General features: G+C 37.0%; 3 protein-coding genes across 3 annotated transcripts; 1 reads left to right on the forward strand and 2 right to left on the reverse strand.

Moving 5' to 3' along the window:
• Positions 1 to 18,121: 18,121 nt before the first annotated feature.
• On the reverse strand, positions 18,122 to 18,942 carry LOC137942192 (cypmaclein-like). The gene is made up of 4 exons (XM_068787888.1): positions 18,864 to 18,942; positions 18,721 to 18,768; positions 18,586 to 18,628; positions 18,122 to 18,386 (listed from the first exon to the last, which is right to left on the reverse strand). Exons 1-4 carry the CDS (start codon positions 18,915 to 18,917, stop codon positions 18,202 to 18,204), a joined length of 330 nt encoding a protein of 109 aa, XP_068643989.1. The 5' UTR covers positions 18,918 to 18,942; the 3' UTR covers positions 18,122 to 18,201.
• Positions 18,943 to 34,704: 15,762 nt separating this feature from the next.
• LOC137940619 (xyloglucan endotransglucosylase/hydrolase protein 2-like) lies at positions 34,705 to 36,437 on the reverse strand. The gene is made up of 4 exons (XM_068785771.1): positions 36,260 to 36,437; positions 35,610 to 35,710; positions 35,294 to 35,487; positions 34,705 to 35,089 (listed from the first exon to the last, which is right to left on the reverse strand). Exons 1-4 carry the CDS (start codon positions 36,435 to 36,437, stop codon positions 34,705 to 34,707), a joined length of 858 nt encoding a protein of 285 aa, XP_068641872.1.
• Positions 36,438 to 41,205: 4,768 nt separating this feature from the next.
• On the forward strand, positions 41,206 to 43,064 carry LOC137940620 (uncharacterized). The gene is made up of 2 exons (XM_068785773.1): positions 41,206 to 41,338; positions 42,631 to 43,064. Exons 1-2 carry the CDS (start codon positions 41,206 to 41,208, stop codon positions 43,062 to 43,064), a joined length of 567 nt encoding a protein of 188 aa, XP_068641874.1.
• Positions 43,065 to 72,089: the final 29,025 nt, after the last annotated feature.

The following is a 72,089-nucleotide window of genomic DNA, read 5'->3' on the forward strand; positions in this document are numbered from 1 at the left end:
TTTTATATATGAACTATTAACGTTCAATATGCATCGTGTTGTTGTTGGTCAGATTGATTTAGATATTGTATTTAGAAATCTGAAGGCACTTTTGCTCTAGTTGTCTATTAATCTGGTTTCTTCAATTATGAACGTGACAAAAGATTCTCTAAGTCTTTTAAAGAGCTGGTAGCTGCATGCCTTGTAAAAGATCCAAAGAAGCTGCCCTCTACAAATATTTTTTTGAAGCAACTCCAAAGTTTGGTCTGGCATTCGCTCTCAAGCCATGATCACACTTTGATCCTTACTCTATTGATCACACTCTTTTGATTCCAATCCCTTTAGCTTTGTTTGAATCGCTGCTTACGGCCAGAGAAGTTCAGTTCCTGCTGCTTGGCTTGAGAACCTTACTTTGTTTGGATTCTCCTACTATTATGATAGGCATTACAAATCCATCAGTATCCCAGTCATCTTCTTCGATCGTGGGCACCAAATGGAGTGAAGACTGATCCATAGAGCACGCTTGATCATGAATTTTGGCCCAACACTAAGAGGATGAGAGAGAAAATATAGATTGCTCTATTCAAGCTTTTAATGGCATTGGTTAGTGTTGGCGTGAGCTGTCTGAGCTTCATTTGAGAAAAGGAAATCCTCTGTAGAATCAAAACTAAAAAGTCTATTAGCATGATTATAGGAAATGGATTGTTTCCTTATCCTGTGATTTTATTCATTGAATTTAGGATCTAAATTGATTCTAAAATCATTATGTAATGTATTATAAATAGCCTCCTAAACGGAGAAATATCATTGGAAAATTCTTTGAAATCCTTCATTTTCTTACATGGTATCAGAGCAAGAGAAATTTTTCTGCCGTCGCCGTGAACGAAGAAGCTGCCCTGTAAAAGACATTGTACCCGAAGAGCAGAGCAAAAGCTCTATCCCGTAGCCTAAGCACACAAAGATCTAGTTTAAAATCGGCTTCCGAACGTCACCGACGACGTTGACGACGTCGATGAAGACGACGCTGACGACGACACCGACGACCGCATCATCAGCCCGAACGTTGCCGCCACTGAATGCATCACTGAAGACGCTCTGTCATCACCGTATCCTTGTCTTCGTCCACCACCCACTCTGGTGGAACTTCCATCACCGACGATCGCACCGTTGACCGGCGAGGAAGGAGGCGCATGACTGTCTCCTCTGATGTCGTGGAAAAATTCAGGCCATAGACGAAGGCAACGCTGAAATAGCGTCGCCGACCACCGCACCACCGTCCCCACTGCCGACCACCGCCGTCACCGAAACCAGAAGGCCTGTCTTCACCAATGATCTGTTCTCACTGAAGAAGTTTTTTTTTTTTGTGTTCGTCTCCGTAAGACCGAGCCACCGCCACTCGAAAGCCGATGAACCGCCGTCGAATCTTTCGTTGAACCACCAACGTCGGCAGAGAAGACGAAGGTGCTCTTTTAATATTTTGTTAACTTAGGAACACTGTTCCTTTATTTATTTGAGCGTCAACCCAGTCGATAACGGGTTAACCTAGCGGATCCGAACCGGACCAAAACCAACCCAGACCGGCGGGTCAACTCAGCGGATTCGAACCGCGCCTGAACCGGACCAGAACCGAATCAGTCCAGGTAGGACCAGAACCGAACCACGAGTACTGGCTGCAGGAATGTTTCCAGAAACCTGAAAATGACCTTGTTTTTCCCGATAACGATGATCTTGTCCTCCCGGAGATAGACGTTGTCTTTGATGGCTATAAAGGGGCACTGAAGTGGTAAAAGCTCCGAGTCGTGAGTGAAACACCGAAATACTTCGAGAATGTGTGGATGCAAGCTGACGGACGGCTGCCCACGGTCGGTGCCGAACCTACCGAAGCGTGGTGGACACGATCGACCAGATGGCGAAATCAGAGAGGCTGAGAAGCTTCTGGCAAGGTCCAAGTTTCATCGTTCTCTGTTCGACTGCGGGGGAAGATGACCCACCGTTGCCAAAGAAGAAGAAGAAGAAGAATATTGCCGTTAAGACGAGGTCTGTTTTGCTGAAGATGATGTCGTCGTTGCCAGAGACGATGACATTGCTAAATTCTGCCGTTCCTGCCGCTGTTGAAAACTTTCCCGTTGCTGTTCCACTCTGTTCGGAAGCAGGGATCGTCGCTGTGGGGAAGAAGGAGAGTTGCCTTTTCTCGACAATAATTTCGTTTCTTTTTAAGGAATCTTTGTCTGGAAAGTTGCTGTTGCCGAAGTTACCGTTGCGGAAGAAGCCAATTTCCGAAGAAGTCGGGAAGAAGCACTGTTTCCCGATTAAAGATTGTCCTAAGTTAAGAAATTTTATTATTTCTACACCAGGTTCAACGCATCAGACTCAACTAGCCCGAGTCAAGTTGGACCATCGAGCCAGCGTACCAGCAACCTGAGGTACTGTTTCTGCACCAGCCAGACCGAGTCAACCCAGATAAACTCGATCCTGACCAACCCGATCCGGGTCAACTCGGGTCTAGGTCAACTTGACTCGGGCCACCTATTTTCTCCCTATGTCGTCACCATGACCGAAGATGCTCTGTCGTCACCATATTACCGAAGACGCTCTGTCATCACCGAAGACGCTCTGTCGTCACCACATTACCTAAGATGCTCTATCGTCATCACATTACCGAAGACACTCTATCGTCACCAAAGATGCTCTGTCATCACCAACCGAACACTCTCTGTCTTGACCACAAAACTGAAGACGCTCTGTCGTTACCGAAGACGCTTTGTCGTCACCTGTCATTGTAGACTGTCTCGAATTAATCTCTGGTTCGACGTCAGAGCACGGTTCAAAAGTGCTCTCGACGAAGTAGATGACGAGACCAGATTTGACTCAGACCAGACTTAATCAAACCGAATTACTAAACCGAATGTCCGAATTGGATCGTACAAATAAACTTCTGCTGATTACAATCGATGAAGCGCTCAAGAAGAGCGGTATGACATATTTTGTCTCAGACCAAGTGTAGTATGCATTAAGAACTTATACAACTCACTTGGCAAGTTGGCATCAGATATTTGTACGCACCAACTTGAGGGGGACTGTTGGCGTGAGCTGTCTGAGCTTCCTTTCAGAAGAGGAAATCTTCCGTAGAATCAAAACTAAAAAGTCTATTAGCGTGATTATAGGAAACAAATGGTTTCCTTATCTTGTGATTTTATTCCTTGATTTTAGAATCTAAATTGATGCTAAAATCAGTATGTAATGTGTTATAAATAGCCTCCTAAACGGAGAAATATCATTGGAAAATTCTTTGAAATCCTTCGTTTTCTTACATTTAGATTTATTGGAAGATTTGTATCATTGCTACTGCTGCGATACTGTCCAATTTCCTTCCCAACCGGAAGTTTTGGTGCACCTTCTTGCTATCTCCACCCATTGCTGGATCCTTACCTTTGCGATGACAAAACAAAGAAGTGTTGTAGCAAAAGTCTCCCTCTGCATTGTCATTTTTGGTCATCCATCTATCATGCACAATTAATACTGAATTAAAGTTCACTCTCAGACAGCTAGTTGTCCCCATATCGTAACTTGGTTATGTTGTGGACTCAATAGCACACCGAGTCACACAACGAAGAAGACAACAACAACTCACTCAATAGGATTTAATTCTTATATTTCTTTGATTATGATTTATTTCTTATATTGTTTTAAGTAGGATTTATTTCTTATATTATTTTAAGTAGGAGTTATTTCTAATTACTTTATATTTAAGGGCATTATGAGGAATTATTGTAACCCTAACCCTAAAACTCCTTATTTAAGGGATAGGTATGAATGAAATAGGTAAGCTTTGAGATTTTAGAATAACCTAGTCTAAATAGGTTGAGATCACCTCTTGATCTTGAGTTTAGGGTTTACTCCAAAAATCCAACCTATCCTTCACCCTCCATTGCCATCCATCTTCACCCAAATTCATCCACCATCATCCCTACTAAGAAAAGGAGCTTCCTGCCCCTTTTCCAAGCCCAAAGAGGAGGTCTATCCTCCCTCTCGGCAACAACAGCAAGAGAGGCCCAATTCCTCCCTTACCAAGCAGCAAAGTGAGGATTTTTATCCTCAAAATCTTGAACAAATCCTGGTGCAACGTGGGAGCTGATCATAGCATCAAAGAAGAGGTATTAATCTATCCCAAACTCGTGTTTCAAGTTATTTAAGAAAGAAAGATTGCATTCTTAGCTAGAGCAGCAACAAAGAGGGCCAAACCCTCTTTGTCGTGACCAAGAAAAGAGAGCACCTTGCTCTAGCAAGGTCAGCATTGCTGTGGGGTCTTCTACCTAGCACAACAACTCGGTAGGACCCTCAAAAGAGGATCTTTCCTCCTGACCAAGCACTGGTTAAGGAGAAATACTCATACACAGACCCTTGACGTGAAGTGAGTAAATTCTGAGTGCTGGATTCACAAATCCCACGCCATGTTACTCGATCCATGACCCGAGACCGTAACAACTTGGTATCAGAGCAGGGTAACATGGGGGATCACATCAACAATGAAGAAATCCAAATCAGGATACAAAAGATAGAAGATAGCCTTGAAACAACACAACCAGTGTTGGGAAAGGTTTGTGGTTTGGAAGAAGAGATGAGCCGAATCATTAGCATGCTACAGGAGTTGAGGACAGAGAGACATTAGAGTTCGAGGTGTGAGAGGTTGCTCAACCATATCACAGAAGAGGGGAGCAGTGGCCTGGGCGGACTGCTGTCCAAGCACCTCAGCATGGAGGCACAATCCCAAGGTACACCAAGTTAGAGTTTCTCTTTTTCAATGGTTCTGTGGATCCCGTAATTTGGTTGCATAGATGTGAATTTTTTTTTTTGAACCAAGGGACTACTGAATGGGATAAGGTGAAACTAGCCTCTTTCCATATGACAGATGAAGCCATGTTATGGGTGACTCAAGTAGAGAAAGAGAGACCGGGAATGACTTGGGGCGAATTTAAAAATCTATGCACAGTTAGATTTGGGCCTCCCGCCAACAGCAACCCCTTGGGAGAGTTAGTCGTATTGAGACAAACGGGTTAGGTGGAACACTATCAAAAACTCTTCCAGGAAAAGTTGGCTCGTGCTGGAGAGAGGGTATTGGTTGACTAGCAGGTCTCCTTATTCACAGAAGGTCTCAATGAGTATTTACGGCTAGAGGTAGAACTCCTTATGCCCACGGATCTAGCTCATGCCATGAATATGGCCCGAGCAATGGAACAACGACAACAGTTGCAGCAACATAAGCCGGGTTGGTCGAGTGAGAGGAACACTTCCTCCACGTGGCAAGGGCACCGCTATAATTCATCTCAGGGAGCATCTACAGTAGCACCATCCAGACACACTTCGACTATGACTCAGGTAGCCGATCCCCGCCCTACCGAGCTTTATAAAAATTGAAGAGTGCGGGGGTGGCAGAAAGGCGGTCCAAAAATCTCTGTTATAACTGCGATGAGTAGTATCGGGTCGGACACCAATGTAAACGATTATTTTGGCTCGAGATGGAGGATTCAGAAGATCCAGAGGAACCAGAGGATATTATCGAGGAGGAACCACTAGGGATATCCTTGCATGCTTTTACTGGGCAGAAATCGCCTACTACAATGCAAGTCCGAGCTCATGTCATCGACCTAGAACTGGTGGGACTAGTCGACTCGGGGAGTACACACAATTTTCTGAGTTTGACAGCCGCACAACATCTCTAGCTCCAGATACACACTCATCCGACAGCCATCGTCTCAGTGGCCAATGGCGAGAAGGTCCCTAGCTATGGGATTAGTAAGGCGGTAACTTTTTCCATTGGATTTACTTCATTTAATGTGGAATTTTTTGTTATTCCCCTAGCGGGATTTGATATGGTTTTAGGCATTAAATGGTTACAAACATTGGGGCCCATTCTGTGGGACTTTTTGGCTTTAACCATGAGCTTTGATTTGGTCGGAAGTCGGGTGCTCTTACAGGGCTGTCAGGTGGACAGGGCCCACAACATACACACTTTGCAGACACAGGATCAGCCTGACAGTACTAGTGATGGTCTGGTTGAGGAGTTCTATGACCTCTTCCAGGAGCCTTCGGGTTGCCTCCCATGAGGCACTGTGACCACAGGATCTGTCTGAAACCAGGTTCTGAGGTAGTGGTCGTGCGACCATACCGTTACCCACACCTTCAGAAGGACGAGATAGAGCGTCAGTGCCATGAGATGTTGAAACAAGGTCTTATTCATCCCAGCCGCTCCCTGTTCTCTTCACCCGTCTTACTTGTGAAGAAACATGATGGGACATGGAGGTTCTGCGTGGATTATCGGGAGTTGAACGTGCAGACAGTAAAAGACAAGTTCCCCATTCCGGTAGTGGATGAGCTTCTGGATGAGTTACATGGATCGTGGTTATTCACTAAACTCGACCTCCGTTCGGGATACCATCAGGTCCGGATGCACCCCTCTGATATCGAGAAGACGGCGTTCCGCACGCACCATGGCCACTTTGAGTTTGTCGTCATGCCGTTCGGGTTATCCAATGCACCCTCCACTTTTCAAGCTTTGATGAACGAGGTATTTAGCCCCTATCTTTGAAAATTTGTTCTTGTATTTTTCGATGATATTTTGATATATAGCAAGTCGGTTGAGGAGCACTTGGCACACTTGAGGATTGTTTTCGACTTGTTAAGAGCACATCAGCTCTATTTGAAACATTCCAAGTGTTCTTTTGCGGCTTCACATGTGGGATATCTAGGTCACATTATCTCACATGAGGGGGTTACGGTGGGTCCCGAGAAGATCCGAGCTATTCACGAGTGGCCGCAACCACAGTCGTGTTCTGTATTACGGGGTTTTCTGGGTCTTGCGGGCTACTACCGCAAATTTATTCAGAGTTATGGGCCAGTGGGAGCACCATTGACGAGTTTACTCAAGAAAAATTCCATTATTTGGAATGAGGGGGCCACCACGTCATTTGTGGCACTCAAAGCTGCCCTCGCATCCGCGCCAGTATTACAACTTCCCAACTTCGACGAATTGTTCGTGGTAGAGTGCGACGCTTCGGGCGTGGGCATGGGGGCCGTTTTACAGCAGCTGGGCCATCCTATTGCTTATTTTAGCAGAGAATTGGCAGTCCGCCATCACAAACTGGCAGCCTATGAGCGCGAATTGATTGGGCTGGCCAAAGCAGTCCAACATTGGAGGCCTTATCTCTGGGGCCGGGCTTTTCTCATACGCACGGATCACTACAACCTTAAATTCTTACTAGAACAGCGTTTGACGACGTCACCACAGCAACACTGGATCAGTAAGTTGTTGGGGTTTGACTTCTCGGTGGAGTATCGTGCGGGGAGATTAAATAAGGTGGCAGATGCCTTGTCACGGTGTTTTGAAGATCAGCAGTCGGTCTATTCTATCAGCCAGCCAAGATTTCTCATTATGGACTTGGTGTGAGAGGCACATGCTACTAACCCTGCAATGCAGGAACTACATCAGCAGATCTCAGAAGGGACAATGAATGTGAAGTGGTCCATCCAGGATTCACTTATTTATTAAAAGCATCGGATTTTCCTTCTACCTGAGTCCGAGTTGATTCTAGGTATTCTCTCGGCCTACCACGACAGTACACACGAGGGATCCAGAAGACCTTGCACAAAATTCGAGCTGATTTTTACTGGCAAGCCATGAAACCCTCTATTGCGACTTATGTGGGCGACTGTCAGGTATGCCAGCACAACAAAGCCGAGTACTTGAGTCCAGCCGGTCTTCTCCATCCTCTGGCCCTTCCTACGCAGGTTTGGGCCGACATTTCAATGGATTTTGTGCAAGGCCTACCCCTGTCAGCCGGCAAATCCGTAATTTTTGTAGTGGTTGATCGATTCTCCAAGTACGGGAATTTTATACCGATGGCTCATCCGTATACAGCAACACGGGTTGCTCAGACTTTCCTGGAGAAGATAGTCCGCTTACATGACATTCTAGAATCCATTATGAGTGACAGAGATGCAGTTTTCACGAGCACCTTTTGGCGGGAACTATTTCGCTTGAGTGGAACGAAATTGAAGTTCTCCTCCGCCTATCATCCACAGACAGACGGGCAAACTGAGGTGGTGAACCGTACCATCGAGATGTATCTACAGTGCTTGGTGGGGGATCGTCCGCGGCAATGGGTTCAATGGCTTCCGTGGGATGAATACTGTTACAATACTTCGTTCCACTCTGCATTGCAGTCCACTCCTTTTCGGGTTATATATGGCCGGGATCCACCTCGCTTCCTCTCGTACAACCTAGGGTCCACTCGCGTGGACACGATTGATCAGGCACTCATAGACAGGGATCTACTGCTATAGAATATCACAGAACGGCTACGACGTGCCCAAGCTCGGATGAAGGATGTAGACGACAGAGGCCACCATGAGGTCTCTTTTGAGGTTGGAAAGTATGTGTGGCTACGGCTCCAGCCCTACCGTCAGCAGTCTCTAGCGGGACCTCCACGTCATAAGCTCTCACCCAGATTTTTTGGGCCGTTTCCCATTCTTCAATGTGTGGGACCAGTCGCCTATCAACTCAAATTATCGGATATAGCCAGAATTCACGATGTGTTTCATGTCTCTCTTTTGAAGCCGCATTTCGGAGCACAGCCTACATCCACTCCATTCCTACCACCGGTTGATGATGGCGAGGTTATTCTTAACCCAGCTGCGGTGTTACGTGCACGATTGACCAATGATCATTGGGAGATTCTCGTTCAGTGGACGGACATTGACCCCGACGCTGCAACATGGGAACGTGTGGACATCTTCAAACAAGTCTACCCAACTTTTGAGCTTGAGGACAAACTCTTTCTCCATGGGGAGGCAGATGTTGTGGACTCAATAGCACACCGAGTCACACAACGAAGAAGAGAACAACAACTCACTCAATAGGATTTAATTCTTATATTTCTTTGAGTAGGATTTATTTCTTATATTGTTTTAAGTAGGATTTATTTCTTATATTGTTTTAAGTAGGATTTATTTCTAATTACTTTATATGTAAGGGCATTATGGGGAATTATTGTAACCCTAACCCTAAAACTCCCTATTTAAGGGATAGGTATGAATGAAATAGGTAAGCTTTGAGATTTTAGAATAACCTAGTCTAAATAGGTTGAGATCACCTCTTGATCTCGAGTTTAGGGTTTACTCCAAAAATCCAACCTATCCTTCACCCTCCATTGCCATTCATCTTCACCCAAATTCATCCACCATCATCCCTACTAAGAAAATGAGCTTGCTGCCCCTTTTCCAAGCCCAAAGAGGAGGTCTATCTTCCCTCTCGGCAACAACAGCAAGAGAGGCCCAATTCCTCCCTTACCAAGCAGCAAAGTGAGGATTTTTATCCTCAAATCTTGAGCAAATCCTGGTGCAACGTGGGAGCTGATCATAGCATCAAAGAAGAGGTATTAATCTATCCCAAACTCGTGTTTCAAGTTATTTAAGAAAGAAAGATTGCATTCTTAGCTAGAGCAGCAACATAGAGGGCCAAACCTTCTTTGTCGTGACCAAGAAAAGAGAGCACCTTGCTCTAGCAAGGTCAGCATTGCGGTGGGGTCTTCTACCTAGCACAACAACTCGGTAGGACCCTCAAAAGATGATCTTTCCTCCTGGCCAAGCACTAGTTAAGGAGAAATACTCATACACAGACCCTTGACGTGAAGTGAGTAAATTCTGAGTGCTGGATTCACAAATCCCACGCCGTGTTACTTGATCCATGACCCGGGACCGTAACAGGTTAACATATCTTATTCTGCTGGCATATCATGATATCAATTTTGTTTTAGAAGATTACAACAAGGTTGCTATGTGATTACAGAAATTGAATTCTACGTGATTTATTCCTGGAAGATCCTACTGAAATCGGATAGAGCGGTTGTTTTTTTTTTAAATCTTGGAAGTCATCTTGAGCCTCAGTTTTTAAATTGCCTCCTGGAATGATTAGTCTATGATACCAATTAACTTGTTAATCCTATCCTATTTAAAGCAGTTGTCTTCTACCAATTTGGTATTCGGCTGGAGGTTGCCTTCCAGAAGTTGTCGACGTTGCTGATTTCCCAGTGTTGTTTGGATGACTACTATCTTTGGTATTTTCTTCTTAAAATGAGCTGCTACGAGATTGATTTCTGGAAGCATTTGACAATCTTGTAGCTGTCTCATCATCTGATAATCTCTCTGTTGTCTCTAGTAATCAAAGACAGGCTCTGGAAACAACTGGTAAGGTTTTTGGTTTCCATCTGAATCCTGAAACCAATTCAGAAGGACCGCACTATGATCTCACAAGTCATTCAAAAACCTTTCACTGTGCTTTACTTACTAGTACTTTTGAACAGCTACCACACCAACAAGCTAATAAAAACCTGCATTTTCAACCTTTATTTATGATCAAAACCCGAATGATAAGTGAAGTTAAATCAATCCGTTGATCAACTCTCGAGAGGGCCAGATTGGCGGTCGTCGAGGACCAAAATATCACGATTGAGAAGAAAAGCATGCAAGCTAATCGAAATGCCATTTCCGCCAGCGACCTGAAAATCATACTGATAATATTTTACTCCGGTTAACTCGGTCTGGGTCAATTTGGACTCACAGGTTAGCCTAACTCGGTCATCTCAACTCGGTCTCTTGACTCGATGTGACTCATTTTTTTACTTGGATTTAATCAAGCTATTGACTCAATTATATTGGTATGAAACCTACTTAGCGTAACTCGGTCTTTTATTTCGGGCTCACTCACTTTTGACTTGGTCCCTGGATTAGGTCCCTTGACTTCGGCTTGATTATTACCTTGGATTATCCTCAGCTTATTACTTTTTGCATAACTTCCTTATTTATGGATGAACTAGCTGCAAATTATTTAATGTGTCCTTATTACTCTTAAGGACTTTCATTATTTAACGGTTATCTGCTGCTATACAATTGCATATTTAGTATGTGTTATTTGGGCATTGGCTCATTACCACATCAACTATTGTGTCTCTTTGATTGATACATTATTATTGAAGATGAACTTTGTTGTTGTTTGCCTTGGGTTCATTATCTGTTGACTATTGTCGGCATTGGTTTATCTGATGAAGAATTTGAATTACTTAGGAAAATAAAGCACATGGTTACCCCAACTTCTTCACCTTATCTTCACATTGATTCCCCATTACCCTTTTTATCATTTGGCAACCTTTCTCCTATCATCTTTTATTTGACTCTGACTTACCCCTTTACCCAACCTTTTTGAAATGTTGTTTTGATTGGTCCCTTTTATAAATATGGGTGTTTTTTTATGTCCGTTGAGTCTTTTTATTAGTACCATTAGGTTTTTTATCGTCGTCATGTGAATGACATGCATTACCCACTTTAGTGATTATTATCACTATATTTGTTCAAAGTTATTTGAGGTTGGTTTCGACTTATCACCCATTTCTCCCCTTTGAGAGTCTGTACGCAGTTTCGTACTTATCCTTGAGACACCATGATGGAGGAAATTATTACTACATCTATGTTATTTGTGTCAAGCTGAGATCACTACCATTACCTCCCAGTTTGAGGGGGAGTATTGGAAGATATGAATATGTTGGAGTGTCATTGATGTAATTAGTTTATGTTTTTTGCCTCTTCTTCACACTTACTAGGGTGAAGGGTATAGTTATAATATATACTTTTAGCATCTATAAATATAGCTTAAGGGGGAGGGTTTGGATTAAGTCCATAACCCTATTCTTCATCCTTTTTCTTCCTCACGTGCTCTCTCCTTTCGTCTCTCTTCTCTCTTCTCTCCTCTTTTCCTCTCTTCTTCTTCCTTCTCTTCTTTAAACAAGATATAATCTATGGAGTCCTAAAAATCAATAGTTTTCATGGTTGTCTTCATGATTTTTCTCTCCATTGAGTGATGTTAATTGACACAAGAGGAGAGTTCTATTGGGAAAGAATTTTTGGCTGGTTTATGCAATGATTTTAATCCTTTCTATATTGATTTATCTTATGATATTCCCTACCTAAAATAATTAAGGTAGGAATGGAAGTCATAGATTGTGATTTATTTGCTACAAGTGGCACCCATGACCAAAAAAGAAAGTTTCCTTCGTCTGAAATGCTGATTTTGAGTAAGATCTTCCATGATTTGATTTGATTTTTGAAACTCTTTCTTGATTAAGAAAAATATGAGATATATTTAGATGATGTCGGCCAACACATGGAGTAATTAGCTTCTTCATTTAGTGCATATTTGAAGTTTATCATTGAAGGAAAGTTTCATTTTTAAGTTGTCCAAAATCCTTTGAAATTTCACTTGCCTCTATAATTATTTCTTAATTGAGAAAGATTTAGACTCTATTGAATTTAGGATGCCTTGATTAGGACCTCGAGAAAAGAAGAGTGTGAGAGGAGAATAGAGGAAGAAGAGAAGAGAGGGAAATAGATAACTTGGCTACAGAAGAAAAGAGGGAAATAGATAACTTGGCTACAGAAGAAAAGAGGGAAAGAGAAAGAAGAGCCTTTGGGCTTACAAAAGGAGCTTGGATGAATTGAGAGAAGGGGAGAGAACTTGATGCTCTACCCAAAGCAAAGGGCCTCTATTTATATTTTTTGAGAGGATGTTACAATGTCTACAATGCCCTTAGGGCTACAACCTTTACATAAGAAAAGACATAAGTGGACATGTTTCTCCTTAAGTACTTACATCATTGTACCATCTTTTTGAGAAGTCTTATTATTTACCATGATGCCAACTCTCTTGGATGTGTGGGCTTGAGTGTTAAGCCCCTAGCCAATACTACCCAAAAGACCGGCCTGTTAGGAGCAGAAGACATAGGTACTTAACCGAGGACCATAACATCACACCCACCGTCGCGAGGCCGACGTCCACGGCGGCCTACACTGGAGATGGCCCACTTCTTTCGATGGCCCACTCTAGCGACAACCCTAAGGTGCGGGAACACACTCAGGTAGCCCCTTCTGCTTATAGCGATGGCCCATGGTGCGGGAACACACTCTGGTCGCTCCTTCTGCTAGGTCACCCCCTCCGCCCAGGGCTACACACCTCCACACGCCGCTTGTAGCACACGGGAATCGAACCCGTGACGTAGCGCTAGCTCTGATACCAAATGTTAAGTACCTAGCCAATACTACCCAAAAAACCGGCCTGTCAGGAGCGGAAGACATAGGTATTTAACCTAGGACAATAACATTGAGCCAATCTTCCATCACTCTCCCTCAAACTAGGGGTGAGAAAACATCATAAATGCCTAGTTTGCTGCAAATAGTGGATAAGATCTTGCAAGTGACTGGCTTTGTGAGAATGTCTGCAACTTGTCCTTGTGATGAGATATGTTTGAGAGATAATATGATGGCTTGGAATTTTCCTCGTATAAAGTGGTAGTCTACCTCAATATGTTTTGTTCTTTCATGGAAGACTGGATTCGAAGTGATATGGATAGCCACTTGATTATCACAATATAGATCCATAAAATCTCATTTATAGATTACCAATTTATTAAGAAGGAATCTGATCCATAGAAGTTCACTGACTGTGTGTGCCATAGCTTTGTATTTTGCTTCTGCACAAGACTATACAACCACATTTTGTTTATTGCTTCTCCATGTAACCAAGTTTCCTCCAACCAGTGTAAAGTACCCAGAAGTGGACTTTCTATCATCTGGGGATCCGACCCAGTTTGCATCCGAGAACCCTTCTATGTTGAAGTGACCATGGTTTTTATAGAGAAACCTTTTCCTGGAGCTCCTTTCAAATATTGTAATATTCTTTCCAAAGTTTGCCAATGATTAAGTTCTGGTTTGTACATGTATTAACTTACCACACTTACTGTATATGATATATCTGGTCTTGTTACATTGAGGTAAATAAGTTTCCTCACAAGTCTTTGATATTTCCCAATATCTAGATCTTCTCCAAAGCTTGCAAATAGCTTGGTATTTGAATCCTTAGGGGTATCTACTGGTATACACCCCATAATTCTTATCTCCTCAAGTAGATCAATGACATATTTTATCTGAGATAGTATGATCCCATGTTTGGACTTTAACACCTCAATACCTAGAAAGTATTTAAATAGTTCATGGTCTTTTGTTTTGAACTCTCTTCTTTTTGGCCTCTTGAATGCCATTTGAATCACTGTCGGTTAAGACAATATCATCTACATAGAATGCTAGAAGTACTTTCCCTTTGGGAGTGTCTTTAATAAATAAAAAGTGATCTACTGAGTATCGATGAAATCCAACCCTATCAGTGTTTGGCTAAATTTATCAAACCATGCACGAGGAAACTATTTTATACTATATAGAGATTTCCTCAATCCACATACCGACTCCCCCTCAACCATAAATCCAGGTGGTTGTTGTGTATATATTTTTTCTTAAATATCTACATTCAAGAAAGAAATTTTTACATCAAGCTAATATACTGGCCATGAGTAATTAGCAATAAGAGATAACAATATACGTACCAAGTTAAATTTAGCCACCGGAGAGAATGCTCTTCATAATCGATTCCATAACACTGAGTATAGCCTTTGGCAACGAGGCGTGCCTTAAGATGAGCAACCGAGCCATTTGGATTATGTTTAATGGTATAAACCCACTTATAGTCCACAAGTTTCTTGCTTGAAGGAAGAGGAACTAATGTCCATGTCTAATTCTCATATGGTGCATGCATTTCTTCTTCCATTGTCACCTTCCATCCTGGATAGGACTATGATACAGAGATGGAAGAAATAGATGCAAGAAATTGACAACATGAAGAAGACAAATTATGGTGAGACACAAATTGGATATTGGGCGAGAAGTAGTGGGCTTAGTACAAGTCTTAGGTTCTTTCCTTAAGGCTATAGGCCATGTATCTTATTGTGGTCCAAATGGAATAGAAGTCCATAGTGATGGACTGACTTCGGTGGGATCCGTAAAATCAGCAGATGTGGTATCGGCTAATGCTTTATGGGGTTAAGAATATTCGCATCATGGGACACAACCTGTCGAGGACAGACCTATATAGATTAAAGACTTGGTAGGGGCATTTTCGTACCTGGAGGGGTAGACTCAATATTATATGCTTTGGATTAGCAGGTGGACTCCAAATCTCCTTGATTACATGCATGATTGAGGCCTTGGTTTGGTTTGGCTTAGTGTAAATTGTTGATTGCCTCGGTTTGGCTCAATTTGGCTTGTTTGTTTTCCTCTCTTCTATTACAGGTTGGTTGGTACAATGCATGTAATGAGCATTCGTGGTGTTCGAAGAATATATGAATATGAGTGGTAAAAGTGACTTACTTTAGATTATTCCTAAACCTTGAGAGGGTTATGACATTACTTAACTTTAACTCAGTTGGTTAAGAGATTCCTTATCACTAGAGTTCTCTTAGGATATTTGACTAAACCAGCTCCACCCATAGATGAAGATGATAGTTCCTATATTAAATGGCTTAAGAATGACACACTTGTCATTAGTTGGCTAAGTAACAACATGTATGGACATGTGGCAAATATTGTTGTCCACTTTGAGACCGCAAAACAGATATGGAACACTTGTTCCAAGTTGTACTCTACCATCGAGAATTTACAGAAATTATATGATGAGTTTCATAACATGTTTTATCTAACAAAATTCTCTCTGATTGATCAATTGTATGTGATGATCGTTCTTTCCATGTAAATTTTATTTGCCTATACAGTATTGATTGATCATGTTTTATAGCATGATATGGCCATGTTCTGGATGATCGATCAATCGACTATGGTTGATCAATCATTTTTTATAGTCTTTGCCTGCAAACTTTTGGAAGATTGATCAATGGCAAAGGTTGATCGATCATTCCAGTGCCAGTTCAACTAAATTGACTTTCAAAGCATGAGAATGATTGAATCTAAGTGATCTAACATGTTCTAGAAGATGTGTATGATGTTCCTAAACATGTGTATATGCAATGTGCGTCCTAAAACTCCATGTATACTATTGTACTTTAAAAAAAGGAGTTACAAATGCTTTCTTACATTTTTGTCTGAGTTTTGACATACATTAATGACACTTAAACACTAGTTTTCACAATGTTTTTTTTCTTCATGGGTGCTTCTTCAAGAGACGTCCCTCTATGTTGTTTGAGATCTTAGATAGGCTTGCTCATTTTGAAGCTTTAGACCTTGAGATGCATTTTCTCTTGAAGGTAAAGTATTTGAAATACTAAGTTTGCAAATTGTTAGCTCTATCAAGTTTTGTTATCATTTTCTAAATTTTGAAAAAAAAATTAGGGAATCAACCTAAGGTCAACACAAGGATATATAGAACTTAAAAGATTACCATTTCCTGTCTGATGTTCGGACACCCCAGAGTCAATGATCCAGGATGAGGAAGGTGAAGTAGCTGAGACCATACCTATTATAGAAGTTGTTGCAGTAGTGGGAGATGACTTGTTTGAGATAAGTACCATCATATTTTTTAACTTTTGAAGTAATCCAAAATCTTCTTCAGATACAGTCTTCTTGCCTTTAGGGGTCTCAAGTTTGACTTCATTCTTGACACCATTAGATGTGTCAGAGCTAAATGGTTCCGGTCCACCTGGGTTAAGTTTCATCCACCCGTGGTCCACCTGGGTTAGGTACTTGACTTTCCGCACTTAACATACTGGTCTTTTGGGTTATATTGGCTAGGCGTTTGACACGGTATCAGAGTTGGGCACCATGTTGCGCGTTCGAATCCCGGCAGAAGCGGTAGGGAACAGGAACGGTGGGTGTCAGAGTTAGGTGGTTCCGGTCCACCTGGGTTAGGTTCCGTCCACCCCTGGTCCACTTGGGTTAGGTACTTAGCTTTTCACACTTAACAGACCAGTCTTTTGGGTTGTATTGGCTAGGCGTTTGACATGGTATCAGAGCTGGGCACCACATTCCATGTTCAAATCCCGGCGAAAGCTGTAGGGATTAGGAACGGTGGGTGTCAAAGCTAGGTGGTTCCGGTCCACCTGGGTTAGGTTCCATCCACCCCTGGTCCACTTGGGTTAGGTACTTGGCTTTTCGCACTTAATAGATCGGTCGTTTGGGTTGTATTGGCAAGGCATTTGACAAGATGTAGAGACTTGATTTGTTGTAACCTAATCTAGTTTACCATGAATTTTTCAACATGTGTCAACCAAGTGGTTTACGCCTCCACAGTAAGTACAAATCCGATTGTTAGGCCTGAAAGAGTTTTGTTCAGTTCTACCACGTCTACCATAGCCACCTTTTGTACTTCTTCCTCATCCCATATTACCTGAACCTCCACCCCTTTTACTTGAGTACATAGCTAATGAAACATCAATTTGTGAGGTGGAGGATATATTTGGGATATGTATTAATGTGGCCGATATATCATCTAAAGAGGGAACAATAGTGGAGCTAAGAATTTGAGATTTAGCTATCTCAAGATATGGTTTGATATTAGCAAGCACGAATTTGATACAAGAAAAGAACCTTCCAGTCTTCAATTATGCACATAACACTCTGTAACTAAGTTCAAGAGAAGAATTTTTTTTTTCTCACTATGAACTGAGCAACTCCTCCAAGTGCACCAAAGCTTCTCATGAAATTTGATCAAGATATGGAAGATACCTTGATCATAGGATTCTGAAAATATTGCTCTAATACCATGTTATATTCAGGATTCCATGGTATTAATGTCTTCAAGTTAATGTAGTGAAAGAAGGAAGGAAGAAGGAGAAGAGAAGAGAAAAGGTGAAGGAGAGAAGAGAAGTGGACAGTTGGGTTAAGAAGAGAGGCGGAGAGAAAACATTGAGAAGAGAGAGGAGGATTAAGGTTGTGAGCTTGAATGCCTAATCCTCCCTCTTAAGCTTTATTTATATGCATCAAATTGTAGTAATTACACTAATACCCTTTACCCTAATAGGTGGGATTTTTATAAGGGGTTGATTTCTACTCATGTTTTTGGTTAATAGAATAACTAGGATATTTGTATATTTTCTTTGTTTTTTTATCTTTGCCTTAGTAGTTTCTTATTCTCTTAGCTTCCTCTTAGTATGAATTACCGGATTCTTTTTGTCTCAAAATGTTAGGTATTTACATATGCAATTTCTATATCAAAGTTTAAAGACACAGGAAATCGGATAAGGTAATACTGACAGGCCGTTTTGGTAGATAACAGAGATAAGTTTTACTTGGAAATTGAAAGAAAGCAAAATACAAGAAAAGCCATCGGACATTCTCAGCTCAGGGACACTTGGGCTTGTCGCCGTGGGTTTTCATGTTCGTGTAGCAACTCCCACATGCTTCTCTGTTGCCAAAGGTCCCTGGAGGCACACATTTGCACCTCACGCAGCAAGTTCCACAAGCTCTAATGCAAACGTTTGGTCTGGAATTCTGGCTGCATCTTTCCCCGCACAAGCCACTGCAATCTGATCACACACACAGCCGAGGGGTTCAGACTTCTACCATTATAGAGGCCAGTTAAAAGGTTCCTGGGACTTTCTCAGCTGTCTCATTTTGACATGGAATTTCGATTACTGCTTCATGCTGAGATGTGGCTCAGAAAACTGGACTCTTTAAACAAAACATGAAAGAAAACAAGAAAAGGAAATGGAAACTGTGAAGTACCTATTTCCTGCATTAGTCTCCTGTTTGCTCCTTTAGTGACAACCTGCCATATGAGAGAATCGTGGGCGTAACTAGCTAGCCATCACAATTTCCAAACGAAAAACTCGAGTTAGATGAAAGTTACTGAAACAAAACCTGGATTCCATCCAGTTGGTGGTGTTGGACATCCCTATACGAGGCCACCTAGAGAGAAAAGACAGGATTGGGAGACCCATTAAATGTAAGTAAAATCCATTTTCGGAAGCAAAGACTGCAGGAAACGAGAAGATTTTTCTTACTAGAGAAGCGAAGACGAGCAGAACACTAACGAGAAGGGCAACTCGCAAAGCCATGGCAGGAAGTTTTGGATGCAGAAAGAGCCTGGTTGAGGATTGGTATTTATAGGGAAGAATAGCTTTACAGAGAGGAAGGAACTTGATGCACTAAGACCTCTTTAGTTGTAGTGGAAACTCGTGGGGCACCAAACGGTACTATTTACTTTCTTAAAAAGAATTCAAAGAAATGAAATTTGTCAGAAGTTTAAAAAAAATGGAAATAAACGCTACCCATGCTCGTCTCCTGTAAGTGGTTGTAATTAAATGCCTGCAAAAATGACATTTTTTAATGAAAATAAAAGTTATGACATGATATTAATCTGTCCATTATTAAATAAGAGGCACGTGATGGCCTTTGATTTCATTAATTTATTGGTTTCATCAAATTGACTGTGGTACAGTTTTATCTGTTTTATTTTAATATTAACAAAAAAATTACAATTAAAATGGGTTCTTTTTTTCTGGTCGATCTCAAAGGAGACAACTCGTATCATTTTCTTTCTGTTTTTTGGAGTTTAGCATATGTATCTCTCTCTCTCTCTCTCTCTCTCTCTCTCTCTTCATTCACCTCACTTCACCACTTCTCCCTTTCTCTTCACTTCATCTCTCTTACACTCTAAGTTGTTGATCTCAATATTACGAAATCCTGAAATCGTATCAAAATAGTGATTTCATGAGTCAAGATTTTTTACTCGGATCATGATTCATGAAGAAATTGTTCGACAAAGAGGAACTACATGACAAAGATTAGTTTTATTTCTTCTTGTTCTTGGATTTGAAGCAGTCGATAGTCTATAAATTGGATTACATGCTAATTTGCATCAATATTCTAAACTTGTTGCTATACATTGCTGCCATAATCTAGGCATAATCTTGCCCAAGATATTGCTATCCTTTTTGCACTTCTGCACTCAATATTATTACAATTATAAGCAGAAGCTCCATGCCATATCCAAGGGCAGCACACTTTCTACCACACTGTACCAGATTACTGGTATGGCAGACGTTAACCTCAGTTTTGTGAATATTATTGATCTTAAGGAAGGGAAGGTCGGTTTCGGGTCTGTCGCGCTGGGGTTTAAGCTAGATGCTACTTACACCAGGTCGTGATACGCAGAAGCTCCAACTCATTTCTTTTTACTCTTGGCGCGGGAATTTGATCACTGGGTGCCACTGGTTCTTCACCCTGAAAGCACGTTGCTCCAGGTTTCTTCAAAAAATCCCACTTGTCTTGTACGAGATAAAGGAAAGCAATCAGAGAGATCTTGATCTCATCTAATTTCTTCTGCACTGTCCGGTGATTCTGCTGTCGACGATCATTGCTTTGGTTGATCATTACTCGATGACTGATGATTCATGATCATTATTGCTTCATTCTAAAGCTCTCCGTCTGACTATTGATCTGTTGTGATCCGAACCATACTCATTGTTGGCTTTTTTTTCCTTCCAAAGATATCATAATCATCTTCCTGGACTCATGCTGGCATCTCACTTATCTCTGGAAGGATTTTTTTCTCGAATTGGATTCATCATGTTGGCTGCTTATCGTGTCTTCTGAAACTGATCGGTTACAGCTAAACATTGCCAATCGGAGTGTTTTCTTCGGTTCTGTTTCTGGCTGAAAAGTCAGCTTGGCTCATCGTATCATCACGAACGAGATCTCATCACATGGAATTTTTTTGTCTTCTGCGCTGTCCAATCCGAGCTGGTATCCCAACTTTTGGATAGTATATTGTTGTCATCTTGCCAAACTCAGCAACTCAATTTTTTTTTTTTGGACGTTACTCCTTGCTGGCTCGTCTCCTCTAGTATCCAGTTTGATCCAGTTTGATCTTTATTCACGTGATATCTGTTTGATCCCGTGAGATTAATTTGGCAATCCAAATCGTCTAAGATTAGGCTTACTTGCTATTACCAGCGTCATGACTGATCTTTGGATCCCATCATTCCTTTCTCAGCTTTCTTTGATTAACAACATAGTATTTCCACCCTGCTTCATAGCTCTATTGTCTGTTGTTGCTGACTGAGATTGATTGGTTTATTGCCGAGAGATTATCCAAGTTGCTGAGTTGTTGATTATTATCAGTAGGACATTATATGAATTGTTGTGTATAGAGCAACTTCCGAGTTGCTGATTCCTCATAAATCAAATCAGCAAACCAATGCCCGGATCGGGTTCACTTGGATTAACTCAGACCAGCAAGGTCAGATTCGGACTGATGAGTCAACTCAGTCCTCTCCAACTCGGACTCTCCACTCTGTCTCTTGACTCAGTCACTCAGTCTCTTGACTCGGTCTCGTGACTTTGGCTTGATTGATACTTTGGGTTATTACAACTTGCATTATAATGAAGATTATCTCTGCCGAAGGATTTGCACTACTTCAATAGATAAAGCGTCTGATGGTTTATACAAATAGACAAGCCACCTCCAACAAGAATTCTCCTACTACTGCTACTCCTACACAGGATATGGTATCAGCTACTTCCCCATCCTAGATCATTGACTATGGGGCTTTTGAACACTTGACAAGTAATAGTGCCCTCCTGAATTCTATATCTTCTTGTTTACCTGAAAAATTTGTTTCTACAACTGATGGATCCCAAACTAAGGTACATGGCTCTTTATTTAAAAGATGTCCTGTTTGTATCTGAGTTTCCATTAAACCTCTTATCTGTTAGTCAACTCAAAAAAAAGTTTAATTGTTCCATCATTTTTTTTCCTACTTCATGTGTTCTTAGGGATTTGATGACAACAGGTTATTGGTGAAGGTCGTGAAAGAGGAGGCTCTACTATCTTGATTTACCAACACTAATTGCCACGACTAGTGCTCAACATACAGCTCTTCAGTGGCACAATAGGAGATCCATCTCTTCAGTCTTGCAGACAGTTTATTCATATATTACAATCTATTTCAAGTCTCATCTGCGAAAACTGTCAAGTGAGTAAACACCGGTTGAGTACTTATTCTCCTCGAGGTGAAACCAAAAGTGTTACCTCATTTTCTTTAGTTCACATTGATATATGGGACTGTATGAACATTTCCAATGTTTCCCTATCAAAGTACTTTTGTGCCATGGTGTCTACTCAATTTAACACTATCTTTAAAATTCTTCGTTCAGATAATATCTGTCTACAAAATAGAAGTTGTCAATTACTTGGAAATATACTTGTCTTTTGGTTTTCCAAAAAACAACATTTAGTTGTTATATCCACCACCAAAGTTGAATACGTTGCATGTGGAAGTTGTTGTGTTCAACATCTATGGATGAAACAACAACTAGATGATTACGGCTTAGAGCAAAAAGAATTTTTAGTTCATTGTGACAACATGAGCACCATATGTTTATGTAAGAACCCAATTCTTCATTCTTGATCAAAACATAGAGAAATTAGACATCATTTTATCAGAGAACTAGTCCAAACCAAAGTTATTAAAATTGTGCTTGTCCCCACTAAAAATCAATCAGCGGATATTTTTACAAAGCCATTAGGATTTCACAATTTCTCTTAGCTTCGAGGAGAACTAGGCACGAGTAACCCACCTTGATTCACTTCAGCTGAAAAACTTGAGCTTAATGAACACATCCCATAATTATAGTGCCAAAAAAAGTGTAATGGAAATCAAAGTACACATTTTTTTGAATTTATGGAAAAGAGAAAAACTTCATTGACTTGATGTAATTTGAGTACGTGAACCCCCATTTATAATAGAGAAAAGTAGTATAGTTCAATTACAATTAAACTACCCTTGTCCCAATTACACCCAAACTCTAATACTTAAAGATGAGTCCTAGCATAATTAAATAACTCAACATAAATAGAAGACTAACATAACTAAAACAACTTTTAACTGAAACTCTTATGTGAGACCTGCTTGTATAATAATTTTGGCTTTGTAAGACTTATTATTGTGAGAGTCATGTAAGAATCTTCCATATTTGCTTTTCGACACTCCCCCTCAAGTTGGAGTTTATAACTTCAGCTTGCAATGAAAATGATTATTGGTCTTCAATTTTCTTTTGCTGAAAAAAATTCTTCACAAATACAATTCTTCATAGATGCAAAAACTTCATCTTTTGTGCTCCCCAGGAACCAATAAAAAGTTTCAATGGACTTAAAAAACACCCATAAAGGTAAACCAACCGAAGCAACACACAAGAGGTTGCCCCAAAGGGGTATGTGAGAGTAAAAAAAGGATGGTAGGAGAAAAGTAACCAAAAAAGGGGTAAGTTAGATATTTTCTAGATATTTTTTATCAATAACAGCAACTCAAAAAGTGATGCAAAAAATTCGGATTTTTCATCCAAATATAACTTCGCTGAATAAAATATACTTCTTTTGAGACAAATAATTTGATATATTTTGATCTCTGTAATCTAGCCAAACTAAGTACTCTTTCTCCTTTTGCCAGGATGACCATTGACTCCTCCAAGATCAATATCTCCATATAAAAAACTCAGATCGAGAATTGGTTGAATTGGTAAGAAAATAGACATACAAATATTGCTTTTGATATATAATTCTCCATATAAAGTCTCGTTCTTGATAGCTTAAAATAGCTCAGAAGTTGAAGCTTTTTGTTACTACTCGAACCTCTCTTGTAGTATGACATCTATTGCTTAAAATACGATTTCTTTTTGTAGAAAACTTTGATTGCCAAAATTCATTTTGCGTTGGAAATTAGTCTTGAATATATTTCTATAAATTTATAATATGTAATATTAAAAGCTCAGTATAGAGGTGAAAATGCAAAGCAAACAATAGGTATAGAGACTGAAAAAAGAGAAAAAAGATAAATACGAACCTAAACTGCTAGTGATAATAGATCAGAAAAAAATCACACTTTCTTTGTGGGTTGATTGAATCAACTCACAGAACCTGCTTTGATACCATGTGAAGTTGAGTCTAAGGCTTATCCTAAACTGATTAATCATCTTAGGAAACTATTGTGGACTCAATAGCACACCGAGTCACACAACGAAGAAGACAACAACAACTCACTCAATAGGATTTAATTCTTATATTTCTTTGAGTATGATTTATTTCTTATATTGTTTTAAGTAGGATTTATTTCTTATATTGTTTTAAGTAGGAGTTATTTCTAATTACTTTATATGTAAGAGCATTAGGGGAAATTATTGTAACCCTAACCCTAAAACTCCCTATTTAAGGGATACGTATGAATGAAATAGGGAAGCTTTGAGATTTTAGAATAACCTAGTCTAAACAGGTTGAGATCACCTCTTGATCTCGAGTTTAGGGTTTACTCCAAAAATCCAATCTATCCTTCACCCCCCATTGCCATCCATCTTCACCCAAATTCATCCTCCATCATCCATACTAAGAAAAGGAGCTTCCTGCCCCTTTTCCAAGCCCAAAGAGAGGGTTCTCCCTCTTCATCAACGTCAACCACCATCAAGGGGTCTAACCCTCTTGACGAGCAGCAAGTGGAGAGTTTTCTGGTCAATCACGTGAAGGAGATTAATTTTTGTTCCTAAGCTTGGAGCCAGCAATCAAAGAGAGGATAATCATTCATGCACGTGGGCCAAGGATTGCTACAAGCTAGGTGTACATAGCTTGCCTTGCTACAACCAAATCAAGGGAGGAAACCCTGATTTTTGTGAGAAGAAAGAAAGGTATTCTCCTTACTTATTTCTGGTCAATATTGATGGCTTAACTTCATATATTTAGCAATCAAGATATTGTATCCATCAAGTTTGGTCCACGTGAGAGAAAACCAGCAAGGAAGATTTTTGTTTACACTCATACCGAGTCCAGCAACTCAGTACCAGTGCTGGATTCACAAATCCCACGCCGTGTTACTCGATCCATGACTCGGGACTGTAACAACTTGGTATCAGAGCAGGGTAACATGGGGGATAATATCATCAATGAAGAAATCCAAATCAGGATATAAAAGATAGAAAATAGCCTTGAAACAGCACAACCAGTGTTGCGAAAGGTTTGTGGTTTGGAAGAAGAGTTGAGCCGAATCATTAGCATGCTAAAGGAGTTGAGGACAGAGAGACATCAAAGTCCAGAGGTGAGAGAGGTTGCTCAACCATATCACAGAAGAGGGGAGCAATGGCCTAGGTGCACTGCTGTCCAAGCACCTCAGCATGGAGGCACAATCCCAAGGTACACCAAGTTAGAGTTTCCCTCTTTCAATGGTTATGTGGATCCCGTAATTTGGTTGCATAGATGTGAATTTTTTTTTTGAACCAAGGGACTACTGAATGGGATAAGGTGCAACTAGCCTCTTTCCATATGACAGATGAAGCCATGTTATGGGTGACTCAAGTTGAGAAAGAGAGATCGGGAATGACTTGGGGAGAATTTAAAAATCTATGCACAGTTAGATTTAGGCCTCCAACCAACAGCAACCCCTTGGGAGAGTTAGTCCTATTGAGACAAACGGGTTCGGTGGAACAATATCAAAAACTATTCCAAGAAAAGTTGGCTCGTGCTGGAGAGAGGGTATTGGTTGACCAGCAGGTCTCCTTATTCACAGCAGGTCTCAATGAGTATTTACGGCTAGAGGTAGAACTCCTTATGCCCACGGATCTAGCTCATGCCATGAATATGGCCCGAGCAATGGAACAACGACAACAGTTGCAGCAACGTAATCCAGGTTGGTCGAGTGAGAGGAACACTTCCTCCACGTGGCAAGGGCGCCACTATAATTCATCTCAGGGAGCATCTACAGCAGCACCATCCAGACACACTCCGACTACGACTCGGGTAGCCGATCCCTGCCCTGGTAATTCCCTACCGAGCTTTATAAAAAATTTGACGAGTGTGGAGATGGCAGAAAGGCGGTCCAAAAATCTCTGTTATAACTGCAATGAGTAGTATCGGGTCGGACACCAATGTAAATGATTATTTTGGCTCGAGATGGAGGATTCAGAGGATCCAGAGGAACCACCAGAGATATCCTTGCATGCTATTACTGGGCAGAAATCACCTACTACAATGCAAGTCCGAGCTCATGTCATCGACCGAGAACTGGTGGGACTAGTCGACTCAGGGAGTACACACAATTTTCTGAGTTTGATAGCTGCACAGCATCTCCAGCTCCAGATACACACTCATCCGACAGCCACCGTCTCAGTGGCCAATGGCGAGAAGGTCCCTAGCTATGGGATTAGTAAGGCGGTAACTTTTTCCATTGGATTTACTTCATTTAATGAGGTATTTTTTGTTATTCCCCTAGCGGGATTTGATATGGTTTTAGGCATTAAATGGTTACAAACGTTGGGGCCCATTCTGTGGGACATTTCAGCTTTAACCATGAGTTTTGATTTGGCTGGAAGTCGGGTGTTCTTACAGGGCAGTCAGGTGGATAGGGCCCACTGCACACACACTTTGCAGACACAGGATCAGCCTGACAGTACTAGTGATGATCTGGTTGAGGAGTTTTATGACCTCTGCCAGAAGCCTTCGGGGTTGCCTCCCATGAGGCACTGTGACCACAGGATCTGTTTGAAACCAGGTTCTGAGGTAGTGGTCGTGCGACCATACCGTTACCCACACCTTCAAAAGGACGAAGATAGAGCATCAGTGCCATGAAATGTTGAAACAGGGTCTTATTCGTCCCAGTCGCTCCCTGTTCTCTTCACCTGTCTTACTTGTGAAGAAACATGATGGGACATGGAGGTTCTGCGTGGATTATCGGGAGTTGAACGTGCAAACAGTAAAAGACAAGTTCCCGATTCCGGTAGTGGATGAGCTTCTGGATGAGTTACATGGGTCGTGGTTATTCACTAAACTCGACCTCCATTCGGGATACCATCAGGTCCGGATGCACCCCTTTGATATCGAGAAGACGGTGTTCCGCATGCACCATGGCCACTTTGAGTTAGTCGTCATGTCGTTCGGGTTATCCAATGCACCCTCCACTTTTCAAGCTTTGATGAACGAGGTATTTAGCCCTTATCTTCGAAAATTTGTTCTTGTATTTTTCGATGATATTTTGATATATAGCAAGTCGGTTGAGGAGCACTTGGCACACTTGAGGATTGTTTTCGACTTGTTACGAGCACATCAGCTCTATTTGAAACACTCCAAATGTTCTTGCGGCTTCACATGTGGGATATCTGGGACACATTATCTCACATGAGGGGGTTACGGTGGATCCCGAGAAGATCCGAGCTATACACGAGTGGCCGCAACCACAGTCGTGTTCTGCATTACGAGGTTTTCTGGGTCTTGCGGGCTACTACCGCAAATTTATTCAGAACTATGGGCCAGTGGCAGCACCATTGACGAGTTTACTCAAGAAAAAATCCTTTATTTGGAATGAGGGGGCACCACGTCGTTTGTGGCACTCAAAGCTGCCCTCGCATCCGCGCTAGTATTACAACTTCCCAACTTCGACGAATTATTCGTGGTGAGAAAACCAGCATGGAAGATTTTTGTTTACACTCATACCGAGTCCAGCAACTCAGTACCAGTGCTGGATTCACAAATCCCACACCGTGTTACTCGATCCATGACTCGGGACCGTAACAGAAACCTTTGTCCCAACTAATAAACTCAATATATTTGTTCTTACTAATCCATGTGGGACTATTTCTTAACACATTTTAGTCACTCTGCTAAGGTAATTGATCGATCAATGCCTATTGGTTGATCAATCAACTTAAGTGATTGACCAATCAATTGAAAAAGAATAATCGATCAATAAAAAAGAATGATCAATCATTCATGGCGTCAACAAAGAAGATGAAGAATCAAAATAAAATTTTTAACCCATTTCAAAGCCTATTCCAACGATTTTCTAGAGCTCCAACAAATCTCTATTTCATTTTCACTTTTGAGAGATTTTCCATCAAATTCGAGGGTAAAACACTCATTTCTTCCATTTTCTATCAAAATCTGAACCGAACAAGATATTTAGAACAAAGGTCATTGCAAAGAAGAAGATTTCTAGGAAGGAGAACAACTTCAAGGAAATGCCTAACAGGAGAATATTTCTGCATTAGATCTCAAAGAGAGGTATTTCTCTACTTTTTCCCCTAAAAGCGTTGTTGAACTGACAAAATTAGATATTTCCTTTTGTGAAAGGGAAATTGTTGAAGAGAAAATATGGAATAGTCTTACATGACTTTCACAATAATAAGTCTTACATAGCCAAAATTATTATGCAAGCAGGTCTCACATAAAAGTTTCAATTTAAATGTGTTTTAGTTATGTTATTCTTCTATTTATATTGAGTTATTTAATTATGTTAGGACTTATCTTTAAGTGTTAGAGTTTGGGTGTATTTGGGACAAGGATATTTTCATTTTAATTGGACTCTACTACTTTTCTTTATCATAAATAGGGGTTCATGTACTCAAATTGCATCAAGTTAATGAAGTTTTTCTCTTTTTCATAAATTCAACATGGTATTAAAGCAAATATTCATATGTGAGCCTCAACGCAAAATTGTCCACATATAAGAGTCCAGATGACTTACACATGAGGGGGAGTGTTAATGAATAGTATCACATGGATTAGTGAGAACAAATATATTGAGTCTATTAGTTGGGACAAAGGTTTCCTAAGATGGCTAGTTAGTTTGGGATAGGCCTTGGACCCAACTTTACAAAAATCGAAGACTTTGTAGAGATTTTCTAGCCTTATAAAGTCTAACTGGGAAATGATCTCCATTCAGATCCCTACTCTAAATGATCTCCTTAGCTCCACCGTCACAGGCATGAAAAGATACAACAAAGAAAATTGGCTAACGGATCTCCATGAAGACCTCCCTCGGAACATTCAAGATGCTATCTTGTCGAGAGCTCCTATGAGGTGAGGATACAAGACCTCACCATGCCACAACGAGTCGCCACGAAGATAGCGACTCTCCTAATGAATCCTAGGAAGTGAACTTTCTCTCAGCTTACAACAACTGATATTTTTTGGTTGATAGCTATCTTCCAGAAGGTCCCTTTGGATTATGGGTACTTCATTGCTAGTAGGATGACCGATATTGTTTTCAACTCAAAGGCTAACAGTCTACCATTCGCACAAGAAATCATTGCCATCGTTCTCCATAGTGGTGTAGACCTCTCCAATTTGTATTCGTGGACATGACAAGGAAGATGTCCATCAGAGAAATAAAAGTTGGAAATTTTGTGGAAAATGAATCTAAAAGGAGAAAATATCAAAAGAGTCAGCCCCACAACTTGCAACTTTCGGAGATGAGCTTCATTCAAAGCCTCCCGTAGATTAATTCGAGTTCGTTTAAGGAATAGTCCCACATGGATTAGTAAGTACAAAGATCTTGAATTTATTAGTTGGGAAAGTGGCTTCCTAAGTTGGCTAGTTATCATGGGACAAGCCTTGGACCCAACTTAACATGGTATCAGAGCAAGTGCTCATATGTGGGTCTCCACCAAAATTATCTACATGTAGAGCCACAAAAGAGGGCCTACACATGAGGGAAAGTGTTAAAGAAAAATTTCACATGGATTAGTGAGAACAAAGATCTTGAGTTTATTAGTTGGGAAAGATGCTTCCTAAGTTGGCTAGTCATCATGGGATGGGCCATAAACCCAACTTAACAAGTTGCGAAGAGAAGAAGAATTGAAGAAGGTGCTTCATCATCCACAAGATTGACTCTCCACTCTAGAAGACTTTGTAGATGATGTTCGGGCTACTCAGGTCGCAGTTATGTCCACTCTAAGGCACAACTGCCGAGGATCGAGCACCACCTCGACACTATCCTTAGTCGACTTCAGTCTCCAACTTAGTTGACCTTAGGATCAACCATCTATTTTTTGACTCCCAGAGTACATGTTTTTATTTGATATACTTGTATGTATGACTTTTATACTTGTACACATCATTTTGTAATCATTTGAACATCTTTATGATATGGCCTTCACCACTTTTCATTCTATTCTATGCATTTAATTTCACTATCTTTTTTAGTAAGAAAAAAAGGGGGAGAAGAAAAAATAGGGAAGTTGGATAAAAAAGACCTAGATACTCATATAATTGTGCTTATAAGGATTAAAACAAACTATGCACAGATTAAGCCGGAGCTTATGGTAAAATTGCATACTTACTTAAGTCCTACCCTTAAAGAAGTGTAATTTTTATTTTTTCAAAGTTAGGTTTTGTCATCATCGAAAAGGGGGAGATTTTTTACCATAGGCTGAGTCCTACATTGCTTTTGATGATAACAAAACTTAATTGAAATAAAAACTTGACAATCTAAAGTATTTTTGATACTTCACTGTCAAGTGCATCTAGAGGTCTAAAGCATCAAAGCCAAAATGTAAGACCTCAAGCACATTTGAAGAATATCTCTTGAAGAAGCACCCAAAAGGAAGAAGACTCGAGTTCAAGCTTCATAGACAAACATTTAAATAGTCTATTTTTGTAAGACAATATTCTATCTCCTATTCTTTAAGTACTTGTGAAATCAAAGCTTTAGCATATAAATTGCATATAGACATGATTAGAATCATCATGCACATCACTTAGAAACATGTTAAAGCATAGAGAGAAATCCTTATCTTTATAAAATATATATTTTTAATGTGCCATTCTAATGATCAATCAATTAATGACAATGATCGATCATCCAGAACTATGCAGACCAAAAATATAAAGCATGATTGATCAACCATTATCAATTGATCGATCATCCAAGACATGGCCATTTCATGCTATAATGCATGATCGACCATCCCTCAGAGATTGATTGATCATAGATGTCTAGGCAAGAAAAATTTTCATGGAATGATAGATCATCCCTCCAGATTGATCGATCAGTCAGAACCTTGCTAGTAAGGGACTTCAAACATGCCCGATCAAATGAAGATACATTGATCGATCATACTTGTATTGCACAGCCAAAGGGAATCTCGATTGATGGATCAACTTAACTTTTTTGAACCAATAGTAATGATCGATCAAACCATCAATCAATCAATCACTGTCTAACAAGAAAGTCGTCATTATGATAGATTGATTAATCAATTACTTACTAGTGATTGATCGATCAATGGTCTAATTTTTTTAAATGAACAAATAACGGGTGCTTTGAGTTAGGAAAGCTATAAATACCCCCACCAAATCGTGGGTAAAGGAGTGAATGAGCATTTATCGACATATCTTCAAGCCCCAAACCTTTTTCTTACAAATTCCTAAAGTGATTTAGAGAGAAACAGAGAGGGCCTTACCTTTGAAAAACCTTTAATCTCTTTCAATCATCCTTGTATGCATCTCTCCAAGTAAAGGTGTAATTTTTTTCCCTTTCTTTTTATAAAATTGTGAAAAGTTCATCAAGAACTTGTTAATCTAGATAGAAAGACATAGCTAGAGATAAAATCTAGTATCAATCTCTTGGGGAGATTGTCTTCTGTAAAAATAATGTATTGAACTACATGTGGCCAAAAAGAGGCGAAATCTCTTTATAATTTTCCAGCTATTAGAGGTAAATAGTGGAATTTTCCCAATCACGAATTCTTGGGCAGTGACTACCACTAGGGGAACATCAATAACAAAAAGTATTTTGGTCCATGTGATGTGTGCATGTTGCTACTTACATTGAATTACCTTTACGTATAATATTTTAACTACAAGATCTTTGCTTGAGGATGAGGTTCTTCCTTCAAGATTTGGGCATTTTTTCCTTCTATGTCCTGGTTTTCCACTCTCAAAACAAATATCATATTTTTTAAATGATTTTTTATTTTGAGTCTTAGTTTGGTCATTTCTAAAAAAATTCTTTTTCCTATAACTCTTTTGTAAGTGTCTAGTGATGAAACTCGCTTCATCGGAGCTTTCTTCAATAGAGATGCTTTCAACACTCACTTTGGCCTTAAGATCAATATTTTTTTTCTTTTGGGTTACTCTTCCTCAACTTCTTGAGGTTCTATTTCATATGTGAGAAGGATTCCAAATAGCTCTTCTGAGCTCATTGTTTTAAAATTCACATTTTCACGAATGGTTGTCTTCCTCTTGTCCCATGACTTTGGAAGTGCTGAGAGAAACTTATCATTTTACCTATACAATGAAATCTCTTCTCCTAAGATGTTCAATTCAATGATAATATGAGTGAACCTAGAGTTCATCTCAGCTAATGATTTGCCCATTTTTATTTTGAACTCATCGTATTGGGCTATCAACAAACTAATTCTAGAGTCCTTGACTTTAGTGGTTCCCTCATGTGTGCCCTCTAATTTTTCGCAAATTTCCTTGGCAATCTTACATGTAGAGACCTGATTGAACTCATTGGGTCTTAAGGCACATAAGAAAAGGTTAATGGCTTTAGAGGTTGGTTTTGAATTGTTCTTTGTCTTCCCTAGCTAGCTTTATAAATTGCTTTGTGACTAGAATGTCATTCGCAAGTTTTTGAGGTTCAAATGACCCATTCTTGATCACATGCCATATGTCACAATCCATGGATTAGAGGAAGAATTTTATTCTTACCCTCTAATAACCGTAATTCATTCCATTGAACAATGGGGGACAATTGGCAGATTGTCCTTTGGGAAGGAGCAATTTATCTTGAGATATCATTTAATCGATTCAAAATCAAAGGGATTTTGGCTCAAGTTAAATTCTTCGCCTGCTTTGATACCAATTGTTGGCACAGGTGGCTTCTCAAGAGGGGGTGAATTGATAATTAAAAATTAAAAATTAACTAAGGTGTGGAAATTTAAAACATGCAATCATGCAATTTCAAAATAAAAGTTTTCACACACCATAAGGATAATAAAAGAGTTTTGTTATCAATGTTCCCCTATTGGTATTCACCGCCTAAGAACCCATGCTTGGAAAATGTTACTATTTTAGCTCTAAAAGCTGGAATATACATCAAAGAGGTTCTAGCTCTCTTTAAGCCATGTGTAGCTCAAGTACATGCTTTTACAGTCAACCTCCCTAAGAGATTGGCTAGATTTTAGCTCTAGTTAGGCTATTTCTATCTAGATTACAACAGGTTGTAAAGATAGGTATGACACCTACTCTCTTTACACTTGGAGAGTACCTTCTCCTTGGGAGATCCAATCATCCAACTTAGCAACCCAATGAAAGGATAGGAGCTTGTCTAGTGTAGATGTATGGAGAGGAATGCAAGAAAGAGTATGGAAATTTTCAAAGGAAAAACTCTCTTTTTTATTGAAAAGAACTTTGAAAAGTTTTTCAAGTATTTGAGAATAAAATCTCAAGGATATGCCAATAAATGATAATTAACTTCTCTATGGGAGGTTTGGCGGGATATTTATAAGTTCCCCAAGCCAAAATAGCATTTTTTGCCCGTTTGAAAAAGTCATTGTTTACACAATTCAATCATTGTAAAGTGAATGATTGATCGATCATGTGTAAAGGTAAATTTTCTGTCAAAATGTGTCTTATTTATTAATAGTATGATCAATTAATATCTTCTCATTGGGTCTGACATTTTAAGTTGATCGATCATTGCCAAGGTATGATTGATAAATCAAAGTTCCCTCTAGTAGTATAGTGCAAGTATTATCGATCAATCAACTTCCCATGATCAATCATGATTTATGTCATTAACTGAAAAGATTTTGTATGATCACTCCATCATGTGGGTTGATCGATCATTCAATGTAAAAATCACTTGTATGGACAATATTGATCGATCAGTCCAAGTGGGATGATCAATCATGCTTTATAACACGATTTGGCCATGTTTTGGATGATCGATTAATCGACTTAGGTTGATTGATCATGTTTTATAAGCTTGTCTTGTGGACTTTTGGATAATCGATCATTGACCATTCATTTCTCATTCCACCTCATTACATTCATATTAGTCAAGCTCCTATCTAGTCCATCATATATCAAAGGCAGGAAGCTTGGAACTCTCAAGGAGAAGGTTTTTTCTCCATGATTTCAAAGGGTGTAAGTTTTACAATTCTTTGTAATTTTACATTTTCTAATAGGTTGATCTAGAACCTTATTAAATCTAGATAGAAAGACCTACTGGAGCTGGAATCATGCTAACCTCTTGGAGAGATTAAGTTGAAATTGTGTATTTGAGCATACATGTGACTTGAAGGCGAGCCAAAATTTCTTTCTTGTAATTCAAAGCTTATAGACCGAATATTAGTGGAATTTTTCAAGCACAAATTCTTGGGTGGTGAATACCAGTAGGGGACCAATAATAACAAAACATTTGATGTTTAATTGTGGTGTGTGAATTTGTCTCTTTAATTGTATTTTTCACATTAAATTTAAAATTGCAAAACTCAATTCACCCTCTCTTGAGAAGCGACCTAGGCCTATAGAATTTGCTTTCACTTTCTCTTTCCCTGAGTTATTTGGTTTCCAAGTACACTAAACCTCCCCCCTCCCCCCTCCCCCATGTTCAAGTGATTTTATTTGTTTGGGCATATTTCGAGAGATCATAGTTTGCTTCTTCCAAGAAAGGTTTTAAAGTGGATGAATTGGCGTGAGTGAGCTATACAATAAGTTGTGTAAGGCTGAATTCTAATATGACAATGGTGATGTGTCTAGGTGGGAGAAGATGTGCCATTGATTGACGCTTGATAGCATGGCCAAATCCCTCATTTCTCTTCAATTATTGTTAATAAAAAAATGGGATAGATACAAATGAGAGCCACCCTACACAATGCATACACCAGTATGCAAGCGGAGTAGGAAAGGCCCTGCCCCCTTTTTATTATTTTGAAGAAATGGGGGAAAGCACCACCCAAAATTCATATTTTCCAAGTTTACATGTACACAAAATATGATCACTTTATTCTCTCTTCTCCAACTTACAAATTGGACTTCTTTATCATATTGTATGGGAAAATCTCAAGGCATAGCCACTATGGAGGGCATTCAGGAGGAAGTACTTTAAACCTTGATACATCTGTACAATAGTCATAGGTCATGTATTTCTTCTTCATGCTTTGGTAAATTTGCTCTTGGGCAGAGCTTAGCATCCTATACTTGTCGGCATTCCACCAAAGTAGTTTGGAGGAGCATTGGGAAGTTTTAGACATGTCTGAAGAGCATCCATCCACATTAAACCCTTGGAATTGGGCAGTGAATGGTGCATATGTCCAGTCAATCTTTGTCTTCCCTCCATCAGTGGCCCAATCATCACCATTCCATAAGCTTGCAATTACTCGCATTGGATGTGTTGGATACCCTACTCCTTTATAGGACTTGTTCATGAAAACCCTAATAGGAATTTCATCAATGAAAAACCTAAAACATAAAAAATAAGTAGTAATTAGATTAAATAGCATTGTTTTCCATTTTTTTTTTCATTTTAAGCTGTGAATCATAGAAATCTTGATAAAATTTGAGCAATGACTCTCTCTCTCTCTCTCTCTCAATATATGCTCTTATTTTCTAATTCTTACTCATAAAGAAAAAAGAGACTGGGAAAGGGAAAGATTGTAAACTTACACTATTTGATATGAATTCCAAAGAACACCATAACTGTGATATTCTTTTGTGGGATCAAACCATAGACTGAGCCTTTGCTCTCTATTTCCTTCACCATTTGCGAACACATTCGTCTGGAGAGTGTATGGCTTTCCTTCTTTGTTACCTAAGAACTCGAAGTCCAGTTCGTCGTGTCTGCTCCCATTTGAAGATAACTGCAAACAGGCGTTTTCCAGTAACTGCATGGCTTAGCTTATCGTCTAGATGACCGATTTATGGTTATCATGAGCAAAGACGTGACAGCAGAAAGTCTTACGAAATTTCTCTAGAAACTTACATAAAATGCAGTTACTACTCCAGCGGAATTTCGGCCGGGCAATTTGATCCTCAGACGGAAAAACCCAGAGCCATACGTCAACTTAGAAGCAAAGCCAGATCCTACAAACGATATGGTGAGATGTTCGATTTGAGATCTGGTTGCATTATTAAACAAGACTTGCTCCATTTTTTTGTTATATAAGATAAGACTGACTCGTGCATTATTTAGTTATAATAGCTATTAGGTAGAAAGATAACCTAAGGTTTGGCAAATTTAAAAAGGTTGAAGCATCTTGACAAACTGGTTGTCATCTTCCAAAACTCAGGAAAACCTATAAGCAGAGCCGTCATAAACATCCCACAAAAATGGTCGTCGAGTACATCCCACAAGGTTTTCTATTTGATTCCTAGTTGTCTTCCTTCTTGGTCCTATTACTATTACCTGTACAGGTTTAAACATTTAGGCAGTTCTGTCATCATTGAACGGCTATAGTAGTAATACCAGAAATAATAACACAAGGGAAAAATCATTTGGTGCGAAACAACTATCTCTGCCGTCCGAAGATAGTCGTTTCACATGTTTCACACCAAATGGTTTTTCGTATTAGATCAACCCTCTAATAACATAACATAAAAAAACAAAAAAACAAGAGGAAAAGAGAAAACAACCAGAGGATTTGTCCATGGAGAGCTGAATTTCTCTTCCTCGATCAAAAGACAATACATGGCCTCCTCCCCATGTGACTTCATAGTTGTCATCAAAGCTTGGCTCTCGAGACAATCTCCTTCCAAAAACCACGCCGGTAAGCACAAAGACTAGAAAACCGAAAAACAGATTAGAAGCCATAGAATTGGAGGGCTGCGAACATGCCAATTCCCATGCACATAACACAATTTATAGTACCAGAAAGGGAAGACGGAAGGAGCAATAATACCCACTAGCCTCTCCTCTACGCTAGTCCAACTTCCGTCACAAATTAACCATATTTTTTCATACTTTCCATAATGAAGAAAACTCTCCGATTAGACAGCAAGATGTGCGAAATACCAGTTATTATCAAGCTTTTCTCCATTTTAATGTTTAATGATAGGCTCATGAAGAACATATCAGAGAAGGGTAGGCTCGAAAGTGAGGAGATAGAAGTCGCTTTAGAGCATGAGTATGACGGGAAAGGCAATGTGTGACAAGAAGGGAGTTTCGTGCACGCTGGTTGGTTCCTGCAACTAGCTGTCATCTTTGGGGACCTCTTCAATTTGTTCCTATCCAGTTGCTTCTTGATTTCCGAAAGAATATAACAAGGTTTTATGTGGGCATGCAGCCAAAACAAAATAAATGAACCGATTATATATGTTTATAGGAAATTTTATTATATTATCTAATTTTTTTATAAATATTAATACAAATAACCAATTTTTAAACTTAATATAAAAAATACCCAACTTTGATTCGTCAATTATACATGTATATAATCAAAGATGACATGTTATCTTTTACCGCTTATGTAGTGCCACATCATCATACAACATCGGCACCGAAAGGGTTTAATGCCATATCACCTAACACGTCATCAAATTGTCAAACCAACATCCATGTGGGATGAAACATCATCATAACACGTTATCACGTGCCGCGTTAGCACTCCACGTTAGCTCACCTTTTTCTCCCATTTTTCTTTCATTATTAATTTAAGTTATTTTTTAATTTTTTAAAAACATTAATTTCTGATTTTAACAATCATACACTTTTCATTTCATTTCATTATCTTCAATTTAATATAATAAAAATTATAAAGTTGGATTATTGATTATTTAAAAATCTTTACATTATCACTTAAAGGTATTATTTAATTAAAAAATATTTTTAAAATATATTGTTTTAAATCTTATTTTTTGGTACTTATTTTATTACCTTCATTTTTATTATTAAAAAATATTAAATTCTTATATTAATTAATTAAAAAATCATATTCTTACCTATTTAATACCTTCATTGTCGATTTAAAATATTTTTAATTGAAATAATTAATTATTTTTTTAGTGTTTAGAAATCTTAGTTATCGGTAAACATTTTATTACCTAATATTTATAATAATAAATTTTAAAATTAGTATACTAATTAATTAAAAAATATTCTTCTAATCTCTTTAACACATTTCCTTATTAATTTAAGAAATTTTATAATTTTAAAAATAATCAGTAAAAATTTATTTAAGTTTTCAAAAATTATTATTATTAATTTTTTATTTATTTCAATAAATTTAAGGTACATTTTATATATATTTTCAATAAATTGAAGGTAATGAACCATGCTCCGAAAAATAAGATTTTGAAAACTCAAATAATTTTTTACTTATTATTTTTAAAATTAGAAAATATCTTAAATCGATAATGAATGCACTGATAAATAAGATTTTTAAACAATAAAATAATTAATTAATATAATAATTTTATATTTTATTATTATAAATATTGGCCAATAAATGAACAGATAAATAAGATTTTTAAACAATAAAATAAATTTTCAATTTAAAAATATTTTAAATTGATTTTAAAAGGTGTTAAATAGGTAAGAATATGATTTTTATTAATTATTATACAAATTTTATATTTTTTATTATAGTAAAAACGTAATAAAATATGTACCTAAAAAAAAGTTTTTTAAAAACTAATTTTATTTTTTAAAAAATATGTTATTAAATTAAATAATGTCTTTAAGCGAGAATTTAAGGTATTAATTCTATTAGAATTTTTTTGAAAATAATTAATACTCAAATTTTATATTTTATATTATATTCAATTGAAGATGAGATGAAATGTGTAAGATTTTTAAAACCAGAAATTAATATTTTTAAAATATTTTTTAATTATAAAAAAGTAAGTTGACTTGCGATGACTTGTTATGATGATATGGCATCCTGCATGCATATTGGCATGGCAATTCGATGATGTATTAGGTGGCATGGCATTAAACCTTTTGGGTGTTGATGTGGCACCATGTAGGCAGTTACAGCTGATGTGTCATCTACTCAATTGATTAAGTTGGGTATTTTTAAATATTTATAAAAATATTAGATAATATAATAAAATCCCCATGTTTATATAAGGAACCAATGGACAAAACTTATTTAGGTTAGAGACGAGTCAAAAGGCAGAAAGAAAAAGTGTGAGGCTGTCTGCACATACTTGCTTTGTGAGGAAAGATTTCAGGAGACAACTTCACAAGTTTGGCCTGAAGGTTGATTAGGTCATCGTTGACATGGACTTGGGTCTTTTTGAACGGCCAGAACGGAGTGATCCTTCTCCATCCAACTTGAAAGCCAGCTTGCCCGTCTCTCTCTTTCTTTTTCCTGTCATCTGGTGGGTAACGACTAAAGAGATTCAGAGCAGAACGCTGCAGCATTCAACCAGACAGAGACACGTTGACGTTACCAAGACGGACGGAAAAGTCGTTTTTCCTTCTACTCTCCCTCCGTTCCAAAATTTCATCCACCCCGCCTAATCCTAATCCATCTTCCCCATTCTGCGCCTCTGTCCACCGAGCAAACCAGCCTGCTCCTCGAAGAAGAAAAACAGCCTCCGCTCTGAGCAGCTCTGCCTCTGGCCCTCTGCCCAAGCCCCAATATAGGATTTTCAAAAGAGTAGCGTGGAAACTGGTCCAAAGTTTTGCGCGGGATGTTTATGTGGAAATGTCGCTTTTGAATTGCTCGAAGAGCATAACTAAGCCCTAACCCAGCGTAAGTGAAATACACGGGGTAAAAAGAGCCAAAACCCGTTAGTGCACAACGTCAGTGCACGAGGAAAGTAAAATACAGATGTATTTTGCTTCCCCCGTTTTAGGCATAATGGGAGGGAAAGTGAATTGAGAAGGGTTGAGCTCTGAATTCACTTTTCTTCCCTCAATTACATCGGGTTTGGGCTGTCGGGAAGGAAGCTCGGAGACAAAAAAATTTCTCTCGCAACCTTCGGCGATTTCAATCGCCCTCTGTGCGACCTTGTCTCTGGCGCTCAACTCCCTTCCTCTCGCCGTCCCCGGCACCGATGACCTTCGGCGACATCACTCCCTTCTTTGCAACCTCTCCGGCTCCTCCCTCGCTTGCGATCGTCGGCGATTTCAATCGCCCCCTCTGCAACCTGTCCCCGGCGCTTGATTCTCTTCTTCTCGCTGTCCCCAGCACCAACGACCGTCGGTGACTTCTCTCCCCTCTATTTGGATCAATGGCTTTCAACACCGACGACCTTCGGCAACCCTAAACCCTAAACCCTAAACCCAAGTTCAATCTTTGATTTTGACTGTTGTAGTTTGTCTACAAGCAGGTATTTTTTCTTGGAACCACCATTTTGAGCAAGTTATAACTGAAAATAAAGATGGCAATCTTTCGGTTGATGATTTTCTAGTCTATTGGTTATTTGATTGACCATATTCAATATACCGCATGCAGTGTATATAGGTTTTTTCATTTCTATAGTTGGTAAATGTGGTGTTTGAACCCCAAGCATAATTTCTGTTGGTGGGATAAAAGGGATTGCTGAATGCAGGTCTTCTGCTAACAAATGACGAAGGCAATTGGTGTCTAAACTTGTATATAAACTAATGACTAGCTACGACTTTGCTTAGAAAAGGACAATGTATATATGCTTACCAAGTAAGGCATTAATCAGAAACATACTACTAACTAGATGTTGCTAGTAAGAAGAAATCACAAAAATGAGTGAGAAGAACAACCAAGCAAATTTATCGTGGCCATACTAACTTTCTGCTATTCAGAGACCTCTTTCATTTCTTTTATTCTAGTGGGGGTGTGATTTTCATTTTCTCTTTAAGAAACATGACAAATCTTTAGAGATATACTGATGTCTATCTCACAAGACTTCAAAAATCTTTCTAACTTTATTGATGAAATTGTGTCTCTAGAAAGGTAAGGAGGGGGGGTTGGATTCCCCCTTCCTTTTTTTCTTCTCCCCCTCTCAATTTCTTCTTTTAAGAACAAATTTTCTTTTTATGCATTGTCTACTAGTTATGAGTTTTTGATGGCTGGAAGCAAGAAAGGTAAAGACAGTATGGATAACACTACAAAGAGATCATACGACACATGACGTGCGACGAAGACAGTAAAATGCTTAATTTTCTCATTGAACAAGTCAATTTGGGTAAAAAATTAACCAATGGAGTTTGGAAACACGAAGTTTTCAATGATTGTGTCTGTATGTTCAATTTGGACACAACGAACCAAAAGACAGTAGAACAGTTGAAAAACCGTTTGAAGACTTGGAAAAAAATCTATTTGGTTGTGAGTACATGCCTCAACACTAGCGGCTTTGGGTGGGATCCAACAACCCAAAAAGTCACTACTAGTAAGACAGTGTGGCAAGACTACATAAAGGTTTGTAAATGTAACATAAAACGTTATGTTTCTTGCTTTATTAATCAGGTTTTTTAGTATTTTAAACGATAAATTTTCATGTAGGAGCATAGATAAGCCGATAAGTATAGGTGGGAAGGTTGTCCACTCTATGAAAAATTGGCTATAGTGGTTGGAAATTCTATTTCCGCGGGGAAAACGAGTAACACAAGCATTGAGTCAGAATATAACCTTTCGTATACTGTAGAAGGTACAATGATTTGGGACATTGATGAAGATGGTACAATTAGGGAGATCCCAACACCCAACAATATAGAGTCTCCAAGTGATGCTCCTCCGAAAAGCAAAACACCAAGAAATGATGGGGATAGAACTTCTTCTACTCGACGTAAGAAGAGATTCGAACCATTAGTTGAAAATACTAACAGGATTGTTGAGGCTATTAACAATATGTCATTAACCCTTTTGCAAATCTTTAGTCCCGTAGAACCTCCATGGTTTGAAGTTATCGAGGCATTACCTAACTTGCCAAGAGAAAAATTTTGTGCCACAAAGTTGCTCGACACTTAAGCTAAGAAGGATATGTTTATGAAGATGAAACAGGAAGATCAGTATGACTAGTTGATGGCTAAATTCAATGTAATGTAATAGACTTATACAGATGTTGACAATTTTAACCTATATTTATGAGACACATTTGATTTTGTTTGAATGACGTTGATTATTGAGTATTTCTGGTAAATAGTGAATGTATATTATTGAAAGTGTTTGCCATGTTTTCATTATTGAATGTCTAGTATTGCAGGTACCCATGGATAATCTACTAGATAGGGAGAAAATATGTATTTGTATTGCAACTTACATAGTTGTATTTGTCTTTGTCAATTCACACTTCAATGATTGTAATAGGCTAGTACAACATTCTTATCATATAGGTGGTCCATGATATTTAAAGAAAGCATTAGAAAGATCGCCTATTAAATTTCGAAAAGTGTATAGGATGAATCAAAATATTTTTCTCAAGTTGGTTGGAATCTTAAAAAGTAGAAGACTTTTATTTGATACAAGGACAATATCTGTGGAAGAACAACTTGCATATTTTTATATCATTGTTGGTCAACAACAATCTTACAGTGTCACCTCAGAGATGTTTGAAAGATCAAATTGGATAATTAGTAAGTATTTTAATAAGGTCTTAAATGCTATTATCAAACTACAATCTGATTACATCAAGCGACTTCAAGACGTACTCATTCAAAAATCTTAAACAATGAGATCTATTATCCATATTTTAAGGTAAATATAAAGTCGTTTGATGAATAATTTTCAGTTACTATAAAAATATATATTTGTATTAATGATTTTTTTATTAGGATTGTATTGGTGCCATCGATGGTACTCATATTAAAGCACATATCCCATTTAATCAACAAGCAAGATTCTGGAATAGGAAGGGTTTCCTCTCACAAAACGTAATGGCAGCATGTACATTTGACATGCAATTCACATATATACTTGCTGGATGGGATGGATCAGTAGCCGATCACGTGTATTGAAGTCAGCATTAACCAGACGAGATAAAACTTTATGTTCCTGAAGGTAAATATCGCTTCTCTCTGTATAGTCTATTTAAATTTATAATTTTTTATTAGATTATAATAGATATATATCTTATTGTAGGCAAATATTATTTGGTAGTTGCTGGATATGCAAATTTGCCAGGATTTTTGGCTCCTTATCGAGGTACTCGTTATCACTTGCAAAAATTTGGGAATAATACTCCTACGGATGAAAGAGAATTATTTAACCGAAGACACTCATCGTTATGGAACACTATCGAGCGTACATTTGAGGCTTTAAAAGCTCGTTTCAAGATAGTAAAAGATGTTCCTCCTTTTGATTTTGATGTCCAGGTAAAAATTATGATTGCTTGTTGTATATTGCATAATTATATATGCATGAAAGATTACATGGATTTATTTGAAGATGAAGAAGATGATTCAAATGATGATTCTAGTGGAGAACATTGTGAAGATAACAATGAAAGTGAAAATGAAGACAGTGATAGTAGTAATGATATTGAGGATGATGTGGACACTCAAAGAAGTACTTAGAGGGAGTCTGTAGTTCAATCTATAAGAGCATTATATTATCGAGATATTTTAACAATTCTAATGTGGCAAAATTATTGACTATTATGTTTTAATGCCACTAAATATTTTTAGTGTAGTACTTTTTTATGAACAGATATAATTTTTTATATTAAAAAGGTGATTGAGTTATATTTGTATTATTTTTATTTTTATTATTACGATATTTGTGTAGTACGCTATGTAGTACGATATTTGTATAATTATTTCATATTTAGATATTACAAAATTAAAATTTGATTACAATTTTAATAATATAAAAGTAAGCATTTGTTTAATTATTATATTTAATATATTTTATTTATTAACGAATATTAATTTAATTTTTTGAAAGTCATATATATCAAAATATTTTATTTAATAAATAATTTATATGCACTTTACACCACACTTTTCATTGTGCACACTAACACAAATAAGTACTTTACACTAGACTTTACATTGTGTACACTAACACAAAGCACTTTCCATTGCGCACACTAACACAAACAAATACTTTACATTCCATCTCACTTTCCCTAGGGAAAGTACTTCACTTTCCATTCCACTTTCCCCCTGCACTTACATTGTGCACTAACCCCCCCTAATTGTTTTCCTAGGTGTTTGCTTTTCTTCTCCATATTTTTACATGTTCAGGCTCCTCTATATCTTGACATGTTTACGAAACAATCTTAGTATCTCTGGCCTCCCCATAAAGACGCTACTCTTCTATGTCTATATCCAAATCAATCAAGAGATTCAATTAAATCAAATACTTGTTTACGAACACAAATTGCTATTCAATCCAAGATTCAACAACAAATCAAACTTCGTTGCCAAAGCATTGTTTAGCAACGAAATGTGTTCATTTTTAAATCATGGCTTTAGTAACGAACAATAAGAAAAAAAAATTATATTACAAAAAAATGTTTCAATGTTCTCATATACAGTATAAGAAAAAGTAAAGAAATAAAATAATAAAAAACTATTTGGGTTGATGTTGTGGAAGTCGACTCAAGACACTAGCTAAGTAGGGGTGGCACCAAACCAAATCGGCATGGAAACTATTCGGGCTCGACTTGAAAAAAGTTTGGCATTGTTCAGTTTTTACTTGAGTTCAACTCGAGCTCAAACTTGAAATAAGGCTCGTTAAGCATAACAAGCTAAACTCGAGATTTTCCAAGTTCCACTTGTTAGATTATGTGCCGACTCGTTAACATAATTTTTTTACAAAATCACCCTTTATTTTAATTGCTTTCGTCAATTCCTTCTTTAATTAGTTGATAGTTGCTCTTTATTTACCTCAAACCTCAATGACAATCAATCATTCAGCCCTTTTGGGTCTCTCAATATCTAATGTTATTATTTACCAATGGAATAAACACTATTGATGGAGGTGTTTGTTATTTCTTTTAGATCTATTAAGCTAGTTATTATACATTAATATGCTCCATTGTAAAGTCTTGGACTCCTTTGTGATAGGTTGCAGTTCTATGGTACTAAGTTCATCATAATATTCTTTTCATTTATTTTTATAATTTTTTTAGTTTTAAATGTAGGTTGGAACTCGAATCCGGCTCAAGCTCGAGCTCAAACTTAGTTAACATTTTTGGGCTCAAGCTTGAGTACAAACTTGATTAAAAAAATTTCTGATTTAAGAGTCGAGGCTGAGATCGAGTTTGGAGTATTCAAATTAAGCCAAACTATGTATAGCCAACCACCGTTCTACGTTTTTCCTGTTGCTCTCACAAGTCCTTTTCTCCCTCTCATGCCACCATGTCAATCTCCCAAAACTCGGCCCCCGCCATGACTTCTTATCTTACCTCTTATTCAGTTCCTATCACCCTCCGTAACCTCTCATGGCTGTCAAAGTCACTGAGATGAATTTTGTTATATGGTGTACTCAATGGTAGCACATCTTGCTCTCTCCAAACTTGACGGGCCATGTTAATGGTTCCTCTTCCTTGTTAACCGAACTACTCTTGCCACACAATCATGCAGTAGCTCAAACCAACCCCCCTCCCCCCCCCCCCCAAAAAAAAAAAAAACTCTAATACATCTCTCAATAAAAAAAGGTCTTTTTTTATGGAATTCTTTTTCATTGAGAAATGGTAAAACTTTTTCTCTAAAAAAATCGTTGATATTAAAAAGTGTATTTTATACTAGAATTTTAATTTTTTTAAAGAATTATCTTCCCTCTAATCCTCATGGAATTATTTTTGAATGGAATCTATTTTTCCACCAACCTCGGGAAACCCTTTTCTAAAAAAACTGAATTTCATAGGAAAAATAAGTTAACTACAATATTCTCTAATAGATTGTTAAAATGATAATTACTTTTTATAGGAAATATTATAGCATGCTTCTATTGTATATAGTTGTTTCTAAAGAGTTGATAGTATTTATATATAATAATATTATTAAGAATGTCTTAAAATTTTAGGAGAAGAATAATAATTATTGACGATGTTTGACTAAGCAAAATGGTCATCTATTTATAATAGAAGAAATACCTAGAATCAAAGTATAGTAAAATTGCCCATGTTCGAATTACACTCAAAGTCTTGAATTGAAGTCATATGTTACTTAAACAAAAGATAAATAACACTATGAGAGTCATGTAAGATTCTCTATAATTATCTCTTTAACTTTCCCCTTAAAATTGGAGTTGCTAACTTCAACTTGCAAAGAGAAAATTTTAATCTTTAATATTCTTTGATTGCAACACTCTTAAAAGATGCAAAATTTTCATCTTCTATTCTTCTCTTTACTTAGATCCAAAATTTAGGGCATAAAAAAAGACCATTCGCTATTTAAGGGTAATTTAGAAGAAAAAGAAAAAAAAACCCACTTAGGTCTATAAAAAGATTGGAATCACGTTGGATATTGAGCGGTCTTGTACTTTGCTAGTATTGGGCTCTTGATATTGTTGCATGTATAGAAGAGTCTTACATGACGCTCACAGAAATAAGTCTCACAGAGCATGTTGATATTGTAGAATCTTACATGAGTCACAAGGGAGGAAGTCTCACCAAAGTGTTTCAGTTTAAAGGAGTTGTAATCATTTTATTCTTCAATCCACAATTGTTTAATTATTCTAGAACTTATCTTAAGAAGTTAAGACTTTCGGTATAACTTGACATGGGTAATTTAATTGTAATTTGATTCCACTTGTTTCCTCTATTATAAATAGTGGCTCATTGGAATACGCTAATAATCTATCAAAAAATTATTTTTTCTCCTAAAATTTTAACACGGTATGAGAACAGGTTCTATGAGTTGATATGGTCAATCCACATAGAAAATAGAGCACTTATTCCGGTATGATCTTATTTTTTAGTTTTCATTTACTAGTACCACCTTTTATTTTTTTTGCCTTTATTTTTTCCTTTTCATAGACTAACTATTGTCTTTTAGCCCTTCCATATTCTTTCATAATTTTTTGATATTTTTCTTGTTTCAAAAATATTTGTTTAGCTATTCCGATAATCAATTTCGTCTAGCTCTTGGTTTCCCTCGCCTTAGGTTCTTCCACTTATGCTGCTTAAGGATGCCATTTCTTCATAGATGTCCATCTTTCCCATTAACAACACTTAGATGCACTTGTTATGCATCTTTGCCATGGTTTGTGCCATTTTTTGTTTGGGTGAAACTGTTGGAAGCAATGGTGGGCAAGCAACTTAAAGAAGGATAAAAGAAGAAGAAAAAACAGAGAGACAAAAGAAAATGAATTTCTTTGATACGATTGCTTGCTATATTTACAAAGTTTGAGTACATGGGTATTATATTACTCAAAAGATACTAATCAATAGATACATCTTATCACTCCAAAAGTCACTAATCAATAGATGTATCTTATCATATCAAAAGACATTAGTCAATGGATGTATCTTATCACATCAAAAGACATTAATCAATGTATGCATCTTATTTTCGGTTTTGTTAAATAGCCTGTAGTAAATTGACAATAACTTCCTCTACAACACATCAATTCAGGAATGGTCTGATTCATTGGAACCTAGACAGGTATAGCTTTCCAATGAGGTATTATTTTCACCATTTAAATGTGAATAGACCCTTCAAATATTTTTTTGATTCCAGTCAAGTTTAATATCCAAAACCCCCTTTTAAACTTGATATCTTTGCAACACCGATCAACACTCTCAGCTTATGAAAACTTTCATATTTGAGGGGCTTTGTGAAAATGTCAGTAGCTTGATCAAGTGACTTCACATATTCCATCTCAACTTTTATTTTTTCAACACACTCTCGGATGAATTGATATCTTGTGCCACTATGCTTGGATCGATCATCAAACACTGGATTCTTTGCTAGAGCAAGTGCCAATTTGTTATCTATCATAATCTTGGTTGCTTCACTTTGTTCTAAATGGAGCTCATTTAATAGTCTTCTTAACCAAATTGCATGACAGGCAGGAGAAGTTGCAGCAATATACTCAGATTGACATGTTGAGAGAGTGACTATGGGTTGCTTCTTGGAACACCAAGAAATTGCACTATTTCCCAAAAAGAAGACAAACCTAGTAGTGCTTTTTCTATCATCAATATATCCAGTATAGTCACTATCACAATACCCTCTCAACTTGAATTCTTTTGAAGATGAATAGAAAATTCCATAGTAAAAGGTACCTTAAAGATAATGAAGAATCCTTCTAGCTACTTTCATGTGCGTTTCAGAGGGATTTTCTATGAATCGACTCACAATTCCAACTGAAAACAAAATATCAGGCCTAGTACAAGTCAAGTATCTCAAACTTCCGACAAGGCTTTTGAATAAAGTTGGGTCTACTCTTGCTCCATCGTCCAGTTTAGAAAGTTTCATGCCACATTCCATGGGGGTATTGGTGGGATTACAATTCACCATGTTGAATTTCTTGATCACTTTCTTTGCAGAAGCCTCTTGAGAGATGAAAATTCCATCCTCCATTTTTTTCACTTCAATTCCCAAGTAGTAAGACATGAGGCCCATGTTAAGTACCTAGCCAATACTACCCAAAAGACCGACCTGTTAGGAACGGAAGACATAGGTACTTAACCCCAGGACCATAACATCACACCCCACCTTTGCGAGCCGATGACCACGGCGGTGCAACAACACTGGCCCGATCGGGATAATACCTAGACGCGACCTACCAGTATTTTAATCCAGCCTTTTCGCCCGTGCAACGACACTGGCCCGACCCATGGCTTATCACAAGGACCTACCAGTATTTTAATCTGGCCTTTGCGCGTCCCGGGACTCGAACTCGCGACGTGGGAGCCTACTCTGATACCAAATGTTAAGCACCTAGCCAATACTACCAAAAAGCCTGACTTTTTAGGAGCGAAAGACATAGGTATTTAAACCCAAGACCATAACAACCCATGTCACTCATTTCAATTTCTTAAGTCATAGTCTTCTTGAAGTCTTCAAACATTCTTGGATTACTTCCTGTGAAAATAAGATCATCCACATAGACACAAACAAAAAATAATCCTCCATTCTTGTTTTACATAAAGTGCATATTCATGCATGCACCTTATAAAACCATCCTCATGAAAATACTTATCAAGATAGTTGTACCAAGCTCTTGGCACTTGCTTGAGTCCATACAAAGCCTTCTTCAATTTTAACACTTTGTCTTGATGACCTTTAACAACATATCCTAATGGTTGTTCAACGTAGACCTCCTTTTTTAGATAACCATTCAGAAAAGTGGCTTTACATCCATTTGATGAATCTTCCAATGATTTTGAGTTGCAAGAGAAATTAGCAATCAGATCGTCTCTAGGCGAGCAACATGAGCAAATACTTCTTCATAATCAATGCCTTGTTTTTGGTTGTACCCCTTAGCAACTAACCTCACTTTGTATCTCTCTACCTTCCCCTTGGAATTCTTCTTAGCTTTGAATACCCATTTAACTCCAATAGCCTGATGACCACTTGGAAGAGAAACAAGTTTCCAAGTGTCATTCTTTTCAATGGCTTGAATTTCCTCATTCATGGTTTGTGTCCACCTTTCCTCTTTTACGGCTTCTTCAAAACTCAAAGGTTCATCATTAGAAAAAAACAAAATAAGTTTTCATCTTCTAACCTTTCAGTTTCATTGCAGATGTCTTCAAGGTTCCGATATCTTTGAGGTCCTTCACTTGAGCAAGATGAAGGTGAAGAAAATGACGATGATGCTTGAGATAATGTATTTGGTGAGGTTGGAGGAGTAATTTCACCTTGAGTTTGTTGCACTGCAGACTCTTCTTCTTCAAAGTGTGGAAAAAAAATCATAGACTCATTCCTCATTATCACTTCAATCCCATTAAGCATCTTCTTCAAACTCAACATCTCTACATACTAGAATTTTATTATTGTTAGGATTGAAGACCTTGTAGCCTTTTGAATTTTCATCATAGCCAATGAACACAAACTTCTTACTTCTATCATCAAGTTTAGATCTCTCTTGTTCTAGAACATGAACATAGGCTACTGATCTAAAAACTCGCAAGTGTGACACACTTGGCTTCCGTCCACTCCATGCTTCTTGCGGCGTTATACTCTTTAATCTTTTTATTGGTGATCGATTTGAGAGATAGATTGCAAAAACAACAGCTTCTGCCTAAACTTCTTTTGGCAACATCTTGCTCTTCAACATTGTTCTAGCCATGTTGAGGATTGTTCTATTCTTCCTCTCTGCAACTCTATTTTTTTGTGGCGATCTAGGAACTGTTAAAGGGCGACGAATTCCATGTCTTTTACAAAATTTCTTGAATTCATTGGAAGTGAATTCTCTCCCTCGATCCGTTTGTAGTGCTTTAATCTCATAACCATTTTTTTTAAATGGAACTTTAAACTTTTTGAATGCCTCAAAAGCCTCACTCTTGTACTTCAAAAAATATACCCATGTTTCTCTAGAAAAGTCATCAATAAAAAAGATAAAATAAGAGTTTTTACCAAGAGATTGAGGCTTGATAGGATCGCATACATTAGCATGGATTAGTTCAAGTGGATTGGTGGTTCTTCTAGTGGATTGTTTTGGAAAACTCTTTCTTGAATGTGTACCAAGTAAGCACACTTCACATACTTGATTGGGATAATTAACTTTTGGAATGCCCTTCACCATATTCTTTTCTTCCAAGTCTCTAAGTCCACTAAAGTTTAGATGACCAAATCTCATGTGCCTAATCCATGATGAATCTTTCACACAAGCTTTTAAACACATTGCTCCAATGTTCTTCATATCAAGCATAAACATTCGATTCTTTGTCATTGTGACCTTAGCAATAAGATTGACTTCTCAATCTCTACACTAAAGAAAACGATCTTCCATGGTGATTTTGTAGCCACTCTCCAAAATTGCCCAATACTCAAAATATTACTTTTTATCTTAGGAATCTAATAAACATTATGAAGAATTTTGTGGTCACCACCTTTCATTTAAAATAAGAATGTACCTTTGCCTTTAATCTCCACCTTTGTATTGTCACCAAATTGTACATGACCCATTTTCTTATTGTCATGCTCCACAAATTTGCTTCTATCACCTGTCATGTGGTTGCTAGTGCCATTATCAAAGTACCATATACTATTTTTCTCCCACAGGTTCATCCTTTAGTGAACGGAATAATGTAGTCTGCTCAACTTCTTCCTTGTGCTCAATCAATTTTGACTCTTCATCTACTTTATTGAATTGACACTCTCATGAGTAATGTCCGTATTTCCCACAAGGATAACATTCAATTTTGAATTTGTCAATTCTTACGTCATTATTTCTCCAATAGTTGCCTCCATTGTTACCTCTTCCTCTTCCTCTTCCACGACTTCTTTGAGAAGTCTAGTTTCTATTCTCAAAAATAGAATTTTGCTCATCATTACCTCTTCCTTGACTACATTCACGTCCATGACCACATCCACCTCTCAAAGTGTTTTCACTTTTAGATTTGAGAGATAACTTTGCTTGCAAGGCTTGCTCAACTTGCTCTTGTTTGCCTCGATCCATTCTCTCCTCACAGGTTTATAATGACCCATTTAATTCATTAATGGACATGATCTCCAAGTCTTTAGACTCTTCAATGGATACCACCACATGATTGAATTTCATGTTGAGAGAGGGCAAAATCTTCTCAACAATCCGAACATCTTCAATCTTTTCTCTTAGCCTTTTCATTTGATTCACCACTGCCAAGGCTCTTGTGAAGAAATCTGAGATAGATTCACTATCCTTCATCAAAAGTGATTCAAACTTAAGCCCTTAAAAGAGTTTGAAGACGTACCTTCTTAACTTGCTCAACTCCCATAACAGATTTTTGAAGAGTATCCCATGCTTGTTTGGATTTGGTGTCGTTGGCAACCTTCATGAACATGTCATCATCCAAACCTTGATGAATGACAATGAGGGCACATTGATACATCTTCCTCTTTTTCTCCAAAGCTTCCTTTTCATTTGTTGGCAGCACCACTTCATTTCCTTGTTCTTCAAACCTTTCTCAACTATCTCCCATAATCCTTGAGAGCCAAGGATAACCTTCATCCGAATTGACCAACTCTCATAGTTGGTTTTGGATAATTGTGGATATTGGAAAGAAAGATATGCTCCCTTTGAACTCACTCTCAATCTCACTCTAATGCCACTTTTTTGGAAGAAATGGTGGGCAAGCAACTCAAAGAAAGATGAAATAAGAAGAAAAAACAAAGGAGAGAAAAGAAAAGGAATTTATTTGATACAATTACTTGTTATATTTACAAAGTTTGAGTACATGGGTATTTATACTACTCAAAAGATACTAATCAATATATACATCTTATCACTCCAAAAGTCACTAATCAATAGATGTATCTTATCACATCAAAGACATTAGTCAATGGATGCATCTTATCACATTAAAAGTCATTAATCAATGGATGCATCTTATTTTCGATTTTGTTGAACAACCTGTAGTAAATTGACAATAACTTCTTCTAGAAAACATCAATTCATGAAAGGTTTGATTCATTAGAACCTAAACAGGTATAGTTTTTCAGTGATATATTATTTTCACAATTTAAATGAGAATAGACCCTTCAAATATTTCTTTGATTCCTGTCAAGTTTAATATCCAACAGGAACACCATGAACATCATGTTTTGCATGCTCCACAAATTTCTTAACTCTACTGTCGGCAACCTCTTTTATTACCATTACCCATCTATTAAAACCCTACATCTTCTGAACAAGCAAAGGCAAGATCAACAGGTGAAAGCCCAGCATGTCCAAACTCGCTTCACGCGCAGCAGCTGCTGTATTTGCACAAGGTTATGCAATAACCAAACAAATTAGCAGAAGCATTAAGTGAAGCTGGTGGCATGGAAGGAGCAGGTGTCGTCTCTAAGCTTGAGACAATTTCAGAGAGAAAGGCTATCCCATCACCTTATAGGTTGCTGGGATTGGTTTGGGGAACAGAGAAACCCACTCTGAGATCAACAAAGTCTTGGGGTGCGATTGGAACGCAGTCATCGTGGGACTCTTAAGACAACGGAAGATTGACCAAGATCTGCTTCTGAGTTTCTACGTTTAGAAACTCTTGTTCATCTTTTTATTCAAACTCAGTAATCGTCACAAAGTTAGAAGTTTTTCTGAATAAATAGTGCATAATGTAGTTGCTGCTGCTATTTCAGAAGTTTTCATTGTTGCGATTTATGAACGAAAGGAAGAACAATGAGTATGTTACTCAGAGAACTAGGATGTTTTTTCTGCTGCAGCATGGTATCGTCTACTTGGAATTAGAGATCCAACTGTCTTGCAAGTAGTGTCCTAATTCTGTCGGGGAACCCTTCTACAGTTGCTGAAGTTTCTCTCATGTTTGTGAGACCTCGTAGAAATGATAACCTCAAAGAAATTTTTGAAGTTGTCAACGCAAAAGATAGGCAATTGAAATAGACAAGCAAGACAATACCAAAGAGGAGACCTCGAGCCATGCCCATCATGGGAGCTCTCCTCAAAATAATAATAATTTTATTAGAAATGAGCTTTATACAAAACTCGAATTAAACCAGACCAAACCGTCCACCTGTTTGCCTAACAGGTTTGATGTAAAGTCCAACTCATCACCTAACACATCATTCTTCATAATTTTTGGTAACTTGGGCAAGAGATAGCATTGTATCAATGCATGGCAACCAAGAATAATCTTTTCTAGCAAGCCATGAATCTTAGAAAGTAAGAATTAATAAAAGATGTAGTGGATATTGCTTAGGAATGCATTCAACTAGAACAACAAGGACTCCTATCTAGTCTAGGACTATAGTTTTCGATATTAGAACCTGGACTAAATTGCCAAAAAATCTAGCTACACAACCTGAGTTCTGAATAAGATGAAAAACACCACCGTCTTCATAAACTTCGGGTGCACACCATCAAACAAAATAAAAAAAGATATTCTCGAGCAAAATCACATGGCAAGTTCTGGAGTGATATCTCACATAGGTTCATCTCCATCAATGATCTACAAAAACCCGTAGATTCTAACATGGTGTTTGGTGTGTGCGGACCACCTTGAAGGCTGACGGCTTCAGTGAAGGTCGACGGTGAAATAATTTAGTTCAAGTAAACATGGCGGAGGGAGGGTGAATAAGTTTACTATAGATTAAGAAATTTTGATACTTTTTGCATTAACACATTCATAATACCAGGATTTCACAATCACTATTTCAGATTGCTACTCACTCCCAGGGAACTCTTTGTCTGAAATTAGAATATCCATTAAGTATAGCCAAATGACATCTATAACTCAAAATCATACTAGTTCTATTGCAATACATGTCCAAATACCTTGGGACTTATGGTTAGTAAAAACAACTCTATACACAACCATGTAGATTGATAATTACAGTTAGTTAATAGTGACCAAAGAGTAAGAGTTCTTGCTTGATAGCTAGGCTCACAATTTCCTCTTTATAGGCTGATGAAAATTATTACAACAAGTTATCTATGTGAAACTACTAACCTTATTAGCATCCTACTACTAAGAAAAATTCTAAACTGATGCTAATCTTTTTCAAAAAGTTTTGATAATGAAGATAAAAATCTCAATTAAAACATGTAATCAAAACTTTAGAGGACGAGCAAGGTACTCAACATATATGTAAAAGTACAACTCAAATACTTAGCTTGCTTGAAGAAACAAAAACTTTAAGTAGAAAACCTCAATTCTTCAATTTCAAATTTGAGCACAAGAAGACCACTGAGTATGAGGCTTTAAAATTTCATGGTAAAGTTGTGTGGGCTAGAAAACATGGGGGTATTTATAGGATCAAGAATCAATTTGAAAAACTAGTTGTTATATGTTTAAGGTTGGTTTCTAGCTCATGTCAAATTTTGAAGAAAAATATTTAAAAAATATAATGATACTCAAAATGCTCTTCTACTCCTGTTTCTTATCATTTTGATAGGTCGCTTACAAACTTTGAAGGTCTACAACAAATGATATTGCTTCTAGAATGACTTGGGATTACATTTTAAGAGTGATGTTGAAGCATTTGCTTTGGGGTTGAATCCTACTGCTCCAATTATTCTTTTAAGGGTGTCAAACTGTTTCTTGAATCCCATGTCTTTTGTTTCATACAAGGGTCAACTCCATTTAGCAGGGGTTGAATCCTTCGTATTTAGCAACTTCAATCTTAGTTGAATCCAATTGATGTAGTGAACTCCCATATGCACATATTTCCTACAAGGGTTGAATCCTTAACTTAGGTTTGACTCCTTGTTCCTTTCAGTTGATAGTTTGAGCTCGACTCCACTATGGGGTCAACTCCTAGCAGTTTCTTTGAAGCTTGATTTAAAAGTCAATATCAGTTTGGTTCTTGAGTGCTCGAATCCATGTATAAGTTCTCAACTCCATGTTGGTGTATTCGACTCAATGTGAGCATGGATTTGACTCCACTTTTTTATAAGCATTGTTTATGATGATCTTGAAAATTTGTTTTGCTACCTTTTTTTATTGTGTTCATCTATAGTATCATGTGCTCAACTCCATTAAGTTTTGGAAGAATTAGAACTTGAAAATTTGAATATTGTGGAGTCAAGTCCTTGTGTTAAGTTAGAAGATGGGCCCAAACCCACACGAACATGGAAGACCCACATATCCAAGTGTGTTAGAAGATGCGCCCAAGCCCATAAGACCAAGGAAGACCCAAACATCCAAGAGATGTGGAAGATGAGAAACACACATATCAAAGAGAAGGCCCACAGGTCCATACAATGATGGCAGAATGGTAAATAAAGAGTAATATGATAGAGATAACACAGATGTAATTAGTTTAAATTTTAGGGGTATTATTATAATAATTTAGTTTGATTAATCTATAAATTGAGCTTCAGGAGAAGGGTTGGGATCATCAAGTCCATAACCTCTTCTTTCTCTAGTTTTCTCCCAATAGGTATATTTCTCTTTTTCTCTATGAGCTAAATCCATAGAGTCCTGAAAATCAACATGGTATCAGAACATTGATTTTTGGGACTCGTAGTTATGGTACCTTAAAATTCCAAACCCTTTTAATTTTTTATTTTTTCTATTTATCATGCCCTTGTTTTTTTTCTACTAGTAATTGCCACCTTGCTAATAACAGCGAGTCCATCGTATGCTTGTTTCCGCTTCCGCCTACTAAGTCTCTGTTTTCGCCGGCACTCGTCACCTGTGCAAAGGTTGCGGCACTGGAAATGTCTCTCCTGTAGCCCATCGTCAGCACATCCGTCGCCAACTATCTCTACAAGATTTGATTTTCTAGACGTTGTTGTTCATCTCAATTACTGGACTGCCCATTTTGAAGAGAGTTTCAAAACAAAAGTACATCACCGTACCAACGAGTGCTGGCGTCTGCATCTGTCTCTCTCATGAAAAGTAATATTAACTCTCTAGTTTCTAGCTCAACGATATCATTAGCGGGAAGGAACCCACGACGGTCCTCGACAACCAACGCAGAGTTCCAATGGAATTTTCAAAAGACTATCATGGGTTCAAAGTCGAAAAAGGCAAGAGTCAGCCAGCCATATCGAGTAAGAGATCGCCAACGGATTTCTGTTGCGGGAGTCGAACTTGATGAAATAATCTGCGGTCGGTAATTTTTTTATGATCTGCCAGAGATCTGCTCACTGCCATTGCTACTGCTGCCATTTCCATCACCGATGTCATCGCCGAGGCTTCGGACATTAACATGGGAGCATTATTCCATCTTCGGAAGTTTTTTGCTCAAGTCAGATTAATCCGGTCGTTGTGATTTCTATTTTCTAAAATCATTCATCCCAAGCCGTCAGACGAAACTCTCTGCAAATTCACGAGATTTTTTTCTTCTCTGAGATTTTATGCTATCTTTGGAAGGTTCACAGCTTCTCTATTATGCGGAAGTTTTGTTTATTTAACAGAGGAATTCTCTGCAAACCTGTATCACTACTATTGCCTCTCCGTGATTTTTCTACTTTCTTAAAATAAAATCACGGTGGTCAATCAGGAAGCATCTCTTGTGGATTTTCCGAGTCGTCTCTGCTATCGCTGCTATCCCGATTTGTTCGAAAGATGACTTGCCGAAATTAAAATTTTGCCAAGTAAGGAAACTTGGTTTTAATCAAGGACCAAAGCTTGCCATGATTACATTGCTGGTTACCTGCTGATTTCTAGAAGTTATTCGCTGGTCTTTCCATACCGATTCATCGCTAACTCCTGAGGAAGACAACTTTAGCTACGTTTTTTCTTCTGCTAATTGGGAAGAGAGGTTTTTGTTTTTTACTTGAAGTGGCTCTTTGTTTTCCCTGGTAGTCGCGCTATTTGGGGAAACAACCTTCAATTAAATTGTCTCTCTTGATTTAATAGACTTGCTGAGCGACTTAGACTGAGTGATCAACTCAGGCAGAGCCGCACCAGCCAAACTGAGTCAACTCGGGTTAACTCAGACCAATTCAACTCGGGTCTGGGTCAACCTGATTCGGCCCACTTATTTTTTGCCTCGATTATACAAGTTAGAATCACAAGGTTTATACCTATTTTTCCTGCCACTCAGCTATATTGGTCTACTATTTGACATGACGCCACTCGGTACTTTTTCTCTGGCTGGATTATTATTTTGAAGTATTGACAACTTATTCCTTGGTCAACATATCATTTGGTACAAATACTTGCATTAGATTATTTCATGGGTCATTTTACAATGATTATTTTGGTTTGTGTTATATGTGTCTAGGCCCATTTCAGCTAATGTTACTATGTTTCTTTGGATGAGACATTATTATTGAAGAAGAGGTGATCTCAGACCCACTATCCCCCTGAAGTGGCATTTATTACTCCTACCACTTGAGATTCATTTTCTGTGGAGGGACATGGTGATGGAGGAGTTTTTTACATTTATGAGCATTACGTATAGACCCACTACGTATAGAAGATAGGAGTGACACTACCTAAGAATAATAGGAGTCTGCCCTACATCCAACATGGATAAAGACATGTCATACAGCTTGGAGTGATTTTACTCTCACTTATCTTATGCAAGTTGGGCCTAATGGAAGTAACCACCAGCGTGAGGGAGCGTGTTGGAAGATGGGAGGTCTACCATTTTATACAAAAAAATTTTATACACCATTTGCAGCAAACTAGGAGTTCATGATATTCTCTCACCCCCAACTTGAGGGGGAGTGTTGGAAGATGGGCCCAAGCCCACACGACCAAGGAAGGCCCACATATCCATGTGTGTTGGAAGATGGGCCCAAGTCCATAAGACCAAGGAAGGCCCACACATCTAAGAGATGTGGAAGATGGGCCCAAGCCCACATATCAAGGAGAAAGCCCACATGCGCATACAATGATGGCAGGATGGTAAATAAAGAGTAATCTAATAGAGATGACACAGATGTAATTACTTTAAGTTTTAGGGGTATTATTATAATAATATAATTTGATTAATCTATAAATTGAGATTCAGGGGAAGGGTTAGGATCATCAAGTCCATAACCTCCTCTTCCTCTGGTTTTCTCTAAATGGGTGTCTTTATCTTTTTCTCCATGAGCTAAATCCATGGAGTCCTGAAAATCAACAGTGAATTAGTTCAACCATAACTCCAATGGATGCAATGACACACAACAACAAAAATGTCTAGATGGCTAGCATATGATAGAATCTCTTAATTTGATGTGGTAGCTTATTAGACAATTGAAGTTTATTTGGTACCCCCATCATAAGGAACTAATGATAATAACACCAAATTCCTTCAAATAGAATCCAAAAACCAGATACTAGAGAAATAATTAGTTAACAATGACATAATTCAATGAATACTATTGGCTTTGTAACTACAAACAATGATGAAGGAATCAAACATTTCTTCAAAATTTTAATAAACTATCAACAATGACATAATTCAATGAATACAAAACAGCTTTGCAACTACAAACAATGATGAAGGAATCAAAGGTTTCTTCAAATTTGCAATAAACCATTTAATTAACTTATTTCTATGTCAATTAAATAAAAAGTTTAAATTGCATATTTATTATCTTAACTTGTTGATTTTTAGGACTTTATTGATTACATCATGGAGAAAGAAGAAGAACACACATTGGGGAGAAAAGAGGAGGAAGAATGACTTTTTTGGACTAGTTCCAAACCCTCCCCCTTAAGCTATATTTATAGATGATAAAAGTAAAATATTATAATTATACCCTTCACCCTAGTAAGAGTGAAGAAGAGACATGAAACATAAACTAATTACATCAATGATATCTACACTCCCCCATAAGCTGGAAAGTAATGGCAATGATGCCAACTAGAACCAAATAACATAGATGTAGTAATAAGTTTCTCCATCGCGGTATCCCAAGGATAAGTATGATACCGGGCACAAACTCTCAAAGGGTAAAAATGGGTGGTAAGTCGAAACCAACCTCAAATGATTTCAAACAAATATGGTGAATATAATCACTAAAGTGGTGATGTCTTTCTTTGACAAGACGACAATAAAAAACCTAAGGGTACCAATAAAAAGTCTCCAAGGACTTAAAAACACCCGTATATATATAAGGACCAACCAAATCAAATCTCCAAAAAAAGGTTGGCCCAAGGAGTATGTGAGAGTCAAAAAAAGGATGGTAGGAGAAATACTTCCATAGGGTAATGGGTAATGTGGAAGATAAGTTGTAGAAGTTGGGGTCATCATGTGCCCTATTTTCCTAAGGAATTCAAATTCTTCATCAGATGAACCAATGTTGACAACAATCAGCATATAATGAATCACCCCAAGGAGCTCTTCTTCACTAATAATGTCTCAATCAAAGAGACACAATAGCAGCAACAGAAATGGGCCAATGCCCAAATAACACGTACCAAATAATGAAAGTCCTTAGAAGTAATAAGGACACTTGAAATAATCTGCAGCGAGTCCATCCTTGAATAGAGAAGTTGTGCACCAAATAATAAGCTGGAATTGAGTAATAAGCTGCCAATAATCCAAGATAATAATCCAATAATCCAATAATCTAGCTAAATTCAAGGATCCAAATCAAGAGTGAGTCAAGCCGAGTCACACAAACAAATGAGTCACAACGAGTAAATTTCAGCTTTTAGACCTTTCAATATTGGAATTTCTGGCAAGGGTTCTTGGGTGGTGAATATCGATAACAATAATTCTTTTGTCTCCTATGGTGTGTGATTGATTGTTTGCATTGAATTTTATATATTGCATGCTTTTCATTACATGTCTAAGTTAAGTTTTTAAGTTGAAAATCTCAATTCATCACCCTCTTGAGAAGCCACCTTGACCAGAGTCTTCTATGCATCTTTCAACTCATGTTTTGGGTTTTTACTATGGTTCAAACCAAGAAGACAATGAGAAAGGAAGTGGCCCCTCAGACCGAGGAGAACTACTCTGAAATGCTTGTTTGGTGGGGATATTCGTGCACCAAACTCAAGAAAGTTGGTATCTGAAAATGTTTTTAGATAGAAGCATGGTAGAAGCCATAAATCGTGACCTAGAGTTCCATGGAAGAGAGACTACATGTTTTGATGAAGTATTTGGGTCCCATGCCACCCTATTGGAAGGCAACCTTGGCATATAACCTTGGCATATAACCAAATCTACTCAAGGTCTTCTAGACCAACTTAGAGTTGGAAGAGATAATTAGTGGAGACCTCGAGTTCACGTCATATGTTAAAAAAAGTCTCCATATCTCACCTTGTACATGAACTTAAAAGATATGTCAAAGAGAGTTGGCCTACCAAACTGAGAGAAGAGTGTCCACAATCTCTCAACGATGCCATTAGCCTCATATTTGGGCAAACTATAGAGACTTTCTATGAGATTCAATTTAAGAATTTGAGTATGAAGATTAGACTTTTTTGGACTTCTAATCAAGGTCTCCTAAATGCTAGAAAATGAAGCTTCTCAAGGTTAACCACCTCTTGTATCTTTTGGCTATGGCCGTTGACCCAATGTGCGGAACATGATTTTGGCTACTTCAAGTTACACCGGATGGTAGATATAGAAAAAAAATGTAAGAGCCGATGGACTTCCATTTGGGGAGATCATTACTTCTATTTTGGACCATCACGACATCACCTTGGAATGGGAACAAGCCATATTTTTTTCCTAAGAAGATGACTATTGGTGAGCTTAAATAAGCAATATAATTTGTGAAGATAAAGAGAAACGACGCATCCTCTACTTCCGACTGATTTTTGAGACTTGAGGATGAGATGGCTAAAAAAAAGGAAACAATTGAAAATATCAAGGTAACCAAGTAGAATTGAATGAAGATAGGAGATAAAAGACCTTTACTCCGCCATCAACTTCCTCTCTTTGTTACTTCTGCCCTATTTTGATTTAGGATCGACCTGACTTATGATCATTGTATCTTTTTTGTATTTAAAAGTTGGTGTTCAATTGTACTCATGTACTCGTAAAATATTTTTGAACTTATGAAATGAAATGCATATCTTCTTTTTACCCTTGTACTTATCTTATTTATCTATAACAAAAAAGGGGAGAACATTGATATTTTATTAAAATCGTATTCAAGTTTGAGTTTATAATTTAGGGGGAGCAAGAGTAATCAAAACCATGCATGAAATACTCCATGTTGGTATCTATTTTTTTTATGATAAAAAAATGACTCGCTTGAAACAGTGCTACTACCAGTGTTATGAGTGTATTTTAGACACATGCCTTCTAGCATAAATATTATGATGTCTATGGTTAAAGTTCAAAACAAAAGAATGATCAATAAAGTTTTCAAGTTAGGACCTTAAGCAAAAACTCATTGAAGATTGTTACTGTGAAGAAGATCTTACACAAAGAAGAATCTTGAAGACTAGAAGACCTAGAGCCAAAGTCAAACAAGAAAATCCCAAGAACTCTAGCTATATAGGAAGATAGCCAACAAAATACAAATTCTTAAGCACAATTATGTTATGGAGCTTTAGGCCATGAAATATTTCAAAACCATATTTTAACTGAAGCATATAGATGTTTTACAATTGGTAAAATCCCTTAGAATAGACTATATCAATTGGCATATGGCATATGGCACGATCAATCATCTAGAGTGCAGTTTGGCATAACTTATAAAATGTTGCCTGGAAGCTGTTATAAAGCATGATTGATCATCCCTGATTGCATGACCGACCATACAGAACTTTGGATAGCAAGTTCTATAAAGCATGATCAACTAATCAAAATGGGCTGATCAATCAATAATTTTCTGAAAAAGTTGAAAACTTGTTGATGGATATCTTGATCAATCAATAGGCCAAGGGAGCACAAAAATATAGTCGTTACATATGTTTGATCGATCATACTTTTTAAGTGATCGACCGACACTTTTTGCAGTTTTTCATAAATGGGCATAAATGACTAGTTTGGTTGGGAAACTTATAATAAGCCCCAAAATTCGTAGAGGACAAAGATTTGAGCTTACAATGGCATACCTAATCCCTGGAAGAATATTTTTGGGCTTAAAATTCTCATTTTACCCTTTTGAAGAGAAAAACAACAAATTTGCTTGAACCCTCTATTTTTCCTTTACATTCTTTGCATTTAAAATTCCATCAAACTCTTATACATTTCAGTTCATGTGCTTAAAGATTTGGAGGCTTGGATCTCACTAGAAGAAGGGTTATCTTTCCAAAAGAAAGTTATAAGTTACATTTTACTTTTTTTTATTTTTTAACTTTCTTTAATAGAGCTTCTCTAGTACCTTAAAGCAAGAAGAATTAGCATTCTAAAGCCTGAAATCTAGAAAGGGAGTTCCCATTAGAGGTGAAATCTAGTTTGTATTGAATCTTTTAGAGAGAGATCAAATTGTGTAATTAGGGATTACATTTGGCTTAAAGAGAGTCTAAAATCTCTTTGTAATTTTCTGCTGATAGAGATTATTACCAAAATTTTCCCAAACATGGGTTTTTGGGTGGTGAGTATCATTAGGGGAACATCGAGAACAAAAAATCATTGTCTCTTTGTGTTATTGCTTTTAATTATTCACCATATTTTTTTTTTGCACTTTAAGTACTTAAATTTTAATTTAGAATCTCAATTCACCCCCTCTTGAGAGGCTACCTAGATATTTATGAGCATTGAAGCTTTAGGGTAGGAAATTTCTTCTAAACCATGTTTTATCGATGCATACAAATGATTTGAAAATTTTAAATCCCTTAGTCTAGACTATATTTTCTTAGAAATCAAATTGGCATAATGGCAATAGGCATGATCGATCAACCTGTATAGGCTTGATTGATCATCTAGAATGCAGTTGGCAAAATTTATAAAGCATGATCAATCATACAAAATGCTACAAGAAAAAAATTATAAAGCATGATAGATTGCCCACTATAGCATGATTGATCATACAACAAATTGCCTGACCAGTTCAATAAAGCATGATCAATCAATCTATGAGACATGATTGATCAATGAGCTTTGTAAAGGGTTGAAAACTTGTTGATTGATGTCCTGATTGATCAATAGGCTTAGGAAACTAAATATTATATAGTCATTAGATATGGTTGATCAATCATACCTTTTTAGGAAAGGATCCACACTATTTGTAACTTCTTATAAACGGTAAAAAAAAGGGTTATTTTAGTTAAAAATCCTATAAATAGGCCTCCAAACTCGTTGGGGGGAGCAATAATTGATCCTTTATTGGCATGACAAATCATTTACAAAAGGTTCTCACACTTGAAATTTTGAATCTACCCTTTTAGAGAGAGAAAGGTTGAATCTGCTCATACACTCTATGCTTGTGCTCAAAGAATTGCAAGCTTAGATCTCTCTAGGAGAAGGTTGTCTCCCCTAAAAGAAGGTTGAATCTGCTCATACACTCTATGCTTGTGCTCAAAGGATTGCAAGCTTAGATCTCTCTAGGAGAAGGTTGTCTCCCCTAAAAGAAGTGTGTCTCCTCTAAAAGGTGTAAGTTTCTCTTTTATCTTTTGTATTCTCACTTTCTTATGGAAGAGATTTTCTAGAACCATATTCTAAAAGGGGAGGGCCCACAAGAGCCAAAATCTAGCTGTCAGAAGATCTTTTGAGAGAGATTTGTCTTGTGTAGTTGGGTATTACATGGTTTAAAGAGAGCCAGAATCTTTTTGCACTTCAATTTTAGCTAATTGAGCAAATTAGAATTTTCCCGAGCAAGGGTTCTTGGGCGATAAATATCATTAGGGAACATCGAAAACAAAATTCTTGATCTCCTTATGGTGTGTGTTTTTCTTAAATATTTTACATCGACATTGTACATTAAGCACTTATATTTTATTTCATATTCTCAATCTAACACAACCAACATCCCACCCACCCACCCCCCCCCCCCCCCTGGTCCCTTTGTCTCTCTTGAGAGACCACCTAGGCCAACACAAGGTTCTAACAAGGAAAAGGAGGGGGGGAAAAAGGAGTTTTTCATTCCTTCCTTGTAGTCTTCTTCTTTCCCTAAATTATGCATTATATTACCACACTTTCATATAGCCAATCATATATTTTTAGAAAGATATTTTTGTATAGCCTCCAACTAAAAAGTAATTATCTCAATCAGAGTTATCTAAAAAGAGAAATGATATCCAAAGAAACAAGGCCAGGCAATAAAAAACTTCAATTTGTGGGATATTTTGTGCCAACAAGAACAAGAATTTTTATAGGATATTAAATGTCAAACAAAAAGCCCTATGAGTCTATTTTCTAACCCAATAAATTGTTTCTCCATCCTATTTTCCCAAAGAAAGAGATTAACATTGAAAAAATCAAGGGTTAAGTTGGAAGTATGTTGTTTGTGAAAATCAGATTTTTAACACTCATTCCTCTTTTTTTGGTCTCCATGGTTTTTGAGAAATTTGCAATTCAAGTCCTTGTTTATGATTGGTAAGTTTTTTGAGTTTTAATTAAGATTTTTTTGAATTCAAAGAAAATAAAAAAAAGTTTAGTCAAGTATCCTCCCACATCCTTTTTCCCTCTTCTAGTAGTGGCATGAGTTCGGTTTTCTTTTTGACAAAGTATAAATTTTTTTATTAGTCTTATTTTCTTATTCTAGATTTCAAATATATTTGTCTTAAGTCTCCCTAATTCTAGAAATTTTTTGCAGGTCGGCCAAGTTGCTATTGCCTTACATGAGAATTATTTTTTTAGAAAATTTCTACTGTTATGTTTTCTCTCAAAACTTTACTTATTTGAGAATTTTTTTTTTGAAGTTTTCTCAGTTATACATATTCAAATAATTATTTTATCTCTCTCTTGATTCAAACCTGGTCTCTTTTTATCTATCAATAGGTCTAAAGACACCTTCTCGTTGGAAAGTATGAAGAATTGCATTATACTCTTCATTTCGTTTAAAGTATGAGAGATGTTATCTTTTTATTCACATCTTTAAGTCCTCAAAGTACTTTCTTCAAATTATTTTTTAAATCACTTCTGAACAATGTTTATAGACTTGGTTACCTATAAAGATCAAGAGTGTTCCGAACATCCAGCTTAATTCAATTCTTTTATTTTCTACCCAGCTGGTATTTTGAGCTACCCTTAAAAAGTTGGTAGACGCTTTTCATTGCCCTAAAATCGTCTAGATCACCTTTAAATTTAAACCATCATTTCAGATTGGATTTGGAGATTTGTCATTGGGTTAGGGGTGTTTTTCTTCTCTTACTATTATTTTGTGCAAGATGGGTCCTTTGGTAAAAAAAAAAAAAGAGATCCCTAGCTTGAAGGGGAGAAGAACAAGAAATAGGTAACTAATAAAAATTTATGTGACAAGAATATCCAAGGGGAAGAACAAGATGCAAATGAGAGACGATTATTAAAAAGAAGTGAACCACGAACAATATTAATCAAGGCAATCATAAGTTTTCTTCAAGCCATAGAAGATCAAAATTTCTTTTTCAGCCACACAAGTTCTTGATCAAGATTTTTTTCCAGCTGAAGTTACAAGCTCTAGCTTGAGGCAGAGAGTGAAGCCATATCAAGGAATCTAAGATGAGTCACATTCAAATCATGCCTCATAAGTTTTGAATTTCTGGAAACTAGAAATACTTCACTAACTTTTTCTTATTTGATTACAATGGGCCTCTATTTATAATAGAGGAAACTAGTATAATACAGTTACAATTATTCTACCCTTCTCCCAGTTATACCCAAAATTAAACACTAAAAGATACGTCCTAGAACAATCGAACATAAATAAAAGACTAACATAACTAAAATACCTTAAACTAAGACTCTTTTCATGAGACCTCCTCCTATGAGACTTTTGTAAGACTCCACCGTATTAATTTTGGCTCTATGAGACTTCTGACTGTGAGAGTCGTGTAAAACTCTTCCATATCCGCTCTTCAATACTCCCCATCATGTTGGAGTTTCTAACTTCAACTTGCAATGAAGAGGATTCTTGGTCTTCAATCTTCATTGGCAAAAAAAATTTCATAGGTGTTAAATCTTCATCATATGTTCTCCTCCCTTTCTTAAATATTTTGCTCACATAAAAATGACCACATCATGTGGAACAAAATACCTTTTTCATGTACTTCGTCATCTATTTCCCCCCCTCAAGCTGGGGGACATAGAGAGCCATCTTGGACAAAACACAATGTGGGAGAAGAAAAACACCCCTAGCCGTATAAAAAAGCTTCATACACTAGTCAAAATAGTCATAGTCTGAAATACACTCCACTCAATTTTAAAAGGAGAAAAATGGCCCAACTTTAGGGCTTAACAAAGAGATTACTCACTTTTTTATAGTAACACAAACACAAATGACATCTTGGGTGAAAAATAAAAAAATTTAACTCAAGGTGGATGTTGGGCACACTCCTATACTTTTTATGTAGTGAGTCTATGCATAGCTCTGAAGTGTTGAAAACACAAGAAGATAAATTGAAGGAATATTAGAGGAAAATAACTTTAACTAAAAGGAGGCGACTGTGCAAGACTCATAGTTCCAAACGAATCTAGAATATGATATTTTTTTTTCAAAATCTAGAGAAACTATAATAGTAAAACTTAATAAATTTGACTAAGTATAACTTTTTTTTTTTGGGGGGGGGGGAGAAGGGGTGACCACAATTTTCGGAGTTGATGATGCATAAGATACCAACCAAGTAACAAAAACCTAACATTTGAAAACAACATCTAAGCAGGAAATATATGCATACCTTGAATGAGTACATCATGGAGTGATTAATTTTGACCAAAAATCCTCTTGTTAGAAGAGAAATTTGGAAAAAATTCTAAGATTCTAGAGGAAAAAGAAACTCAGATCATGTTAATGCATAGAGAGATAATAGGAGAGAAAATATGAAAAAGAGAGATTTTTAGCAAAATTAACCTTTGGTACTTCTGATATCGTTATCTCCAAAAAAATAGCTCAAAATCACAAATAGTTTGTTGTTAAAGAAACTAGACTCAAAGAGCTTTAAACTAATACCAAATTTGACATAAAAACTTTGTTCTTGAATCTTTCATGAACTTTTGATTTGCTTCATTTTGAAGTTTGACCCTTGTTGACTCCAATGGAAATATCTTCTTAAATATAGATCAGATTGACATGAAATTTTCTCCTTCAAAAACTAAAATCCAATACCTTTAATTCAAGTATAATATGTTGTCACAAGATATAATTATTTTGAGAGATAGAATCTGATAGAATTTGGACTCTGTAATCTAGTTGAACTAAGTACCCAGCATGACCATTGACTCTTCAGAAATCGATATCTCCCTCTAGAAAACTCAATTTGAGAATTGGATGAATAGGTAAGAAAATATAATTACATATATTTATTTTCATATATAACTCTTCATATAAAGTCTCATTCTTGATGGCATAAAATATCTCGAAAGTTGACACTTACTACTACTACTCGAATCTCTCTTGCAGTCAAACCTTTGTTACTTTAGATATTGATTTCTCTTTGTAGAAAACTCCAATGGTCAAACTTATTTTTGTGTTAGAAAGTAGACTTGAATCTATTTCCATCAAAATATAATAAACAATATTAAAAGTTTAGTATGGAGTTGCGAATGCCAAGAAACCAACGGATATTGGGACAACAATAAAAGAAAAAGATAGAATACGAGCCTAAACTACTGGAGATGATAGATTATAAAAGGATCACATTATTTTTGTGGGTTACCAAGTCAACTCACATATGCCGCTTTGATACTATGTTTAATTTCTGGAAAAGAAAAATACTTAATTAACTTGTTGTTATTTGAGTACAATGAGCATCATTTATAATAAAGGAAAATAGTAGAATCCAATTACAATTAAACTACCCTTGTCCCAGTTACACCCAAATTAAATACTAAAAGATACGTACTAGAACAATTGAACAATTAAACATAAATACAAGACTGACATACCTAAAACACCTTAAACTGAGACTCTTCTATAAGACCTCTTGTGAGACTTCTCTAAAAGTCCACCATATTAATTTTGGCTCTCAAAAACTTCTAACTGTGAGAATCATGTAATTCTTCCATATTTGTTCTTCAACAATAAGTTTCATGGACTCTAAGTTGAATCTCGTGCATGACAAGTCTCACAAGAGAAACAAGCTCAATAGAAAAAGCTAGAATTTAAGAGGATGTTCCTAATTATGCTTTTTCGCTATTATGTTTTAATTAGAAAGTTATATTTTTGGTATAATTGGGTAAATTTGAAAAGTTGAATTAGTTGGTAATTAAGAAAGTTTTATTCTATTAATAATTGTGCTTGGAGGAGGAGAAAATACACGTTGATCTATCTCCCCTCTTTTCTCTCAATGTGCTCTCTCTCCTTTCTCTTCTCTTTTCTTTCTCTATTGTTCTTCTCTTCGTCAAGTATGCCCACCTTATAAAACTTAACAATTAGTAGCTGAAATGTTTGTTAACGTAAAAAATGTTTCAATTGGAATATTGAGACCAATAATAAAATTGTTTATTTGTATAGGAACAACCAAAATAAATGATTCTGATAAATTTGTCACTCAATATTTTATTATATTTCTTGAATTTACTATTATTTACTCATAATTTTATAAAAAATAAATTACGTATTTATTACATTAATAAAAAATCTATCATTAATACTTAATACATCTATATTTTGATGTATTTTCATTTTTATGTTATTTATGTAAGAAGTTAGAGTTAATCATTTTTAAAATTTTAATTAAAATAATGCTTTTTTTATATAAAATAATATTTATAATTTTTATTATATTACATATTACTAAATATTTTATAATTATAAATTTTGTATTATTCATTTATAAGTATTAAAAAATATTTTATTTAAATAATATGAACAAAATATAATCATAGAATAATTTATGTGACACATTTGAAATAAAATTATTGTTATATTAACTTAAAGTAATTTAAAAATGATTGTATTATTTTAATTAAAATGAAATATATTTAAATCTAAATATATACATGTAATAATTTAACTTATTAATTTAAATAATTATATTCACTTAAAATTTAGCCATCATTTTTCATTTCACTAACAATTGGGCTCAATTTTGACAAAATTGATCACATCAAAAAATGGTATTCCAAAAGATTCAGCTTTTTTTTTTGTAGAATGAAAATGCCAAAAATGGTGTTACTTAGATTGCAGGTTAATTAGAAATTTCTGATTTTTAAAACACCAGTTGGGTGGAATTCAAATTTTAATGATAAATGTGCTTTAATTTTCTTCGGGCACATGAAGACCATCTCTTCATGAGTCCTACTTTTGACTCCATAAAACTAGTTTCTCTCACACTCCCCCTCAAAATGGAGTTTATAAATTTAGCTTATAAGAAAATTTTCTCTTTAGTCTTCACTACCAAAAAATTAATTTTCTTAGATTGAAAAAATATCAAAAAGCTTAAAATTCTCTATTAAAGCTATTTTTTGGCCTTTTTCACTAGTAAATTCAACAAACTACATTCAATCTCCAAAACTTTCTTTACCAAAAATACCACTCTACCAACAATAAGAAACTAAGTCTTGGTGAAACTTTCGTCTAAACATAGTATTCATTTTTTAGAAAAAACAATTTGAAGAAAATTTTGATCGACATATATTTTTAGGTTTTTAGTAGAAAACATTTTAAGATGGAATTTGTTAAAACTTTGGATTTCATAATATATAATCAAAGTAGAAAAGGATTAAGGGTGAGAAGAAAAAGGAGAGTTGTGGAGAGAAGGTTTAGGAGGAGAATAGGAGAAGAAGAGTAACGAATTTGGAGAAAGAGAAAGAGGCTGGAGAATTAGGATTGTGGAAGATCTTAACCCTCCCCCTAAAGTTTTATTTATAGATGATAAAAAGTACCAATATTACAAGTATATCCTTCACCCTGACAAAAGTAAAAAAAAAAGACAAAAATCATAAACTAATTATATCAATGAGACTCCAAAAATTAAATAGATATAGTAATGATCTTCTCCATCACGGTGTCCCAAGGATAAGTGTGAAACCAGATACAAACTCTCAAAAGGTAGAAATGGGTGATAAAATATAAGTCAAAACTTGTTAAGTTGTGGAGCCTAACTAACACCTTACACTTTGTCGCAGATCGACCTTCACGGTAAGGTCGTCATGGAGTGGGGGGGTGTCCAAGATATATTGAGTGTTGTGTTATTAAGGGTAGTTTGGGGATTTCACACTTTTAATCCGGATGCCCTAATTTTTTCTTTGTATATGGAGGCGCTGTTGTTCGGGTTTAATCACCTAGATGAGGATCATCATCAGAGGAGCATCAGTTGCGACCGAGAGAGGTTAGAGAAAAACAACACCTATAAGTGTATGTGATCTCTCTTGTAAACTATTTCATCTTCATAGTGTATTACTACAGTGACGGAAGACAGTACGTAGTCTCACCTTGAGGCGAACCTGTATAAATCTTGTTGTGTATTTTCATGCTTACTGTTTCCTTGTTCCATGTTTATTATTATTACTCTTGTTAGTTTGGAATTAGGGTGTCTAATTCCTAAAAAAAATAGCTTCCAATGATTTCAAACAAAAAGTGATAATAATCACTAAAATGGGTAATGCATGTCATTCACAAGATGATGATAAAAAACCCAAGGGTACCAATAAAAAGTCTCAATGGACTTAAAAACACCCATATATATATATAAAAAGGACCAACCATAGCAACACATAAAAAAGGGTTGGCTAAAAGGGTTAACAAGAATCAAATAAAGGGTGGTAGGAGAAAGGCTACCAAATAATAAAAAGGTAACGACTACCTTTGTCCCAATTACACCCAAACTCTAACACATAAAGATAAGTCCTAGCATAATTAAATAACTCAATATAGATAAAATACAAACATAACTCAAACTAGAACTTTTCTAGGACGTGACCATTAGATAAAGATGCCTTTGTGAGTCCTTATTGATCTTCCAACTTATGTGATAAGAATGCCAGCTTGTGGTAAACATGGTGGGTCCTACTTCTTATGTGTTTGGCCCATCTTGTGGACCTTCCTTGGTCGTGTGGCCCTTATTATAATGTTCTTAGATATGTGGGTTTTCCTTGGTCATGTGAGCTTAGGCCTATCTTCCAACACTCCCCCTCAAGTTGGGGGTGAGAGAACAACATGAACTTCTAGCTTGCTGCAAATGAAGTATAAAATATTTTTGTATAAAATGACACATCTTCCAATATGCCTTCATCTTCCAACACTCCCCCTCACGTTGTTGTGTCCTTTCATGAGGCCTTGTTGGCATAATATAAGTGAGAGTAAAAATAACTCCTAGCCGGTAAGATATTGCTCCATACTCCAGTCCTAATGCTGGAAGTAGGGCACACTGCGTCTTCTATAGGTAGTGTGTCTATCAGCTTTGCTTTGAAGTGTCCACCACCGTGTCCCTCCACAGGACAACGACTCCCAAGTGGTAGGAGTAATAAAAGCCATTACAGGGGGGGTAGTGGGTTTATTTATAATGGTGTCCCAATCTGAACACCGACTCCATTGGTATCCCAACCGTGATATTTTTTAGATTTAAATTTATCATGGTGTCCCAATTCGGGCACCGACTCTGATGGTGTCCCAACCATGATATTTTTTAGAGTCAAATAAATTATAGTATGAAAAAAGATATTGAGGCCACCTCTTCTTCAATAATAATGTCTCATCCAAAGAGACATAATAGCAACAACTGTAATGTAATACGACCATCTTCCAACACATATAACACAAACCAAAATAATAAACCTCGTAGAAGGACCCATAAAATAATCATAATCCGATATAAATATTTTTTTTTAGATGTAGAAGCTTCATCTTTTGTGCTCACCCTTTCTTGAATATTTTGGTCACATAAACTTATCCACAACATAAGGAATAAAGTACATCTTTCTTGTACTTCTTGTACTTCTCCCCCTCAAACTGGGATGTAATGGCAGTGATCCCAGCTTGAACCACATATCATAGATGTAGCAATAAGGCCAAAAAACTGAGATGTATAAATAAGCCCTCAAACTAGGGAGAAGTGAGATATTTTCCTGATATATAAACTCAAAAAGTGATGCAAAACAATTGGCATAAATTCGGAT

Source organism: Aristolochia californica, unplaced genomic scaffold, assembly GCF_029961685.1.
Source record: "Aristolochia californica isolate CCGP_79_NKW_82.1479 unplaced genomic scaffold, dmAriCali1.0.hap1 SCAF_9, whole genome shotgun sequence".
In the NCBI taxonomy this organism is placed as follows: Eukaryota; Viridiplantae; Streptophyta; class Magnoliopsida; order Piperales; family Aristolochiaceae; genus Aristolochia; species Aristolochia californica.

What these genes read in the sequence shown, in the direction of transcription:
- LOC137940619 (XM_068785771.1), bottom strand. Translation starts at nt 36,437, where the DNA reads ATGGCTTCTAATCTGTTTTTCGGTTTTCTAGTCTTTGTGCTTACCGGC. An exon ending in GAGTAGTAACTGCATTTTAT is followed by an intron (nt 35,488 to 35,609) that starts GTAAGTTTCTAG and finishes GCCTGTTTGCAG; the next exon opens with TTATCTTCAAATGGGAGCAG. An exon ending in TGGAATTCATATCAAATAGT is followed by an intron (nt 35,090 to 35,293) that starts GTAAGTTTACAA and finishes TTTATGTTTTAG; the next exon opens with GTTTTTCATTGATGAAATTC.
- LOC137942192 (XM_068787888.1), bottom strand. Translation starts at nt 18,917, where the DNA reads ATGGCTTTGCGAGTTGCCCTTCTCGTTAGTGTTCTGCTCGTCTTCGCT. An exon ending in TGCTCGTCTTCGCTTCTCTA is followed by an intron (nt 18,769 to 18,863) that starts GTAAGAAAAATC and finishes TTTTCTCTCTAG; the next exon opens with GTGGCCTCGTATAGGGATGT. An exon ending in ACCAACTGGATGGAATCCAG is followed by an intron (nt 18,629 to 18,720) that starts GTTTTGTTTCAG and finishes CTCATATGGCAG; the next exon opens with GTTGTCACTAAAGGAGCAAA.
- LOC137940620 (XM_068785773.1), top strand. Translation starts at nt 41,206, where the DNA reads ATGATTTGGGACATTGATGAAGATGGTACAATTAGGGAGATCCCAACA. An exon ending in TAGAACTTCTTCTACTCGAC is followed by an intron (nt 41,339 to 42,630) that starts GTAAGAAGAGAT and finishes ATCTTATTGTAG; the next exon opens with GCAAATATTATTTGGTAGTT.